Genomic DNA, 72,089 nt, shown 5'->3' with positions numbered 1-72,089 from the left:
TCTTGAATTAAAAAGTTTTTCTAGAATTTTTGAGAATTGAGGCAGTAGAGAAATAGGCCTATAATTGGTAAAACTGTGTTTGTCATTACTTTTATATAGTGGTATTACTTTCGCAATTTTCATTTTTTTTGGAAAACAACCGGACTGAAATGATAAATTACAGATATATGTTAAGGGACTAGCAATATTCAGAATAACCTGTTTAACTACAGACATATTTATGTCATGATAATCCATTGAAGACTTACTTTTACATTTTAATGTGATATTTATTACTTCTTGCTCATTTGTAGCTGAGAGGAACAGTGAAAAGGGATTTGATTTTATATCAAATCCCTTTATATTTATATTCACGCTGTTGTGAAGTTTCCTTATATTTTATGGTCTTGGCTGAACTCTTAGATTTAAACGTTTCATGGTGTTATGCAGGTAGCATCACTGTAATGTTTCATATTTGGTAATGGGGCTCACAAAACACCATTTAATGATATGGTCACCATGATGTTTTTCTTTTTCTTTTTAAATGCTCCTGATTTAATATTTAATAATATACAGTAATCTTCATTTTTGCTTTGTTTTTTTCAAATCTGTCTTCGGTTTTTAAAGAAATTCTCGGTAAGCTTTTGGTGAATATTAGACTTCTTGTGTGCACTCTGGGAAAACATGAAAGCACATTTGTAGAAAAGTTTCAGCTATTGCATTAGCTGACTTTGGTCCTCACAGTCTGTTAGCTCCATCTTTCCAGCTCAGTGCACATTGGGCGTCCATACATGCATATTACTTCCTCTTGATGTGCTGCCATTATTTATGGGCTGTTTGTGTTTGTCTTGTAACACACTTATTCTGGTCCCTTGGTGATTCCTTTTTATTGCTTTTCTCCTATTTCCAGTGTTGACCTTCATGGTGGATGAGCACAATGTTCCTTCCCCTGAGCTTCAGAAAATGAACGCCTCTCTGTGTGACCCTGCAGCCGTTATGTATCGACTGGTGGCAGACCACCAACTTGATACCAGCTGCAACTGCTCCTCTGCCCTTTCAAACTGGACAGCGAGGGGCATGGCCCCTCAGCTGCCCACATTCAGTACAGCGGCGAAAGCGAGAGTGATCATCACCTTCATCCTCTGTGGCATATCTGCCTTTTGTAACCTGGCAGTGCTGTGGGCGGCTCGCATAGATGGGAAACGAAAATCCCACGTGAGGGTGCTGATTGTCAACCTGACGATGGCGGATCTGCTCGTGACCTTCATCGTGATGCCCGTAGATGCGGTGTGGAACATCACAGTTCAGTGGCTTGCCGGAGACTTTGCCTGCAGGCTGCTGATGTTTCTTAAGTTGCAGGCGATGTACTCCTGCGCCTTTGTCACAGTTGTAATCAGTCTGGATAGGCAGTCAGCCATCCTCAACCCTCTGGCCATCAATAAGGCCAGAAAGAGGAACAGAATCATGCTCACGGTGGCTTGGGTTATGAGCGTTGTGCTGTCTGTCCCTCAGGTAAGGACAGGCATTCCCGCTGATAGCAGAGGCAATGATCAGGACTAATTTGAATTCAATCAGGCCATTAAACTGCTTCTCATCCTCTCTAAAGGAGGTTTAACTCCACTCCCTGCTTTAGTACAATCTTTCATAAATAATAATTTTCAGAACAAAAAGTATAGAGGCAGTCCTGAATAAAGAGCTCCCTGTGACACATTCATCCCAGTGTGGAAAACTGCTGAAAGAAGCACCAAAGTCAACAGTAAGGGGTCATTTACTCAAAGGATAATGTAGCTTTATTTATTTTTAAGAAAATGAACAAATCCCACAATCTATCCTGGTTACGGGTATTGTATCACAGACCCAGCATAAAGCTGCTGTGTTCTTGTTGTCCAAGAACACATAACAGAGGGATACTGTTGCATTTGGAGTGCAGGTAGCATTTTTCTTTGTGTTTGTGAGAACATCAGCTGAATGAGCCTGTTATAGTTTTTTCATTTCATTCTGTTCATGAGTCACAAACTGACTTTAAAAAAAAAGAAGGTATTGATTGCAATCTGTCCTTTTTGTCAGTGTTTCTTAGCACCTGTTAAAATCATCGAGTAGGTGTGTGGTGTTTGAACCTGCAGGTGTGCGCTGCGTAATTTGAAACGAAATCAAATTAAACTGTTTGTGTTCATAGAAGGAGGACACACTGGTTAGCACTGCCAGCTGAGTAATTTCTGTGTTGTTCTCCCTGTGCCTGCATGGGGTTCCTTCAGTTTCCATCCACAGTTCAAAGACAGGCATGTTAAATTAACTGGTGATGAAGCCTAAGGATAAGAGATTTAAATAGATCACCCTTCTCTAAGAGAAGAAGAAGTTTTTTGGATTAGGCTCCACTAAATTAAAGGTCTAAGAGGTGTAATTATACAAAACTGCTTTTTAAAATAAATAATAAACCTTTGTTATACTCCGTCCAGTTCACGCTCAGAGTCAGCACTTGCATATGCACTATAGAATTATGGCTAGTTAAGGACAGCAGGGTTAAAACCAGTTAACTATAGCTTCATTTCACAGGTTTGCATGGCTTATTCCAACTTTTGTAACACCTTCTAAAGGTTCATGAGCTCCCTGAAAACAGGATGGAGATAAAACTTTGTCAGGCACAAGCAGTAAAAGATGTTATTTAGCGCTCTGAGAGACAGTAGCTTGGTAAAATGTATTATCCTCATATGATCAAAATCCAACTTAGTAGTAGTTTTCTCTTTGCAAATAACTGTAAACAATTTTTAAAAGTCAATGTGACATTAGCTCAGCAGGGTTAATTCATTCTCACTTATTTCCAGTGGTATGTTGCCAGTATAATTTTCACTAATTTCTGCTACAGAAACAATACAAAATGATGAACTATCAGCAGGACTTAAAGCCACACAAGGCTGATTTTGAACCGGGGTAATCTGACCCTTGAAGTTTCTTCCTGAAACATCCATTCCCAGCTGTTTGATGTGTAAAAGCAGCTGTGAACAAAGATATCAGTAAACCTGTGAAAGTTGCTCGTGTGTTACTTCATATGACTAAAAATCATTTTCTAAATGTCACATTTTCCCTCCTCAGATGTTCCTTTTTCACAATGTGACCATCATCCATCCCGAGGACTTTACTCAGTGCACAACACGGGGGAGCTTTGTCACCCACTGGCATGAAACAGCCTACAACATGTTCACGTTTTGCTGCCTGTTCCTGCTGCCGCTGGTCATCATGATTACCTGTTACACCAGGATCTTCTGTGAGATCTCCAGACGACTGAAAAAAGACAACTGTAAGTTTCAGTTTAGTTTAGATGTAAAGAAGAAATAATCTATTAAATATTAAATGAGCGGCAGTCTGACCAGCCATAAATGCCATAAGTGTCTCCAGGTGAAGAATCCTCATACTGGTGATCCCCCTACATATTTGAGAACTACCAGCTGAACTCCCAAAAGAACGAAACAATACAGGAGGGCCATAGAAAGACTAGAAAGGGGGAGGAGCAGACAGGGAAAGAGTAAGAGAACTAAACAAATAACAAGATCGCTGTAGAAGCTAAAGCTGAATGAAAAAACAAGAATTCAATGACTAAATCATTCATGAGTAAAGTTGGCAAAGGCCTTTGACTATCCCTTCAGTATCACAGTACTCTCAAAGTGAACATCTGCTTACCTCGAGCCAATAATTAATCAGAAATAATAACTTAAAAAACAATAAAGGTTTGTGTTCATAGCATTTTCAATGTGCACTATATTTTGTTTCTGTCCTCTGTTCTGGTTCCAGTACCTTCCAGTGAAATGCACCTGCGGTGTTCAAAGAATAACATCCCGAGAGCCCGGATGAGAACTCTGAAAATGAGTATTGTGATTGTTCTGTCTTTCATCATCTGCTGGACTCCATACTACCTGCTGGGCCTGTGGTACTGGTTCTTCCCTGACGACCTGGAGGGGAAGGTTTCCCACTCCTTAACTCACATCCTGTTCATCTTTGGGCTTGTCAACGCCTGCCTGGACCCACTCATCTACGGCCTATTCACCATCCACTTCAGAAAGGGGCTCCGAAGGTTTTATACCGGCACCACCACATCGGCTGATCTGGAAAACAACACGGTCATAACTGGGTCTTTTAGTTGTGCTGCCAACTCTTTGTCACTGAAACGGGAGGTGAGCCCTGCCAGCCCTGAGAGGCTTCTGCTGTGCAAAGCAGAGTGGACCCCACCGAGGAGCAGCTTTCTAACAGCTGACAACGACACAGACAGAAAAACTCACCAGTCCAGTGCTGAGAGCATGTTATGAGAAGAATATAGTATTGGTTTTACTGTTTTATTTCCTCATATTTATTCAGTGTAATGCTCTCATATGTAAGGTACTCTCATTCTCTTACACTCTTAATTAGATACACCCGTTTAACTGCTCAAAAACACAAATATTTAATCAGCCAATCACATTGCAGCATTTATGGACGTAGACATGATCAAGACGAACAGCTAAAGTTTTTCAACTGACCATCACAATGAAGATGACAGGTGACTTTGAACTTTGAATTTGAACATGGCACGGTTGCTGGTGCTAGTTAGAGTGTTTAAGAAACAGTTGGCTTTGAATCTCATCATAGATGTGTAGCTGACAAATGTGCAGCAACTGTGTGATGGTATGGACCAAAATCTCTGAGGAATGTTTCCAGCACCTTCTCGTATCTGTGGCAACTTTGAAAGGAAGTGAGGGTACAATCCAGTACTAGTCAGGTACCAATCGGAATACATAAAGTGGCCAATGAGAGTATGTATAAAATACAAAGGCCAAAAATGGCCGAATGCTGGAATATTGATAATTTTGTATGATATTGGGAAAATCTTCAGAAAATAAACAGTGATCATATTACAGGATTAAAATCAATGCTTTGTAAGATCTCAATGAATAAAATCCAGCTGTGTCAGAGTGAAGTTTGTTTTGATTTTTTTTTTTTAAAACAAGCCAGGCTTTTAGTTGGGTATGCAACTATTAAACAGTCCAATAGCAATTGCAGACAGTATTTGATGCCCAAATAAGAGTAAAGAGACTGTCTGAAATTTGGTCCTACAATATAAGCAATTTAAAAAAATCACTTTGATCATTGCAGTTCAGTATTTATGGTCCAGTTTGTGCCAGTGCATTGCCAAATATTAGCCACCATAATATTTTGTATTTTTTAAGATTTTTTTTTAGATAAGTTATGCTACCTGGTGTTTTTAAACACAAAATAGAACTTTTAAAAATGCATTTAAAAAACTAACAACTTTATATATTTCTCAAAAACTATCTTTCTACCAGTCTTTAAACATATCATCTGCAAATCTCATTTCAACAATAATATTTGCACTTCCTGCAGGAGTCCTGAGAACTGTTAAGGTCATGGAAATAAAGGACTGTTTGTATTTTCTGTAAATTACAATTTGTGACCATCTGACATTAAATGTATTCAGCTGGTGGAGTGACTTTTGCTGCTGGAAATGTCTTAAGTAAAAGAATTTGTGTTGGACAGCAATTATATGGGATTTGTGTGCAGATGTCATGCAAACCCATGTCTGTCTCTGTCCCCAGAGGGGAGAGCTGCCTATAATCAGCGATGAATCATAACCGCAGATGGAAAAGGCCATTTGTGCCCTGGAAATGTGACAAAATTAAAATCCTCTTTGGCTCTCATTAAAAGAAAGCTCAAGTTCGGAGCAAAGAAACTGAGAAGTGCAGGTTCGTGCAGCTGGAGATGACTGTTGGACGCTCATTTGGGAGCGATTCTGAAAACATTTCTTAAAAAGCAGCATCTATTATTTACAAAAAAAATGTAAATGATACAAATAAATTCAGAAATTCATCTCTTACAAAATAGTAGCTACATACCAGCATTTTATGAGGACTATATATGAACATGAAAGACTTTGGAGGTTGCATTTAATTTCAAACTGAGATAAGAAATTGAATCTTCTTTCTAAATGATGCCTGTATCATTCATCTGCTGGTGTGTGCCAACTGGATCAGGAAAATCTGGAACTGAATTGTAACCTTAGTCAAAATACTGGAATTTGTTGTTGGCCTCAGCTTGTGATTAATACCATTATATATTAAGCAGTCAGTTATTTTATTAATCAACCAATTAGTACATATTCATATGTAAAATATTAGCAAGAAGATTAGAAATCAAAAACTTGTCAGAACAATCATGATAAAAATAAACAGACAATCTTCAAATTTGAAAAGGTTTTTGCATGACTTTGAAAAAAAAAAGCAACATGTTGATGGAGGAAAATTACACATTGTAGGTTTTTACAAGCGTCATATTACAAGACATTTAATGCTGAGATATAAAAGGCTCCTTAACCTCCCAGCTCTCCATTACAAGACACACTCAGGTAATGGTGCTGTGAATTCAGACTGGTCCAGAGCGGTCATCCTGTGTTTTGCCTCCAACACAATCTAAACTTTTTTTTGACATGTTCAAGAAGCCGAAGCCCGCAAGTGAGAACAAATCCGAAGAAGACCATCTGTGCTACGTGTGATAAAAGGGCAACTTTGGATGGATCTGATTCTCCTGAAAGTGCTCAGAGTACATGAGTAAAAACAGAACTGTTATGAATCCTTTGTTTTTAAATTAATTTAACAACTTTTAATTCAGGTTTCATTTGGCTTTAAGGGCAGAAAATAAACCAACAAGGGAAAACTATCACTGGCTGTTTTGTTTGTGTGTTAGCACTTTCAGTTAATCCCAAGGAAGAATAAAGGTAAAAGACATCAGTTAATCTGAGTGGGAAAAACTCAAATCATCAAAAATAACAGACCAAAAAAAGCAACCCTTTGAAGTCTTTGCTTCATAGCAGGAGCTTTATTTCATGTCAGAAGCTTTTTTTCCACAAACAGATTCTTTTCTTGGTGCACATCTAATACTGACACGAAAACCTGCCAAGCTCTCTGAATGGAACACCTGAGCTATTGTTGCCTTTTGAGTCATGACATGAGGGCTTCTGGTCTCAAGTCTTTTTAAAGCCTCTTAGAAATTCAAATTAGAAATTCAAATGAGGCTTTCAGTCAGATATTAAAAACGGTATCAGTATCTTGTTCACTTTCATGGAGAGATGTGGCAGTGTGCTTTCATAAGATGAAAGGAAATGAAAGAGAATTACACAACTGTGTACAATCCTGTTTCAAAAAAAAAAAAAGAATTGAATGAATGGGAAGTCTTTTAAAGACACCCCCCCCCAGTTAAATGTTACTCTCCATGCTCATTTTCAGTTTGATGCCAGTAAGATGTTGAAAAAAGGCAACAACCGAGTGGAAAAGAACAGAAAAAACCTGCTGGTAAATCTCACACTTCATTAGCTTAAATAGTAACATGACTGGATACAAAAATATTTCCCCACAAAGGCATGCTTTCTCATTGTACTCACTGCAAATATATATATATTTTTAATGAGTGTAAACCTGTCAAAAATATGGCTTTCATGAATTATGGTCAAGTATATAAACAGGACCCCACATTATAATTCAATGATTCAGCTGTTCCTAATATCATCTCAGATCTTACCTGTCATCTAATTTTTTTTTACCTCAGTGCTCATTAAATTCAGTTTTCAGTTTTCAGTTTTATTTGTCATATGCAAGTTAGCACAGGGTCAACATTGCAATGAAATGTGTTTGGCGAGCAGCAGTCACTCAGCAGCGTGGTACAGTAGGAGAAAATATAATAAAATATAATAAAAAATAGAAAAATAGTAAGGAGCAAAATATTAGAGAGACATGGTAAAAGAGAAAAGATGACTAAATATATATGTATCTATAAATATAAATATATGTACAGGGATTAAATAAGAAAATCTTGAAAAGAAATATGACGGGAGGACAGATGGGATATTGCACAGGAATGAGCAGCAGAAAATTACAGTATTGCACTTTTAAATATAAATATCAATAACAGTTAATAAAAGTTCAGACATCACCTGATCATGTTCCCGTCGAGAAAAATGTTTTTGTTTGCCAAAAAACATAGCTGAGTATAGACAATAAATACTCTTATACGGAGCCCCGCAGGGGACATGGGAGGAAAAAAAGTTAAGATGGACTTTTGCGAGATCTCGCAAAACAAACTTGGGATCTCGCAAAAGTTTTAGCCGCATTCTTCGGAGGCCGCCAGCTCGAAGCCGACCGGGAGGTCGAGGCACGATGTGCCGGGAAAGCGGTGTTCCTCCCGGCTGTAGTAGGTCTCGACCTCCCGTTAGCTTCGAGATGGTGGGTGTCAGATCTCCGAAAACATCGGAGCACTTTTGCAAATATGTGATGTCTTGTAAACTGAGCAGGTATCTGACGTTTACACAACTACATTCACGCCTCAAAATATCTTAAAAGTGTGTTTTGTGACCCAGAAAGAGTAATATTACAACTAAGTAGCTGCCGCCATTGTTGGAATTCAACTTTTGCGAGATCCCGAGTTTGTTTTGCGAGATCTCGCAAAAGTTTTGTGAGATCCCGAGTTAGTGTTGCGAGATCTCGCAAAAGTCCGTCTTAATTTTTTTTCTCCCATGTCCCCTGTGGGGCTCCGTACTCTTAAGCTACAGTGTGTAATTGTTTTTGTTAATTTTGTTGCATAACATTTTTTTTCCCCTGTCTTTTGAAAACATGACTTATGACACATTCAAGGCCCCAAAAGGCAACAAAATGTCAACATGCTGCGACTGAGCTCAGCTCAGCTTGCATACAGTCATCCTTTAAATAAATGTCCCTCGAGCTCAGCAGATATAAAAGCAAGGACCATTTTTCTACAAGTCACATTTAATACCTGAAATCTGATCTTACTTGAAATAAAATAAAAACCTGAGATTCATGGTTTGAGTCACTTTTGGATCTATGAGTTCTCCCAGGTAAAGTTTTGCTGTGAGAGGACCATGTTTCAGCAACTTTGTATCCGAAATCATGAACATTTACTGCAAATAACACAGGCATGAAACCTTATTTCCCTCTATGAACATCATGCTCATTTTGGAGACTACACATTAGTTGTTAGTCTCCAAAATGAGCATGGTGTTCATAAACCTATCAGGATAAAATTTAATGAGGTCATAGACAATGTTCCCTCTAAGCTGCGCACGTGCGCAATTGAGTACTGCTGGCACGCTCTCTGCGCACAGAAAATCTGTGTTGTGCACAAAAAAAATCTAACCTGAATTGAAATTAAAATTAATACTTTAACAATTCTGTTTTGCAGTGTTAGTCAGTGACTGGCTGCTCCCATATGGGATTAGAACGATGCCACCTTATCCCATAGTCCAGCCAATGATGCGATTTACATTCGTATATACGCAGCTAATCAGCGTGGTTGACAGGCTATGACAGCGTCCTTATGTGCCGACACCGGTGTTTTAGCTAGGAAAGCTGCGTGGCTGATGTGGAGTGAAGCCACGTTAATGACAACGTGTACAAGCTGTGAGCAGGACAGACGGAACAATTGACGGAAAAAGTATGGACTTGATTTTCTTCCTGAATACTGTCGTTGTTTATATTTACTGCAGGAATAAACGGTAAAAACGGCGTTTTATAAGAAAAAAGGCTCGAAAGCACTCTCCGCATGTGAGCAAAAACTCCACCCCCCTCTCCCTTTCCTATTCGTCCAAAAAAGTACTATGTCAACCAATCAAAAAATGATATGGCAACGTGGCATCTAGTTGTTAAGAAACGGGGAGAAGTTTTAGGAGTGACGGCGGTGCTTTGAGATGTGAGAGATTTGAGACGTTTAGCGCAAATCTTGTGTAGTTAGTGTGTAGTGTAGTTTTTGTTGTGTGTGTCAGAACAATGAGGCGACTGCTGAATGTTACAGAAGTTACAGGAGTGATACATCTCCTGTTGTAAGGCTTGCAGGTATCAGGCTTGTGATGTTCTCCTTTATCTCATAGTGGACAGAAATTATTTTTTGGAGTGGCACAAATAATTTGTGTGGCATCAGATTTGATGCAGAACAGCTGATTGTTCTAAAAATTTGAAATGTTTATTTAAAAAACCGCCTTGGCTGCATTAAAAAAATAGCTGCAAATTTTTTTTTTTAAAGAATTAACTATATAATTAATTGCCCAGCATTGGTCATTATATACTATATTTTGCAGACAGAGAGTTACAGGACTCTCTCCCAGACCACAGACTCATAATACAAGTCAGCGCTTTTTAAAAAAGAAAGAAAGTTGTGCTTTCAAAATTGGAGTTCAAGTTATTTTTACTTCCAATAGTGTTAACATACTACACAGGCCAATGACTAGATTTTTTTTTACATTTTCATTGTAAGTGGGCTAAAGCAGTTAATTAAAAGTAGTCTAACATAAATGTAAATGCTGTAATTTGATTATTTTAATAAACCATGTAACTTGGATGGATTAGATGCCGGCGTGACCACAGTGCACACGTCTGATGTCACTCACAGTGGTCCAAGGGATCGCTCAGGGAGTTTGTGTGTTCGCTCAGTGTTACACCCCGGCCTAGGCAACCGGAGTGCAACACGAAAAAAAGTAAAAATAAAGAAAAAAAAACACACGCAAAAACCCCACTAAAGCTCACCACCAAAATCCCGAAACGAAAGTATTTACAACAAACTATTTATTTACAACAAGACGTCAAACTATTTACAACGGGGGGAAGATCGCGACCATGACCAACTGACACACAGGGCTTAAATACCTAGAGGGAGCAATCAGGAAAATGGACAACAAGAGGGAAACACAGCTGGGGCAACTCAGAACTGACGAGACAGGGAAACGTAAACTGAAAAGACTAAGATAACACAGACTTTCAAAGTAAAACAGGAAACACATAACAGTCACGCCAAAAACAACACACTGACAACACCGAAACGTAACAGTTCCCCCCACCCAAAAATCAAACATTTAACACCAAGTGAAAAGTTTGATCCAGACAGACGAAGCCGATGAAGGCTGGAGCGGTCCCACTGACCCTCCAGCAGACGACGAAGGCTGGAGCGGTCCCACGGACCCTCCAGCGAAGGCGGATGAAGGCTGGGGCGGTCCCACGGACCCTCCAGCGAAGGCGGATGAAGGCTGGGGCGGTCCCACGGACCCTCCCCTCAGCGAAGGCAGACGAAGCTGATGAAGGCTGGAGCGGTCCCACTGACCCTCCAGCAGACGACGAAGGCTGGAGCGGTCCCTCGGACCCTCCAGCGAAGGCGGATGAAGGCTGGAGCGGTCCCACCGACCCTCCAGCGAAGGCGGATGAAGGCTGGGGCGGTCCCACGGACCCTCCAGCAGACGACGAAGGCTGGAGCGGTCCCTCGGACCCTCCAGCGGAGACGGACAGCTGAAGCGAAGGCAGACGAAGATGATGAAGGCTGGAGCGGTCCCACTGACCCTCCAGCAGACGACGAAGGCTGGAGCGGTCCCTCGGACCCTCCAGCGAAGGCGGATGAAGGCTGGAGCGGTCCCACGGACCCTCCAGCGACGACAAAGGCTGGGGCGGTCCCCGGACCCCCCAGCGAAGGCAATCCCGGACGAGCCCCCATATGTTACACCCCGGCCTAGGCAACCGGAGTGCAACACGAAAAAAGTAAAAATAAATAAAGAAAAACACACAAAAAAAAACTAATACGGGCTTCCACAAAAATAATGGTGTCAGAAGTGTGTTTCAGTGTGTCATGGTTCGCGATCTCCCCCGTGTTGTAAATAGCGTGGGACCGCTCCAGCCTTCGTCGTCTGCTGGAGGGTCAGTGGGACCGCTCCAGCCTTCATCGGCTTCGTCTGTCTGGATCAAACTTTTCACTTGGTGTTAAATGTTTGATTTTTGGGTGGGGGGAACTGTTACGTTTCGGTGTTGTCAGTGTGTTGTTTTTGGCGTGACTGTTATGTGTTTCCTGTTTTACTTTGAAAGTCTGTGTTATCTTAGTCTTTTCAGTTTACGTTTCCCTGTCTCGTCAGTTCTGAGTTGCCCCAGCTGTGTTTCCCTCTTGTTGTCCATTTTCCTGATTGCTCCCTCTAGGTATTTAAGCCCTGTGTGTCAGTTGGTCATGGTCGCGATCTTCCCCCCGTTGTAAATAGTTTGACGTCTTGTTGTAAATAAATAGTTTGTTGTAAATACTTTCGTTTCGGGATTTTGGTGGTGAGCTTTAGTGGGGTTTTTGCGTGTGTTTTTTTTTCTTTATTTTTACTTTTTTTCGTGTTGCACTCCGGTTGCCTAGGCCGGGGTGTAACATATGGGGGCTCGTCCAATCGCTGGAGGGTCCGAGGGCCGCTTCAGCCTCCGTCTGTCTTCGCTGGAGGGCCCGGGGACCGCTTCAGCCGTCCGCCGTCGCTGGGGGGTCCGAGGGAGGGGCCGCTTCAGCCGTCTGTCTTCGCTGGAGGGTCCGAGGGCCGGTCCAGCCTTCATCCGCCTTCGCTGGAGGGTCCGAGGGACCGTCCCGGCCTTCGTCGTCTGCTGGAGGGTCCGAGGGACTGCTCCAGCCTTCATCCGCCTTCGCTGGAGGGTCCGGGGAACCGCTCCAGCCTTCGTCTGCTGGAGGGTCAGTGGGACCGCTCTAGCCTTCGTCAGCCTTCGTTTGTGTTCGCTGGAGGGTCCGAGGGTCCGCTCCAGCCTTCGTCGTCTGCTGGAGGGTCAGTGGGACCGCTCCAGCCTTCATCAGCCTTCGTCCGTCTTCGCTGGAGGGTCCGTTGGAGGGACCGCTTCAGCCTTCGTCCGCCTTCGCTGGAGGGTCCGAGGCACCGCTCCAGCCTTCGTCTGCCTTCGCTGGAGGGTCCGAGGCACCGCTTCAGTCTTCGTTTGTCTTCGCTGGAGGGTCCGAGGCACCGCTCCAGACTTCATCCGTCTTCGCTGGAGGGTCCGGGGGACCGCTCCAGCCTTCGTCGTCTGCTGGAGGGTCCGTGGGACCGCTCCAGCCTCCACCAGCCTTCATCCGCTTTTGATCAAACATTTCACTTGGGGTTACATGTTTGATTTTTGGGTGGGGGGAAATGTTACGTTTCGGTGTTGTCAGTGTTTTGTTTTTGCGTGACTGTCATGTGTTTCCTGTTTTACTTTGAAGGTCTGTTGTTATCTTAGTGTGTTCAGTTTACGTTTCCTTGTCTCGTCAGGTCTAATTTGCCCCAGCTGTGTTTCCCTCCTGTGGTCCGTTCCCTAATTGCTCCTTCTATGTATTTAAGCCCTGTGTTTCTGTATGTCATGGTCGCGATCTTCCCCCCGTTGTAAATAGTTTGACGTCTTGTGTTTGGTGATGTAAATAAATGTCGTTTTGGGATTATTTTTGTGGAAGCCCGTATTAGTTTTTTCTCGTGTGTTTTTGCCTTATCTTTATTTTCCTGCGTTGCACCCCGGTTGCCTAGGCCGGGGTGTAACACTCAGACACGTGAAAAATTAGAGGGAACATTGGTCATAGACCAAAAGAACAAAAGTTCAGTTTCCTGCAGGTACTTACAAAAGCAACTAAAGGAGTCGCCCCCTGCTGGCAATTAGAAAAATACAGGTTTAAATGAGTTCCCCTTTGGCTTCACATTTCAAATCTGGAAGCTACTCATCTTTTACATGCAGTCTTTGTGTGTGCCCATACACCAGGAAACAGATTCTCAAAATTATTGATGTTTTAATAAAACAATTTCAGTTTACAATTCAAATGCATCAAAAACATTTAAATAACAGAAAACAAGGACAATATCTTAAGACAATTTCAGCAGTTCTATATTTATATTTGCTAAGTTTATCAATTAAAGAAATAATATTTAATAGGATCCTCCACTTTGTGTCTGGGTGAGTAGTGCTTTACAGATGGTGGGAATCACTTTATTAGTATCTTTATCATTTGCTGCAATTCTTCATTGGATTTTCCTGCAGCTGCTCCCATGTCTGTGTCAGAGTTTTGTTCCTTTCCTCCACAGACTGTGCTCTTCACATGAAAATGCAGGAAAAACACAATGCTGCTTTATCATTCTCATACACTTACTTTACTCATACAAGTCATTTGTGGAGTTCAAGAGCAGTCTGCATACAGTACAAAAACAATGCTAACCTTTTCTGAAGGTAGAGATTGCAGGTTTCCTTTAAGGTGTTGTAGCTCAGAGTTTGCTGCTGTCGTGTGGACTCAGGATATGAAACAACGTGCTGCTTAAAGATGTCAGACTCTGCAAAACGGAAGACTAAAAGCTGGCTCTGGCTCCTTTCTTCAGATGTAACACTGCAGCTGGTGTCCTGGTCACCTGGATGAGAAATAAAAAAAAAACTTTATTTACAGTATTGTTCTAACATTAATCCAGGAACATGCTGTTATCATAAAATGGTGTTTGGGTTTACCTCGTATGAACAGACTCTGCTGTTTGGAGTTCAGCGCATAAATTGGACTGTGGGGAGTCGTAATGAGATGAGTTGTGGGAGGAGTCAGGAAGCACACAGTGGTGTTGTTGATGACATCTTGGATGGACATTTTTCCACTCCTTTGCATTACAAGTGACTCACAGAGGCAGGAGAAATGAGACAGTAAGATAAGAACTTAAAGTCATTAAAGGGAACCTATTGTGTTGATTTCCTAGTGCTTACTTCTATTTTTGAACCCTACTCCAGTAGCTCTGCATGACTTGCAGTTCAAAATAACCCATTTATCTTATACTAGGTCCACTGAACCTTTACATCATAAAGGTCCAATGGTGCATTTAGTCAGGGGCGTAATTTCCAGGGGGGTTATGACCCCCCTAATAATCAGACCCAGCCAATATAACCCTCCCAATAAAATTATGAATGATCTTGCATAAATAGGCTGTTGATTTTCTTTACTCATTTCAGTTATTACCAGCAAAATAGTTGCATGTTTAATCATCTGGGAATTTACCCAGATTTATTTATTTATTTAGACAGAGATCTTGACACCCCCCAATGTTCAGCACAAAATTATGCCCATGCATTTAGTGCAGTCTCAAGCCTGAGCTTTTGTCTCACAAGGGTTATTTGCCCATACACTGACCTCATTATAAGTATTATGGCAATCCATTGTATATTTTTATCAACAGCTTGAGTATTCCTACCAATCCCTGCAGGAACAGTACTGACGCAGTGACAGTTGGGAGGTCCTTGCTGTCCTTTGGCCTGAACAGACACATAAAGTGATGTGTAAACATTTAATCTAATACAATGCCACGCTACCACGCATGTAAAACTCAGACAACCTTTCAGAGAGCTGCTTTGTGCTGGGTTTTGTCCCCCGTCCAGTTGTGACGGTTTGAATTGCTCCACTTTTACACAATATCAAAAGATGGACTTTTTCAGCAGTAAAAATCTGGAAGTCATCATCAGTCACAGGGCAGCAATCCACAAACTGTACCCTGAATAAGGCGCTGTTTGCTTCTGGCATTAAAACGAGAGACAATGGAGCCCCTGGAAATAAAAACAAAGAGGAATAAACAGGCTAAAATTAGTTTAGAATAGAAATAAATAAAAAGCTTTAAGACTTTTAGCCTCATAGATATTACATCAGAGACTGTGTATTTGTCTGCTATCTGACTCCTGCTAATTAGTGTTTTCAGTCATGTTTTTGTTGGAGAATAAATATATCTGTCAGCTTACTGAGAACGTGATTATTAGCTGAACTGTGTTGTCATGTGCACAGCTGGATGCGTGTTTAACTGTGGAAGCACTTAATAATACTGACACTGTTGTGTCAGTATTTTTAAGTGTCAGTAAGGGAGACAAAAGGATGTCTGCCTTTTCTGTCCATGTGTTTGCAGAGACACAGAATAGAAGAAAATGGATATTCTGTGAGGAAACCAATCATTGCTTTTCATCTAACTTCCTGAGAACATCTGATTTTTTTGTATAAGAACTTTAGAATATATTAAAAAAAAGCCCTGCCAATTTACAGGCCCCTTTAAATAAACATGCGTGGGTAAAACTTTGGTGGCTTTTGATTTATTTATTTATTTTTTAGTAGTTTTGAGTCCTCATATCTAACTAAAGTACAAGACGATTTTAAACTCATTCCTGAGTGTCATGAGCTAGAGACAAAATCTTTTTTTTCTTCAGCATATTACTCATATTCTCATTCATTTTACTTTAAACATCAAGATCATGGGATATACCATAGTTTCAACAACGGCAGCAATTTAATATTGAGGTAGAGAAACAGGAAAAAGAATTGGTACCCTGATAATTTACTGGAGAAATCTTCCAAAATTGCATTTGAGTAAACTTTCAGCGGTTATATCACCACTTGGGATAAGTTGCTTGTCAAAGGAACTCATATGAGAAGTTTTGATACAGGGCTCACCTTTAGCATTCATTCCTTCTGGGGGGTCAAAGTGATTTCCTATTCTAGACATTCTAAACATTCTATGAAATGGAGAAGCAAAATAGAATGTGAACTGATGTTCACATGTTCTATTTTCCAGATTTCATTTTAACGGAAAACAAGGATGTCTGCAGAAACTCACTAAACTCCCAATCAAAGAAAGCTATGGAGAATTCAACCATGGTGACATTTTAGAGCTGCCCCGTAGGATTTACTTACCGGATCGCCTGTCCCAGACACACACCAAGGCATCACTGAGCCCAAGAGCGATGTAACGGTTGCATTTACTAACAGCTGAGCAGAGGATTTCCATTGCATTTGGCCACAATACATCTGGCATCGGGTCCACATCTGCATCAAACAGAAGGCCATTCCAAAACGTTAAAATAATCTCACTGGTGTAAAGAAAAGTATGCTGTAATATCAGCACTTTTTAAAGCTTTTGTTCTTAGTATCTAGACTTATCTCTTAATTAATAAAATATCATACTTGGGCTGCTCTTTGGTGGTTTTTTTAGGAAATACTGAAGAAGATTACAGCTGCCACTCCACCACACAGCAACAGCGACAAGTAATCCTAAGAAAAGGTCAGACAGTGAAAATGACATTAACAGGAGCATGGTCTGCATACAGACTTGAATATGTCTTTAATGGATCTGACTGTTGAATGCATAACGAATACAATCCAAAGCAGGAGGATACCCTTGTGACTTTCAATCAGTTCATCAATCATACATATAAGGTCAGAAAGACAGAAGGATCATTATTGTGGAAACTTCCAAATGGGTTTGACATATTTAAATTACTGTTAAGCAATTAAGCAATAACACTTAATGCTACAAACCTGGCTGAAACTCTGCTTTGCTGTCACCAGGACCACAGGGCAGAAGAAAGTGCCACGTGCAATGTCTGGAAAAGATTCAGTAACTAATATGTAACAAAAGAGAGATAATTGTTTGCAGACAGACAGATTACAAATGCTGGAGTACCCAAAGGTGAGTTTTATTTACTCGTTGTATTAAGATGTAGAACTAACTCATCTTATGTCTTTAATACTATATTTGCTGATAATGTAGTGACTGGTTTGATTAGTGATTCTTTGCATTTCTGAATGAGTCTGTTAGTGTCATTCTAGTTTTCTTTAGTTAACCACATGAGGTCTTAGAGGGCAACCACACAGGAAGTGAGGAGCACCAATGTGGCAACTACACACCACTAAAAGTCAACAACATTCGACGACTTCAAACGACTACGAGCAAAATATCTGCTGGCGATGCAAAGTGGGCAGATTTTTTAATTTTGAGGTGAGCGAGCAGGATGACATTTACAAATATAAACAAAATGAGCCTATAATTATTATCTAATACAGACAGACAATCTGCAGAATATCTGTGAACTCCCAATCAAGAAAAGCTTTGGAGAATTCAGCCATGGTGATATTTTAGAGATGCCCCGTAGGATTTATTTTAGACAGACAGACTGACCAAAACAAAACAGAGCAACCAATGAAAGCAGCTTAGCTTTGGAATGCTGATTGTATTGGCATGAACTTTATCACACCTTGGGCTTTCATTCATTTCCTTTCTTTTTCCTTCATCTGTACTGAAGGGCGGCTTCTCCAAACGATGGCTGCTGCTCCTGATTATGTCCAGAGCCAAACAGTGCATCAGAAAGTCTGTTGGCTGCGACGTCTCAGGTGGACTACTGAGTGCCTTCTCTGCCAAAAAGCAGAAACATGAAGGTCAGTTGCTTGGCTGCATTTTTATTTCAATCATAAAAACAAGAGATACAATACATAAAAACTGATAGACCCACATACATCTCTGCATGTTTGGTTAAATTGTAGCACAGTGTAAATGTAATGCTTCTGCTCTAACAGAAAAGTTATACCTGTTGGGATTTTTGGTGGCCTGATTTGAATCATTACAGTAACTGGTGACCATTCAGATGAGTTTGGGTTCTGAGGATTAAAAAAAACAAAAAAACTGTTTATTTAATGTGTGATTCAGTCACATGCAATATATAGTCTCGATCAAAAGACTACTTGCAAAATGGCAAAAAATCATATTCTGCATGGTTGGATCTTAACAAGGTTCCAAATAGAGCTTCAACATGCAACAAGAAGAAATGAGAGTGAGACAAAACATCTTTTTTGAGCATGCAATTTATTGAAAACAATACTTAAACTGAAACAGGCTGTTTTACAACTGATCAAAAGTTTAGGACCACATGCCTTTAAAAGGCCAAATCTGTTAAAAAAAAAGTGGATTCATTGTCATCCATTGCATACATTTGAAAATCCTAGGTAACTTCCTTATTGCAACCTTCTGCATTCAGAAGGTTTTCAGAAAACCTGACCTCTGACCCTCACATTGAGGTCGAGGTGACTGAGATTCAAACTGAGATTTTTAATACATACACTTATCATATTAATTTGACAGTCCTTGTATCATCTTTCTTGAATTGTCATGTTCACAAAATTTTCAGAAAATTTGACTTCTGACCTTGGCCTTGAGGTCAACGTCATGGATATTTGAACTTGTCTAAGATTTTTAGTAGATATGCCTAAGGTATTAAATATGAAAATCCTAGCTGGGTGTTAATGCTACTTGCCCAGCTGGATGATGACAATACCCCAAGCATTTCAGGTTTAGAGGTAAAATCTAGAAAAACAACCAAAAGGATGGGAAAACCTGAAAAAAAATGATGGTAACATAAGTCTAATATGAAAACAAATGGCATAAAGTACAAAGAGAGACCGGGATGTAACCAGGACTTCAAAATCTTTGGTCTTAGCACTCCTTCCCAGAGTTCGGTACCCAAAACACATTCTTATTTCAGTTTAAACTGTGACTCATTACCTGTGCATTCTCCAACTCTTTCAGCCATGCTGCTGAAGGAAACTGGTAGACCTCAAGCCAAACAGCTCCGCCGCCTGATAGGATACGTAAAATGAATAAAATTTTGCATTTGATTGCAAACTCTGTAACTAAATCCCATCATAAAAACTAAAATAGAAGTTCATACTTACAACTGAGTGATGCAGCTCCATAATTTCCCCCTTCAAACAGTTCAAATGACAAACAAATGCTCCTTTTGTTGATATCTTCCTGTTATTCAAATAATTGATTTGTTTCTTTTTTTTTTTAATAATTAAAAACAGAAAAATTCTAAGTGAAAACCACACCCTGTCCCAGTTATATAAGTCATTTAGTAAAATGTGACAATACACACCATAATGTTAGTAACGCAGAGGAGGTGTATCGAGTCTGAATGATAACCAAAGACTCTCGCAACACCTGTAGATGATAGCAATGATGTCAGTATGATGAATAACATTTAATAATATAGAACCTGTTTACACACTTCAAAAAGCATTACTGTCTAAGGCAGTGGTTCACAAAATGTACAATTAAAATGGAGCATTAAATGCACAAAAAGGCATGAATTAAATAACATTTACTACATTAATTACATCAGATGCCCTGATTAACCTAACAGTGGCTCAGACTGACTGCAAGAATAATATTTTTTATGACTTAAAAATGAACAGTTTTTTGGGTGGAGTTAAGTTATGCTAAGATTGTGCCAAGTAACCCAACAAGGCTCTTGGAAACCAAACATCCCTTCTTAGAGAAAATGTGCCTACTGCACAGATTCCTAACCAGAGGCAGCAGCAAAGTCTGATTGTGTGTAAAAGCGGCCAATAAAAAGAATAGTGACAGGAGCCTGTCCTATCTGTCATAGGGTGAGAGGGCGGGGTGCATCTTGGACAGCTTGCCAGGGCATTGCACGGCCAAATGTCAGTGTGCGTTTGCTAATCTATAAACTTCCAGCTGTCTGATATATTTTTATGGCAGATAATTGTTATAAACAGCAGAAGCAACCCAAGGAAAGCCTGGTGGACCATAACTCACCCATATCATCAACAGTGCCAAGCAGATACATGGTCTTAGACATACTGGTCATCTGGATAGATGTCATTTCCAGCCTGTCCTGCAGCCACCCTGCAACACGATTCAGAGATGACGCACACCACACAGACAAGCCCCCGGAGTGGCCCAGACAGAGATACCTGCCGTCGTCTGAGCAAGTCAAGCAGTTGGTGTTTCCTGGGAGCTGACAAATGAGGGAAATAAGTATTTATAGAAGCAAGTCTCACCACTAAACACCTTATATCGGCCGCTATTTTGAAACAATAACTTCATGAATTTCATTAATCACAAGTATGTGAAATTGCACGTAGAATCACCAGTGAAATGAAATCTCATAACAAATGCTCAAAAATACTTACTCACACCTGTAAGTTGTATTTCTACAATCTTCCCACAGGTTTCAATTAGGGGTGCAACGATACTCGTATCGATATTGAACCGTTCGATACAGTGCTTTCGGTTCGGTACGCATATGTATCGAACAATACAAAATTTGTAATTTATTTTATCAACTTTCCTTCTGACGATGCTGTCTGTGTTGAGCGCTCAGTGAATCTGCGTTCGACTACTCCGCCTAGGCTGCACTGTCGAGCGCAGATCCACTGAGCGCTCAACACAGACAGCATCGTCAGAAGAGCGCAGGGCAAGCTAGCAAGACAGAAGTTAAGCTCTCCTTGCAACATGGAAAATTGAACCTCCCCCACCCTCATTCAGATCTGGCGTTTGGAAGTATTTTGGTTTTCATGTGACGTATGACCCTGAAGGTAAGCGCGTCATGGACTAAAGTAAAACAGTATGTTGGATGTGCCACGCACTAGTGTGTTAGCGCAGTTAGCTCGTTAACGTGTTGGCCGTCTAGCCCCACGCACGGAGATTTGCCGTGTTGTGGCGTTAACGTCATTTCAACGAGATTAACGCTGACAGCACTAGTGGGAACACAACGAATATGACTGCACATTTACACCGACATCATCCTAGTGAAAGACAAGTGGAAGCAGACAAAAACAACAAGCATGCATGCTACAAACTTTACCCGAGTCATTTAGACAGCCGTTAGCACATGATTCTCCTTATGCGGACCTGATATGTTTAATATTGTGGCGAGCTCAGACAAGGTGGAGACGGAGGTGTCGTTTGGTCTTGCTTCCCGTGAGCTAGCCTGGGAGCACAGCCGTTTATTGACATCTGCAGAAGAACACTGCCGCTAGCTAACTGCTCAGCGCGGCAACAGCACAGCAACAACAACAACAACAACAACACACCGTCGCAGCGAGAGGGCGTCACCCGTCACTATGGCAACATAAACAAAACATAACTGTACAAACAACCCCGAACAGCCCTGACCCGCTACATAGCCCCCAACTAAGGGGTCAGTCGTCCCCGACGACCCCATTACCCCACACAAAGTCCTGCAAATGTCCAGGTGCCTTCTTTTGGCGCACCGGCCGGTCACGACCGGCGGGGGAAAATTCACTCGGGTCAGAACATGGGGTGCCACCATCATCCCACTTCTGACACCAATGTGGCGAGCTCAGACAAGGAGGAGACGGAGGTGTTGTTTGGTCTTGCTTCCCGTGAGCTAGCCAGGGAGCACAGCCGTTTATTGACATCTGCAGAAGAACACTGCCGCTAGCTAACTGCTCAGCGCGGCAACCGCACAGCAACAACACACAGGGCGCCCTCTGCCCCCGGAAGGACACACCGTCGCAGCGAGAGGGCGTCACCCGTCACTATGGCAACATAAACAAAACATAACTGTACAAACAGAACCCCGAACAGCCCTGACCCGCTACAATATGCTGCTGAGAATATAGCCCAGAAGAAGCGTATAGTATAGCTTTTATTTTGGAAAGAGCCATTTCTCTGTAATAAACTCTCTTTTCCAAAGATGAGTGATTCCTCAATCAGATTTATTTTTTAAATTACTTTTGTTTCAGCAACATTAAATTTAAAAACTGTACTTTTGAGTTAAAATATATATTTATAATTTTAATAAATGACAAATTAAAAAGGCATGAACATTTTTTTTGTATCGAAAAAATATCGAACCGTGACACCAAAGTATCGAACTGAACCGAACCGTGAATTTTGTGTATTGTTGCACCCCTAGTTTCAATTCATAATTCTTCAAATAACACATTTCTAAATTAGAATGAGTATGAAAACATCTACATTTTGTTTAACGAAACTTTTATTTTTATTTGACAACCTTTGTTTTCTTCATTGTAAAAAAATGGAATAGCTCTGTTTGCTGGTTCAGAGTTGACTGGATATATTTCATACTGGTCTACACAAAAATCAAGTTCTCACTTTGGCCAAGTGCCAACAGATGCCATGATGCTACATGGATATAAAAATGTGAGAAAACATCAGATTATGAGCTTTCAAAATGTCTTATTGACAGTTTTCACAAAGTAAATCATGTTCTATTATTGGTCTGTTAAATACATATTTCTTTGGTTTAGGAATCAAATGCATGGTGTCCAAATGAGTGGACATGTTTGTAACTCCCTGAAAAATGAGTTCATGAACAAAATTTCAATTGCATTTTTGGGTTGTTTTTCTTTTTGTGCTTAAAGAGGAATAAAAATCTAAGGAAAAAATCGTGACTGAGGCCCTCATAATTAATGCATGAGATAGTTAAACTTAAAACTTTACATGTCAAGATCTTTGTACCTGCATCATACCAGTAAGTTCCAAAGTAGGTGTCTCATCCCTGGATGTCTTTGCGTTATGGGCTGATTCCATTTCTTTTCTTGTGATGAAGAATAAACCTGGAGAGAGAATCGAGAGCTCTCATGTCGTCTTTGTTTACCTCCACAACAGAAATTTTTTTTTTTTTAGAAAGAAATAGATGTCTGTGAAATAAGACAACACAGACTCACTGCTTTAACTATATATAGATTTTACTCATCTGCCCCTTTATTAGCTAGAAAAAGCCCTGAAGTTAATTCAGTATAAAGTATTCCAAAAACATGTAGAATATGGTCGTTACTATGCAGGAACTGAAATAGCCTTAAATGTCACAGTGGAAAAAGCTGATACTATTTATATGCCGCTGAAAGTATTTATTGGAAATAAATAAAATAACAAAATGAATCAGATTAGCCCTTTTCGTAACACTTGATGTCGTTCACTAAATACTTTAGAGCATAGAGTTTACAACTTTACACACAGACTGATTCATACGGCCTAGATGTGGCTGAAAAAGAGTTCAGTGAGGTCACTGGTTAGCAGTGTTGGGCAAGTTACTTTGAAAAGTAATTAATTATAGTTACTAGTTACTTCTTCAAAAAAGTAACTGAGTTAGTAACTGAGTTACAATTTTCTAAAAGTAATTAATTACTTGAAAAGTAACTATTGCGTTACTTTAAAAAACAAAAACAAAAAAACGTTTAACCCTGTGGGGTCCAGGTTGTAACTGCAGCCATTTTTAACTACTTTTGATGTTTTCTCTAAATTTTACCTTTAAAAACTATTTACCTTTCCTTGTTTGGTATCTTCCTTTTCAGCACAACCTCACGTGTCTGAATTTACAGTTATGTTTTCATTTTGACATACTGTATTAACACAATGATCTAAAATCACACAAAAAACATAAAATCAGAGTAGAAAAAGTTATATTTTTTACTGTAACAACCACAAACATGTATAATGAATCATATTTCATAACTTTAAATGCAAATATAAATGGTCAATTTTAAAATCCTATGCACAAGTTTTGCAAACAATAAAGTTATTTGCATCTATTTACCTTTTACCTTGATTTTCTAAATAACCATTTCAAACTATTTACAGAACAATCAGCTGTTCATTATTCAATAAGATGCCACACAAAAATAATTTCTGTCCACTATAAAGGAGAACATCACAGCCTAAATCCTGTAGGTCTGACAGCAGCAGGTGTATCACTCCTTTTTCTATCTGGAGACAGCAGTCACCTCATTGTTCTGACACACAACACAAAACTATCCACAACACTACACTCCCATCACTGCTGGTTAGCCTGGAGGCTAACAATGAGCTGACACCACAGATAAAAAATCGTCATATAAAGCTGTTTAACTCAGGACAAAAAAAGGGCAGCTTGTAAAACAACTATTAGATCACAAACAAAAGTATTTTAGTGTAAGTGTAATTTTAGACCAGAGTGGAAAAGCACTGAAAATGGATATGTTGGTCTTACCTCAGCTTTGTGAACTCTGAACGGGCTTGATGTTTCACGGTCGCTATGACAACCGACTGGCTCCACCCCGACCGCGGTTTAAAGCTGCTTTGTGTCAGGAGGAGCTACACACCGGCGTGGATGCTACAGAAGAACGGTCACAGTGAGATCTGCAGCCCTGCGATCTAATCTATGTCTGAAGAAAGTGCATGTTCTACTCTTGTGATAAATGACTGATAAAATATTATTCTTATGTGCACTTTCTGTAAAGCAGAAGGTATTTTTTTTTTATATTTGGTAGCACTTTTTAATAATTTCACACTATTAAGCATTATTAAAGTATTGGTAAGGTATTATAGAGTACTTAATTTAGCATTTATAGACATTGCCCTGCTTTAGTATGCCATTTATAAATATAGATATTTTATTATGACTATGATTACGATTGTTACTGTGATAGCTCTACATGATGTAACAGTAACAGATGGAGAGACATACCTGTATTTATAAATGACATACTGAGGAGGACTCTCTCTTTCTCATTTATCTTTGAATGTTATTCCATGTGGTTTAAGGGTTTCTGTTTCTCAAAATCATACTTTACTTATAGCATATGCATATTTATCTGTTCCCACTCTCCTGTTAGACGAGTGGACCAATCTTTGCCTACTGCAAGTGCCAACATCTGTATGATGTATAGAAAAATTTTACACACATTAAAGACACTTTTTTGCACTAAGCAGCAACCTCTGCAGCTAAAAATTCAAACCAATTATAATACCAACGAGTGCAGTTTCTCTGGTGGTCGCTCCCAATTTTATTTATATAACACAAAATCACAGCAGCAGTCATAAACAGTATTTCTTTTGTGCTATCATTTTAATAGAACTCTTCAAGCATGTCAGCCTTGCAACTACTCAACCCGCTGAACCCAGCACACATGAATAAGCAGCCAAAACTTAACTGAACTGGTCTGTGTTTTTCATTGCAAGTTGGAGAATGATACTGGGATGAGGTCAACATAGGGACAAGCTGATGGTCTTCTGTTGTTCTCCTTTTATAACATGGTAGTTAACAGTATATAAAATAGTGTTTTGTGCCTCAAGTGCCGCCTTGCAACTCTGTGAATGTTTTCAGATCTCATCCATCTGGATACCAGAGTTAGTCTGTATCTTTGCAGTAAGTAGCAGATGTGTGTATTCAGGCACTGCATCTGTACAGTTTATCAATGCAGCTTGCTAACCACAGTTACTAGTGTTAGCTGATGACTTAACCTACATTCTCAAATATGGTAACTTCCAGCTAAACAGGCAAAAATGAAGCAATTATAATAAAATGAATGTGGCTTTCAAAACGCATGCTATGACCATCTTTATTATACAGTTTACAGTTACCCTCCAAGTATACCAAAAATGCAAAATTAATAGGACTGTTTCATGCATGTGAAGCATTATAATGATATGGTATTGCACTGTGTTAACTGACAGGATTTTATAGCCAGCTGGCCTTCGCTTTAACAATTAAGGAAACAAAACATTATTATTCAGGATCTAAAAGCTTGAATTTTAAAGATCTTGATTTAGCCCATCCTTTACATTTGACACTTTAAGTTTTAAAGTTTGCAGTTCTTACACTTTTGACAAAGGAAAACTCTCTTGCTGCAGGATAATCATCTGCAAATGGATTTTTATCACAAACTGACAACATTGTTGTTAGCCCTTTATAAAACAGAAAAATATAAAATGTCTTATACAATAATTTCTTGGCTTCTACTTATACCTGTGTATGAGGGTGCCTGCATGCATAAAGAAAACATGATTGCTGTGTGCACAAAAAAATAAGAGCGATCTACAAAGAAAAATGTCTGTGGTTATAGATCTCTTTGATGGTTTTATTTGTTTGAAATTTGCACAATAGAAGAAGAGAAAGTACACAACTGTAAAATGCAGTTCATAATGCATACGCCCCTCTCCGGGTCTTCATTGTTGGTGATACTTTTATCCTGCTCAATCGCCCAAATATAATCATACCCTCTTAATCACAACAATCCAAAAATAATTATGGTTTTCCATCAATAATCTGACACATCTATTCCTTTCTTTCTATAAATCTTTTCATAATTACCACTTGTTCGTCAATTGTTACTTTTAAGATTGGGCTTTTTGTGCTTGAAATATGGCCGAAATCACTAAAAGGCAAATTTTCAAATCAAACTACTCTGTGTGCTCAGAAAGTAAAACAGGGTGTCAACAGGAATATCGGCAGCATTAGAAATATATAAGTGTTATTCTTAATGGCGAATGCCTGCACATTTACCTCAGTGATGAATAAAGCAAAAATGTACCAGAATGATTACAAATGCAACAAATGAGTAAGCAATGTCATCACAGGAAACAGAGAACGTTAAATTACATTAAGAATACAGAAAGCCACTGTTGGCAATCATTTAAACAGTTTTAAACAGCAAACAGTAGTAATAAGGCAGATAACAGATGAGTGTGTGTATGGATAATGAGCATCTTGATATTGGCAGTTTGAAGACTATATAAGTATCCTTAAGGCTTCTATGTCAATGACTGTGTAATGACATTCAATACAAAAGCTGCAGCCACAATGGACAAATACACTCTGAATAGGCACTGATTAAAAGTTGAGACTCAGCTCTCCAAGCTTAAAATACCTAAATACTACAACATATAGTAAGTTAGCAAATGCACACATTTTACCAATATAGTGGCAGCTTCTTGAAACCCGTCACTGTACACTATAAAACATCCTCAGTTAACTACTTTTATTTTCTAATAAGCCAAAAAAAGCAACACAATATGAACATCAACCCTCATAAAGGTGAACTTTTCTCATAAGTAAAATGACTGTGGGGTTAATTATCCAATTTACACGGGAATACTTCTTTAATGACGGCATTTATGTTCATTGTACCTACGCGGACACTTCATTAGGTATATCTGGCTAGCATGGGCTGGACCCCCGTTTGCCTTCGGAACAGCACATATTCAACAAGGTGCTGAAAACATTCCTCAGCTTGTTGCACAAGCTGTTGCTGTGTGCAACAGCTTCACACAGCTGTTGCAGATTCGTCACCTGCACATCCACGATGTGGAGTTCTTAATCCACTGTATCTCAAAGGTGCTCTATTCAATTGTAATGTAGTGGCTGTGGAGCTCATTTGAGTATAGTGAACTCATTGTCGTGTTGAAAAACCAGTTTGAGATGATTTGAACGTCGTGACAGGTCACCTTATCCTAATGGTCGTTTATCATTATTTAAATGATGCTCGTGTGGTAAGGGGCCAAAGTGTGCCGAGAAAATGCCAAATTCTGTCCCCAGTGTAACAGCTGAAATGAACACTCCTCAGACTGAGTAACATTTCTTCAGTCTTTTTTCCCCAATTTTGGTGAGTGTGCCGAAACTGTAGCCTGTTCTTAGTTGACAGGAGTTCCAACCAGTGTGGCATTCTGCTGCAATGTTCAAACTGCATACCTCAGTTTTAAGAAGTGGTTACTGTTGCCTTCCTGTCAGCCTGAATCAGTCTGGTTATTCTCCTGTGACATCAACAAAGCATTTTCGCCCAGAGAACAGCAGCTCACTGGATATTGTCTCTTTTTTTGGACCATTGTCTGTAAACCATGGAGTTGGTGGTGTGGGAAAAATCCCAGCAGGTCAGCAGTTTCTGAAATGCACAGACCAGCTGGGATTCTAGCACAAACAACCGCGCCAACTTCAAAGGCACTTAATCACCTTTCTTCCCCATTCTGATGCTTGGTTTGAACTTCAGCAGGTCTTGTCTACATGCCTAAATGCATTGAGTTGCTGCCATGTGATTGGCTGATTTGGTCTTTAAAAATGAGTTGAACAAGTGTGCCTACTAAAATGAATGCAAACTGTTCTGTTCATTTAACTGTTTTCATCTAACTGAGCTGCTTTTATTGCATCAAGGCTTCTGCTGCAGTAAACCTTGTTGCTTTGTCTCTATGAGCCATGGCTCACTACGAAACACAACGATGTAGTACTTAGAAGTGGAAAATTACAATAAATCAAACCCCATGATGTTGGAAACCTTGCACAGATTTCCAGGATCATAACTGACCCCACAACTTTCCAATATCCTTGCCACATCAATGTGCCAATTCATGAAAAAAATAAAGTAGTTTTTGCCATTGTGATCTAAAAAATGTTCACAGCAGCACTGAATTTTAAAGTAACAGGTTTGCTATGTGCCTCATTCTTTTAATCTATTTTTATAGTGTACAAGTGAATGGTTTCAAACATAGCTGGAGAGTTAGGTGACGTGTCTATTCACTGCTACCGAGGCCTTCTGTAGCTATATTAATCTTTCAATATTTAGAGTCCTTTGGGGCTGCAGAGACAAAACACACAGTAAGTTATGATACTTTCATCTACAACCTCTCCCCCTCTTGATGGATACAAACACTTAGATCTACCAAGACCGGCTACCACGATCTGTGGAGACCAGCGACACAGGAATGAGGAAAATCATTTCAAAATAAATACATCAGTAGTTCTATGTAAAAAGAGACAAAGACACTTCTTTCCAGTAGGTTTAAATACTTTAAACTAGACTTGCTGCTTGCTTATTAATGACGTCTGAGCATTTTGGTCAGTTTAGCAAAAGAAAGGGAGTGTACTTAATAAATACTTAATAAATACGGCACATATCGACTTATTGCAGTAAGTTTCATGTGAACCTGAAGCTCTTAACATGTTTAACCAGGTAATTGAGAACAAATTTTTGCTAATTGGATTCAGCAGCTTTCAAAATGAGCCCGAATCAATTTAGTGTGTGAGATGTGAAGATCGCATACTTCATAAAAAGTAAGAAACCAGCTGACTCCAGCTAAACAGCAGGAACCTCTTACAGGCTGCATCGCAAAATGTCATTATCTTACATGACTTTTTGTTTTGCCACAGGGTGACAATTATTCCACTTATTTCCAGTACAGAACAAACATAATGCAGAACTCTAAAACATCCCTTCCTCCAAGATAAATGCCTGAAGCACTGCAGGTGGAAAAAGAGAGGGGAAAAAATCTCACCCACTTTGCATAATAAGACATGAAGGATAAATCTGAAAAAAAATTATTTGAATCATTTCATTTTCTCTTTTTCTTTGCAGTGCACAGCTTCTGTCATTAATCGCAAATTAGGGTGCTTTGATAAGAACCTGAACTGTAGTGTCTCTTTTATGCTGCTTATTTAAATCTTTAAATGTTAAAAAAAAGAGAGAGTGAAAAACCGCCTGAGGCAATGTTTGACTGAGCAAGTCTCAAAAACAAAGGGAATAAGTTAAAGTCACTTCTACCTTTGATATATTTCAATTCAAATGTCTGACACCGAGTCTGGCTGACAGAAGGTTTTAGGAAATGTATCTGTCTTGGCAAAGTGAGGTTCACAGTCCTCATTAGTGCCAAGACACTCTCTTTGCCTCTCCCTCTGACTTCTTAAATCCATGAGATATCTTTTAAGAAGTCATAACTACACAACTAAAAGACCACAACAGAAATCTGCTATAGATTTAATATCATCAACGCTCACGGCATCATTTGTGGTCTGCAATAGTGTCTGCCTTTTTCATATACCGTAAAACCTTTTCACCATATAAAAACTCTTTGTTTGACACTCTGTTTGTGTATGCATATATGAAAATCTGCTACGAGGAAGCTTTAGAGACGTCATAGTCCATGATGAGCTGCTTGATATATGAAAGTTTTTCGTGGAGATACTCGCAGCGTTTCTTTTCTTCCCGGTAACCGGGGAACTTCTGTGGAGACAAAAAAAAAAGTGTATTATTAAAAGAGTTTTACATGGTTTTCCTCTATGTTCACGCCTACAAAACTTACATAGTAGACAGGTGGAAATCCTAAATAGAGCAACTGCAAAAAACCTTCTTAAACTAGTGCCAGCCTACACCATACAATCCACATTCTCTCAAATAAATAAAAAATAAACAATTAACAATAAATAAAACAATTTCTTTCTCAACCACTAACATATTGAGGATCAATCTTAGAGATTGTCTTTGTTTAGTTTAGGTTAACTACTCGCTGTTTAATAAAAGCAGCTTTCACAGAATTTAATTGCTTAAAAAAATCAAGCTATTTAAGCATTGAAATGTACATTTAAGACTATAAGAGCACAAAAAAAGAGGAGCAATAGGTGATAAATCTGAAATAAATCTCAAATATGTGAACTACAAGAAAAACGACTTACCTTGCGATACTTGTTGTACTTTTCTAGTATTTGGTCTTCCATTGTCTAAATGGTACAAAACACAAAGTTGTTAATATTAGTTTCCACATAGAGACTAACAGTCCAAACTGAGCACTTGCATATCTGCATATATCATGTACCTTATATTCTTGAGTACCAGGGGACAGGCTCTTGATTTTAGAGCCCAGCTGAATGAACATGTGAGTTATGGTGGCAATCCGGGAATGGAGGTCTTTGTACTCATCATACTCAGCGCAGAAATCCTCCTGGTACTGCTCACGTTGCTCTAAACTTGTTATGGGGCTGTATTTTCTATAAGTAGACACAGAAACATAGTGTGTGATAATGTAAAGACCACCACAGAAGATAGAAATAATCTTATGCAACATTGAGCCTTCAAGAGACTCTCTTCCATATGAATTCTTTCCTAGAGATACAGTCACAATATTTTTTGTGCAAATTTCTAAACTGCCCATTTCCCTAATTTCGTTTACTTCTTGTGTAGTACCTCTTTCTGCCACGAGATGGTAGCACAAGCCTACAATGTCATCCTACACAGTTTGTTCTTGAATCCTTGTCATCTACTTCATTGAATCACCTTGTTGTTGAATTGTGCTATACAAATAAACTTGCCTTGCCTTGCCTAAACAAAAGCAAAAGATTCTAGCAGGTCATCAAAAAATAACTTGAAAACATGTTCAGACTTACAGCACATAATCTGGCTTCTCCTCAGAAACCACAGTATTTGTTATGTCAGGATCTGGAGCAAGAACGTAAGAAAAAGAAAATATCATTAGCTGCAGTCGAATCAGTACAGTCATCCATGTGGATCTTTGCCATTGTCTGAATATTAAGCAATATGTTTTTTATTTTGCTAAAAGCCACAGTGTGTCTGTGTGTGTGTTCATCTCTGCCTCTGTTCAGACTAGCTAAGAGCCTGTGGGTGTCAGGAGACCTCTAGGCTTAGAGACCCAAGCTGTTGTTGAGTCAGTCAGCCACATAACACACTGAGGACTCAAGAGGGGGAGCTTCAGGAAGCACATACAGTCATGAGATAATACTGTGCTGATACAGCACTGGGTTGCAAGGGGGGACTTCACATGCACTCACCTGCCCATTTATTAGGTACATCTGTTTAACTTTTTGCTAATACGATTATCCAGTTGGGTTTAAATGGAGGAAACAGCGCCAGTGCCAAAATAAACGAAGTAGTTTAATTTAACACGAGAGGCAGCAATGAAGAAGGGGCATTTAAATCCAGCTGACAGGAATTTGGGGGAATGTTGGATGAAAAAGCAAAACTACAATCACTGACTTAATGATCTGGAAAACATTACAAGATGTTTTTTAGTTTTGTTTTTTTTAATACACAGGGGAAAGAAGGCCTTACTGTCAAGTTTGTCTGGATTCTTCTCGAGCTCATTATTCGTCTTTAACCAGTCAGTCCTATGGTCGTCTTTAAATTTCTCGCGCTCCTTGTCCTTGTGCTTTTTCGATTTCTTCTTTCTGTGCTGGCTGTTGGCGAGCTGTGGCTGAGCGCAGTTGGAGTCACGCTGGGTTGGCTGGAGGCTGCTTACTTTGGGTTCTTGCTCCCTGGTCTCTGAAACAGGCGTGTCAGAAGTGCTAGATAGTTTGTGCATTAGAGGAAAGGAATTATGGCTCCCTGGTAAACCATTTTGGTTATCAGTATGGTTATCTGTCCTTTGAAACTCAGTCTTTGTGTGGAAACTTGGGTTAAGGGAAGGAGTTGCATCATTGTGTCCTCCTTTATTGTTTAAGAGTCCGTTTACAGCTGGCTGCTGTTGTAACCTCTGGTCTGTGAGTTTTTGTCTCTTAGCTGCTAGTCTTTCCTGTGAGTCAAAAGGCACAGGGCGTTTCTAGGGAAACAGACAGGGAAAAACAAAAAATACATCTCTGAAACATTTTCATACAAACTTCATGAATAAACTTTAATTCCAGCAGACAAAGGTAAAGACTAGAGGGCAAAGGGCACACATTTACACTGACGTAAAGAAGCAACATCCGTTCAAAACCACATCAACCACTTTCACACATACTGAAAGGTAAATGGAGAACAATACAGCCATTTACCACTGCAAGATTTTTTGCTATGCTTTGATCCTCTGACGTCCTTAGTACTGATGGGTTTGGTTGAGGATTTCGCGACTGGTTGCCAATATGTGGCTGCAACTTCCTATTAAACAGAAAGAGAGAAAAAAAGCAATCAGACACAACCAAAGCACCTTTGGGAATTTCATAAACACCTAGTCTTGCTGGTTTACAGAAGCCCGAATATGGCCGAGCTTAAAGGTGGAAAAGATTCTCTGTATAGCAAGGACACACAAGGTCTGCCTCTGAGGGCTGACTAGCACCTATACAGAAACACGTGGGAGTGAAAGAAGATGTGCAGGAGACCTTACTTTTCTAATGCGGCGAATAACAAGTGCAAAATGAAGTTTCAATGATTCAGTCATCATCTTGTTATTTATGAGCTAACACCAGTACCACTGGGGAATTAATACATAAGATATATCAGGCATAAAAGTGAAAGGGCACGTTTACGTACAGCACGTTACACAAAAACAAGCTGTTTAATGAGAGCGCATAACTTGCATCCATCTGGGACCCCCTGCCTCTAGCCCACCTGGCCAGCAGCCGGCTGACAAGCTGCTTCTCCTCCTCGTTGTAGCCTGGCCAGTCTCTCTGCACATGCCTGTAGAAGTCATCTCTCAGTGAGTAGCTGCTGTCTTTGGGGTTCAATTTGGCCACCTAAAGAAATATCACACAACACACAATGTTAATTCAAATTCCTATTAAAGTTAGAAAAAATGTTATTTATTAGTTACTCCATGCCAAATGGTGAATTTTAATGTGACATTCACCGTTTTTTTTAGCTCCGTTTTTAGTCTCCACCGGCCCCAGAGGAAAGCATCTGCTTCAATAGCAGTTAAATATTGCCATATGTTCAACAGTTAGTCATCAAATTTGTTTGCCAGAAAGTGGTTAGAAAGTAGGGAATAAGAGGTTATTTTTTCCTGGATGACGCACACATTTCTACTTCTTAATTAAGACAGAATTTAAGTCATTGTATTTTGGCTAAAAATCTCAGTCATACAGACTCTGGCTGTTACTGTTAGGAAGGTTGGAGCCCTTTCTGACCAGGCATATGCCTCATTTAATGTCCTCATGTAACAAATCTCTCAGACACACTTCTTTCATCTGATCAGTCATGTAAAAGTGAGGAACATCCTTTCTCAGGAAAAGTAGCCAACACCTTTATTTCTTTTAAGCCTTTTGCAGAGAATACAAAGCTGCTGCCTTCAATCTGTTGTGGCGACAGGATTCTGCCATTCAAACACACCCACTGCAGTGACAGAAAGCACCATGCAGATGATTGGAATAAAAGATGAGGGTTTTTTCTTGGTCACAAGAGTAGCCAAGTCATAAGTGCCTTAACCTTGGATTCATGATAGCTGTGGTTGCAAAAACACTTTTAGTCATACAGAATCTCAGTGCTGACCTCTAAATGCTTTCCTCGTGGATTTATGGGTTCAATCACTCATTTTGAATCATATCGGATGAAACATTAAGTCCATTTTACATATTTTAGTCATTCTAGCTGTCAAAAAAAAGGAAAAAGGAAAAAAAAGGAGTACCGTATAATCCAGGATGTGGTCAACTGGTATTGACTTGTGATTGAGAAGCCATTAGCAATGAATGCCGACTGCAATCATACAAATCCAGTCCACAGATTACAACAAAAACATCAAAAAGGGTTAAAAATTATCTTTGTGGTATTTTTTAATCCTTAAAATATACCAAACCTCTTTTTTTTAATTTTTAACATGTCCTCACATATGTAATAGCAATCGATATCAACGTGTCTTATATTCCGCCTACTAATTTGTCAGTAAGTTGGGCTTCTTGCAAACTTGTTTCGATTGGGATAATAAAATATGAAATGGTAGAAAAATAAATAAAAAGACTACTCAGAAACTTAAAAACACAAAAGCCGCCACCACCTGGATCCATTATGTGCTAAACCCGAAACATCCACATTCCTGAAAAGCAACAACACCTTCTCAGCGTTTCCGTTTCCATCCGAGCGTCCCAGATTTTTTCCCCTCACATTCTCTAAAGACGTCTATCTTTCTGAAGCCTCCAGACAGAGGAGTCTGCCCAATAGCAAACAATCTCTGAAGACACAATTACAGCAGCGACCTAATTACTCCTATGCAGTGAGACAAGAACCACATGCGTGTACAGACATCAACTAGCAGAAGGCCTGCAAAACACACAAACAAACATCACTTAGGAATAACTCAAAAATATTTACAGGAAAGCAAAAGAAACTTCTTAAAATTAGATCCCGGCTTTGATTAAAGCACAAACGGTGCTGGTCTCTGTCAGCACACACATTACCACAGATCTGTGTTGTTCAGAGCTTTTAAGTGCCTTTCAGACACTCTGACAGTGTCAAAATGTATTGTTGGTTTTTTTTTAATGTTAAATATAGTAGGGAAACACACTTGATTTTCACAATGTGATATTAGTTGAATGTCAGGCAATGGCCATATATAATGTGCAAAAACAGAGCCAACACAAGCACATTTGCTTGGCTGGAAATGTAAATCACTGTTGTCTTGGTATAATGTGCAAAACCATAGCGTGTTTTTTAAAGTTTTATATAATGACAATTAGGGGTGTTTAAGGATGTTCAGGGAGTATAATGTACAAAGTCTACATTTGAAAAAAAATATATGCATGAGATGCTGCGCTAGGCATGCGTGTGTGCCAAGCAGCAACCGGTGCAAACATGTTTACATGATGATTAAGGGAAAGAAATGTTTGTTTCTACACTCATTTTCCCCCTTTGGGACAATCTGTTGGAGTTATGCATTTTCAAGGTCATGATGGCTTTAAGTAAGAACCATACACTGTATATAAAAGATGGAAGTAACCACCGCATCATTGTTTACTGGTTATTGAAACCACCAGCTGTCCGGGGCAATCGTGGCTCAAGAGCTGGGAGTTCGCCTTGTAATTGGAAGGTTGCCGGTTCGAGCCCCGGCTTGGACAGTCTCGGTTGTTGTGTCCTTGGGCAAGACACTTCACCCGTTGCCGCCTGGTGGTGGTCAGAGGGAACTCTAAACCCTGCTGTTGGAGCTTTTTAGAGCATTTTAATGAACAAACAGTATGGCCTCCTGTGTGGTACGCATTATCCACGTTTATACTTCAGTTATGGTGAGTCAACTTGTATTATACTAGTATTGTACTACAAATTATATCTTTGTCTGAACAGTGCATCCACAGAGTTAATGGGTGCAGCTTTCTTACCCAGAAATCCCCTTTTGGATCCAGAAAACCAACATGATGACACTGCAGTGGCTAAATCCATCTTTTTTTACACTCTGTGGCCTCTGCATGGATGCAATTGCTTCAGCTTTTGTACATTTTGTCTACAAACAGTGTTTCTAAGTACCTCCTCCAGTATGGCACCCAGCTCGGCCTTATCTTTGGGGCTTGCTCTTTCTCTTTCCAGCCACAGCAGCAGCTCTGGTTTTCTGTAGGGTTTGAGAGCCAGCAGGTGGACGATGCGATCCTTCAGGGGCTTCTGCATTGAGGTCGCCATACTGCCATTCCTCCGGTTATTGACAGAGTACTTGGAGAAGCTGCTATCTGAGGCAGGGAGTGGGCCTGGCCTCTTCTGGTACTTGACACATTTACCTGAACACAAAGTAAAAGAACAAGATCTACGATGATGCATCAGTCCGCCTGTGATTTAGGATGGATTAACTTAGATGACATTACCTCAAAAGATACACACATTATGTTAATGAATCAAATCAACATCTAATTATAAATACTTTGTATGCCTCAAGGAGCGGGCTTATAAAAAGCAGGATATTTCACATTTTATTGCAGGTGGCAAAACAGAAGCCTGTTTTGCATCAAGCAGTTTTGAGAACTACCTGAAGAGCTCCTCGTTGAACTTCATACTCTCCTTTCTTTCCATCTGTTTGCATTCATATTGCTTATAGAAAAGCTGAATCACTGTATTAACCAGCCAGTGGCCAGGAATGCAACATTAACTTTGTTTTTCTTGTATTGCTGTTTTAGCCTCTTGAGTTTTCTCAATATTTTTTGCCTTCTTGTGGATTGCGCTAATCAGCTTCACAAGTGTTTACTTGACATTGTTTTATATTTTGCCGTCCAGTTATAGACAGAATGGATTTTAGTGTTGGTGTTTGCATGTTGCATGTTTATTTTTTTGGCTATAGTTAAGAGTTATTGGTTACTTGACTCATGTTTTACCAAGGTTAATACTATTTGTATTGCTACTATACCAATCACAGTACACCTACATCTCTCAAAAGGTCCTCTTATGCTGGTAAACCTATAACCTGATAACCTTTTCTGTGTTAGGAGCTAAAAATGTAGTTCTGAGAACAACAGTTTTCTCCAGTTGATGCAGTAATTGAATTCAGTCTACATACAATATAGCACAAGGAAAACACCAGGTGCATGCCTTTGAGATCGGATTGCAGTGCAGTTTTGTTCTGTTCTTTGCATGGCTTTGAATCACAATTTAGTCTGCCAGGGGTCTTTTATGTTTTAAAATTGGCCAGATTATCTATCATCATTCTTTGTCTGATTTCCTGTCTTTACTCCTTACCTGCTCTATGTAGCTTAATTCATATTTTATTAAAAGAAAAAAGAAAAGAAAAGAAAAAAAGGAAACAAGGGGAAAAAGACAAGAAAATACAACTATGCAATTTTAAGCAGGGATACACTTCTGGGACAATTCTGAAATACTTTGTGGGTCATCCTGTGGAATTACAAGCACCGTCTTACTGGGGTCAGAATGTAACACAGCCACGCCTGGTGGATTCCTGAGGTTAGAGAGAGAGAACCCCAGCAATCAGACAATCTCCTATGCAAGCTGGCGACTGTGGGAAGAAAGAGCTCCCTTTTTACAGGAAGGAATCTCCAGCAGAACAAGGCTCAGGAAGGTACAAGGAGAAAAGAATCTTAAGGCAGTGAGATCTGAGATAAAATAAACAGATTTAAAAAAAAGTGATGAACACTTTACTCGAGATATCATCTGAAACCTGCTATTTATAGATCAGACTTGCAGCTACTTGTCCTTAGATGTAAAGATGCCATTGATTATCGCTTGTATCTCCAGTGAAGACAGATGGGGCATGTTAGAGCAGTGAAAGCTACGTCTCTCTGTGCTAATCCCATTACGGGTTAATCTGCGCTTTGCAGGTCAGTGACAGGAAAAGAAAAAGTAAGTCCAACAGATAACTTCATGCATATGTACTTCTGTTAGTCATTTATCATGATGAAAATAAGGAGAATTATGTTATAATGTCATGGGGATTTATGGTGTGCCAGATACGTGCTTGATAGGGTTTGGCTTTCTTCCTAATAAATTCTGTGAGAGTTACAATTTATACTGCTTTGTCATGTTCACCTTAAGATCTGATGTTACACAATCCATGCAGTAATCTGGTTTAAACCAACTACAGTTGCAGCTTCCCTGGAGCTTCAGCACTGACATGGGGGTCCAGGACAGAGCCAAGAAAAAGTTTTGCATAACCGCAGCAAAGTTTAGCGAACAGGGAAAAAACACAGAAGGTAGCTTTCAGGTCATAGTTAGTAAAACCTGCACGTCCCATACAGCTCTCATTCTGCAATAATCTTTGTTTTAGAGACATGGCTCCATTAACTATACTTTTCAGTTGTATTAATGGTAAGGGCCTGGCAGTGAATCGAAACTCCCTGAAATTAAAGTTTAAAGACAGTTTCTGACTTTGAACAATGACAAACATTAAATATCGGAGAAAAGGCTTAGCTTTTGTCTTGGTATAACCAAAAATACGGCCTACGCATGTGGTTTCATCGCACATCAAAAACAGGAAAGTATCTGGTTTTTAGCTTCAAGCAATAAATAAAGGAATATTTTTCAAGGCAAATATTCCTTTTACTTTTATTGGTGCTATTATATTTCTATTTGGGTTTTTATACAGCCTCTTTTGTATCCACATCCAAATTGCTGATCCCTCTCCAACTAAAAAGCTATTTGGCCCTTCCACATGAAAATCTGCAGATGTATCATCTTCGATTTCGGTTTTCCTGCCACAGAAGCCTTTTGCTTAATCTTACTTGGATGTGTTGCTCCAGGTTTGATCTCAATGGCAGAGCGGCTCCAACTGTCCTTCTCCACCTGCGACATCCTCTCGCGGGTCATCTGGTAGGAATCATCGGTGGCACACACAGTGATCTTGTCCTGGATGCTGCCCTGACCTTCCAGCTGTTCGCGGCCGTCACTACAAAATAAAAAACAGCCAGCTGTTGAACTTCACGGCATTCTGCTGCTTTTTAAAAACATCCTTTAAGTTATCTCAAAGCAGGATGGCAGCGCAGAACCTTTGCAGCAGAAAGTGACTTTGTGGCGGAATCTGGCTAAACCTGTGGTTGCTGTATGTTATGTCACTGTCTAGATTTAGCTCTGCAGCCTGTGACATGTGAGAAAGGCTATATATCTTGGTTCAGAGCAGGACAGACCATGTAGAAAAACCGCCAGGATTAACTTGGCTCCTGTCGGCATGCTTGCAAAACAAGAATCATCTTGGCCAAAAGTAAAAAGTTAAAATAAGAACCTGAGCTCCATTAATGGAGCAAATAAATCAGAGATTTACAGAGCTGCCAAAATCCAACAAACAAACAAAAACAGAACAAAAAAAAAAAAAAAAGTAGCAATTCCTGCTAATTTGAGACATTTTCACTATACAATAACATAAGTGACCAATGGCCACTCTTTCACTCTGTCCTCCAAATATCAAAACAAATGCAGGGGGCAACGGGAGCAAGATATTGCTGTCATGCTGATGTGCCGTTTCTCTTGGCTGCAGTAACTGGCTGAAATGAAAGCTAGTTAAAGTTCAGGCCACAATTAGCCATCTGGCACCAAGAAGCTGCAACAGAGCATAACCTTTAGTTTCCAAGCATATCCACTCCATAAATAAAGCAATGCGGGTCTCAGTAATGAGAGGTTCGGCCCAGAAATTTACAGGAAATTACAAGTGCCCCATGGTCTGTACGGTAAGATGCAAGCAAACAGTCTCTTCTGATTTGCGAGCATAGGGAGACAGTGTCTTCTGAGGTTATGAGCCACTACAAGAGGATCAGACCACTTACACATCTGGAAGCTCAAAAGTGTACTTTGCAAAATTCTCCACAAATGATGCACAAGCAATACGCAATCCTTCTTCATAACCATTTATGACCCACTGGAAGTGGGTAGTGGTGTACTTTGTTTGCATTTTCTTCTACATTTGGAACATTTTTGGGCCACAACCTTCAGACAATACGTGGATGCCAGTAGCCATGTATGCAGGCAACCAGCTATCAGACTGAAGGGGGCTGAAAATGTGGATTCAGCAAAAAGCAGTATTATAAATCTTCCAGACTGAATCTGAGGCTGGCCTTCACCCAACCAGCCTAAATTGTTGATGCAATGCAAGATGGATCTTGGTTTAAACATTTTTGCAATCCTTTATTTTTCTTTTAGTTTCTTGTTCTTAGCTGATAAGAGGGTTAAAAGTTGGATAAGTTGTCCTTACAGAGAAGCTCTTTTGCATACTTTTGTTGTAATAAGTGATTATTTGAGTTGTTGCCTTCATATCAACCCAAAGCAGTCTAATCATTCTCCTCTGACCTCAACAAGCATTTTCATCCAGAGAATTGCCGATCTCTGCATATTTTATTTTTCTGACCAGTCTCTGTAAATCCTAAAGATAGTTGCGCTTAAATCAGCTTTCTTCCCCATTCTGGTGGTCTGTTTGAACTTCAGTTTACATGCCTAAATGTACTGAGCTGTGGCCATGTGATTGGCTGGTATGTGGGTATGAAGTTTGTGTGTACATCTATTTGGTCTTAATAAGTGATAATAACCAACATAAATGTTAGCAGCATATTTTAAGTCTGCAGGTGGTTCACTGGGGTTGTGTGTGTGTGTGTTCTGGCAAATTCGGTCAGGCATATTGAGCGAGAACTTTTGGCTGCGCTTATCCAGAGAAGAATAGCCAAGTTTGAAGCTTTAACAAAGAGTTCTTTTTTTTAATTGAAAATATTTGCCAAAATTCTTTGCTGATTAATGTAACGGGGAAAAAGGGATTTTTGATTAGTCTTCCATGGTGCTCAAAGTTGGATCTTGATTCAGTGGCGATAATAGTACTCGACTTGTGAAAACAAGTTTCGGATTCATACCTCGACACATACTGATGGATGCAGTCAAAGCTGGCCTGTGGCTGGTCTTTGCTGTCGCTGGACAAGTAAAAGGAAAAGACACGGAGGGCAGAAGGAGACTCTGAAGTGGGAGCTGGGATCTTGATGTACTGTGGAGAAAACAGAGGAAAAGATTTTTATTTTAGCAGATGCAAATAATAACAAAGTCGAATGAATGACCAAGTTGCATAAGCGTGTTAAACGCACCCACAAAACGATAATAAATGTATTCCAGGTTTTCCTGCCAGCTGATTTTGTCCTTAAAACATCTTATGTAAATATTGTGTGAGCGCATTACCCCGCAAAGTAAAAGAATGGTTTTATTGTTTCATTTGACTGCCAGCTAGTTGCTTTAACTTATCATTTTCCTAAGAGATTTAGCGTTTTTGATCATATTTCAAACTGTCAACTCATTGCAGGGAAAAGCAATTATCTACTCAGCACAATTTTAGGCAAGCTGATGCCAGATGCATTTAAGCCAAGAACACGGGACCATCCAAAGTCAAGGTTTCTGCAATCACCATAAATCAGTGAAGTTTTTATTTTCACAACACAATGCCACAGAAATAAGACTAAGTAACATGCACAATAATGCATAATACCACCAAAGGGAATTTACTTTATTTCATCAACAATTTTACCCAACAGGATGTTAAATGGACAAAAAGCAGACTGAGACTTTGGTTTGTGTGCAAAAGTGAACCCCCCCCCCCACCCCAAAAAACAAAACAAAACAAAAACAAACAAAAAAAAAACCCCTATACTGTGCACTGGCTGCCCAGCACAGCAGAGCAGACACATGCAGATAGCATGGTTTCTACAGGAAAGGGAACAACGGTGAAGTTTACCATGAGGAGGATGGGAGGAGGATAAATAAAAACATTAAAAATAGCACACAGAAAATTGGTGCTTTGTGTATTTTGACTTCTCCTGTGCGACAGGGGCTAAGCTAAAACCTCCAAAGGGAGGTGCCCAGGAGACATCCTAACCAGATCACAGAACCACCTCAACTGACTCCTTTTTAGCAGTACTCAGCCACATGATAGGATGTGGTTCTGTGTAGAAACTACGGACAACCAACGTACTGCCACATGGTGATCTTGAGGAAAAGGTTCCTTTATCTTGTTCCACCACCACAACACAAATTAGAATTTCATTTATTCACTGTAGAGCTTACATTAAACTCAAACATTCAGTGACTGAAATTGGAAACATGACAGTACGCCAAATCCCTTTGGGGTTGGGTCAGGAAGAGGACCTGACATTAAAAAAATAAATTAAAATAACAATATTTGTTGCTACCTGCTGTGGCGACCCCTTATGCAAATAATGGAGCGGCTCAAAGTAAGGCAAGGCAAGTTTATTTATATAGCACAATTCAACAGCAAGGTGATTCAAAGTGCTTAGTTTCTACATTACGTTACACACAATGATAAGTCATTAAAACAATTAAAATTCAAACTGGAAGTAACAGCTCTCGCTCCTTTGAGCACCCCCATATTAAATTGGCAAAAATGGTGCAAAATTCAGCAAAATCAACATGGTGGGCTTCCTGTTGGATCTGGAACGCAAGTCGTTTTTTTACTGAACTTTACTGAATTTTATTTAATTTAATTTTGTAGGCGGTGCTATGGTTCTATTTACAGATTTCGTTCCTCAAGCATGTGTAGCTCTTCAAAAATGCAATTCATTTTTATAAACAACAAACAGAGCAATTTCATTAGCACCTTCATACTGTTTGTTCCCCCCTAAAAATCACACTCATGTGTGCACAGTAGTGTCCTACTGCACACAGGTTGGAAAACGCATACTGAAACCAGGCGACATGTCAAAGTCTGTTAGAGAAGAAATCTGCCAACGCAATGTGATGATTATCTCTGGGGTAAAATGTGAGAGATGAATAAAAACAAAAAAACAAAAACACTACAGTTGCTTGAGAACAAACGCTTGGACTATGACAAATGAGAAATACTGCATTAAAATGACAAGGTTTACACACCTTTTAGAAAAAACAAACATCACTCGCTTCATTTTTTTGTTTTGTTTTCGTAGCATTTCAACACAGTCTCGCATGTACAATGAATCACACACACACACACACAGTTTCTCTCAGAGGTTTTAGACACTTTGTACTGCTCTGTAACTTTAAATAAATCTCCTTGGGTAAGCAGTGTTTTTAAGAGTCCGCTCCACTGAGGCGTCCATAAGATCTCCTGGCAGACTCAGTGGAGCGCAGCAGAGCCAAGGCTGCAACCTCCAGGGCAGACCAATGCATGTGAGTGTACACACACACACACACACACACACACACACACACACACACACACACACACGGAAAAGGGAGCATGAGAAAAAAGTTAGGATCAACGTTGATTTGACCACAGAAAAAGATGTAATTGTAGGTCTGTGAGCAAAGTCCTGAAATATTTACTTTCATTTATGGGAAATTTGTAGAAGTTTTTTTTTTTTTTTGAGGGGGCATATGAGTGAGTAAAGGCCACTTCATCAGCTACAGGAAATACAGTGACTGAGTTGAGTCTCAGAGTTCAGAAGACATCCACATTGTCATCGCAGTCTCCTAACAGTGGCCAGGGGGTGATCAGCAGTTTCATATCGGCCCATTCTTCATGCTGCTGGCAGCTGTGGCGTCCTTTTGGGTTGGGAAGCAGCTTAAAGTGCAGATATCACGGGGGATTTCCTCTGTTTTCTCCTTTTCTGTCTCCTCACTACATGACTCTGGTTTCATTCAGAACACAATGTGCAGTCCCTGCTCAGATTTTTCCAGCTCCAAGTGTGGACGTGACACAGATGCTCGGGCTTGGGCATTAGCACTGAACGGCACAAACACATACCACAGAATGTAGTTTCTAAGTTACTTAAGCTGAATATAATCTAAATAAAGAATCAGACTCTAAAATAGAACTTATGATTGGTATGCATGCCCTGTTAGAAATTACTTTGTTTTCATTAGGTATATATTTACATTTAAATGGCAGCAATTACACAACTTTAGGAGCCAAAAATGATCACGCTGGTATGAGATCCCTCAGTTTTCCATTAAACTCACATTCTCACATCTCTGCCTTTATTGACACTTTTGCACTTTGCACATGTTCAAATGCGCATTAATGCAAATATCCAAGCAGCCAATCACATGGCAGCATCTCAATGCATTTAAGCTCAAAGTTCAAAATATTAAGAACCATTTATTTATCCCAATTAATGGATGATCAAATTGTTTATTTTGAACGTCACCGAAGTGTCAGACTGCCACACTTTGTAAAAGCAGTAACTTATTTTTGGCAATTCTGACATTTTTAAACCATTTTTCTTGTTTCTTGCTTTTCCCCCACCACTATTTGATATTAACTGCTCATGTTTTTAATTTAAAGCTTCGATTAGCTCAACAAAAGATTAACTCCTTTATGTTTCACCTGGGTGGAAAACAGTTTCTATTGCTTGCCCCCTCTATATACAGAGATACAAATGTTGAGTGCATTTTGGATAAATTAGCAAGTATAATATGGTCTCATGTGAAGAGCTGAAGGTGAGGAACTGATGATAATATATTGTTTATATATCAGTTTTTAAAAATCAAAAGTCTCTACATATCTAGAATGAAGACATATGCTATGTTTTACGTGTGTACCACTTTAAAGAAACAACAAGAGCCTCATAGGCTATTAAACCGAACAAAACTAATACTGTTATAGGGAATTCTGATCTACTCTCATTCAGCTGTGTGGCCCATTACCTCTGTGTATTTGCCTTTAAGTCACCTCAGATGTTTTGCAAGTGTGCAACAAAGAACAGACGTTGGGTCTCTTTTCTTATCAGCCTGCTGCACATGTCTCTACTTGCAGGCTTTCATCACAGGAATTTATACAACCTATATTTAGCTTAACTCGGATGGGACAGAGCAGTTTACATGTAGCTACACAGGTGGATCTCAGTTCCTGAAAAAGTTGTGTTTCTAATTCAGCCTTTGCTGAACTGTGTAATGTTTTTCTGAGATAGTCCTGCAAGTTAACACTGGATGTCTCATTGTTTATAAGAAAATGGAATACAAAAACATGTTGATTACACAGGGGAGAAGACCAAAAGCATTCCCCCCCCACCATAAGACATTTCTGTTAATGATTCATAAGGCGATGCCTGCATTTTCTTCAAAGCAAAAAAACAAAACAGAACAGAACAGAACAGCAATAAAGTTTAAAGTCTTGCAAGTTAAACAACCACATTAGGCACACAAATAAAAATGCTGATTTACATACAGATGTCACTGCAATCACTAACGCTTAGTGCATCTCTGTCAGTCCAAATCATTTTACACCTACAGCTTATTTCACGCAACAACCACTTAAGCTGCAAAACCAGAGAAGCAGCCATTAAATAAGAGCTCATGTTTCATCTGAAAAAGCAGAGAAACAGTCTGAGACAAGCAAGGGAAAAAAAAAATCTATTAGTTGATCAAACAGAAAAGCACTCATAAACTGTTTTGAGAAATATAATTATTATATTTACATCTAAAAGTAAAATCACAATTACAAAAAAGTAACTGAACAAACAAACAAACTGTGCTGCCCAGTAAGACTCAGAGTAAGACTCAGAGCACACTAGATTATTATAGTGTATTATAGTGTGTTGGGGACCATGACCTGTCTCATCATGATCCACTCATGTACAGTGGGGCAAAAAAGTATTTAGTCAGCCACCGATTGTGCAAGTTCCCCCACCTAAAATGATGACAGAGGTCAGTAATTTGCACCAGAGGTACACTTCAACTGTGAGAGACAGAATGTGAAAAAAAAATCCATGAATCCACATGGTAGGATTTGTAAAGAATTTATTCGTAAATCAGGGTGGAAAATAAGTATTTGGTCAATAACAAAAATACAACTCAATACTTTGTAACATAACCTTTGTTGGCAATAACAGAGGTCAAACGTTTACTATAGGTCTTTACCAGGTTTGCACACACAGTAGCTGGTATTTTGGCCCATTCCTCCATGCAGATCTTCTCGAGAGCAGTGATGTTTTGGGGCTGTCGCCGAGCAACACGGACTTTCAACTCCCGCCACAGATTTTCTATGGGGTTGAGGTCTGGAGACTGGCTAGGCCACTCCAGGACTTTCAAATGCTTCTTACGGAGCCACTCCTTTGTTGCCCGGGCGGTGTGTTTTGGATCATTGTCATGTTGGAAGACCCAGCCTCGTTTCATCTTCAAAGTTCTCACTGATGGAAGGAGGTTTTGGCTCAAAATCTCACGATACATGGCCCCATTCATTCTGTCCTTAACACGGATCAGTCGTCCTGTCCCCTTGGCAGAAAAACAGCCCCATAGCATGATGTTTCCACCCCCATGCTTCACAGTAGGTATGGTGTTCTTGGGATGCAACTCAGTATTCTTCTTCCTCCAAACACGACGAGTTGAGTTTATATCAAAAAGTTCTACTTTGGTTTCATCTGACCACATGACATTCTCCCAATCCTCTGCTGTATCATCCATGTGCTCTCTGGCAAACTTCAGACGGGCCTGGACATGCACTGGCTTCAGCAGCGGAACACGTCTGGCACTGCGGGATTTGATTCCCTGCCGTTGTAGTGTGTTACTGATGGTGACCTTTGTTACTTTGGTCCCAGCTCTCTGCAGGTCATTCACCAGGTCCCCCCGTGTGGTTCTGGGATCTTTGCTCACCGTTCTCATGATCATTTTGACCCCACGGGATGAGATCTTGCGTGGAGCCCCAGATCGAGGGAGATTATCAGTGGTCTTGTATGTCTTCCATTTTCTGATGATTGCTCCCACAGTTGATTTTTTCACACCAAGCTGCTTGCCTATTGTAGATTCACTCTTCCCAGTCTGGTGCAGGTCTACAATACTTTTCCTGGTGTCCTTCGAAAGCTCTTTGGTCTTGGCCATGGCGGAGTTTGGAGTCTGACTGTTTGAGGCTGTGGACAGGTGTCTTTTATACAGATGATGAGTTCAAACAGGTGCCATTCATACAGGTAACGAGTGGGGGACAGAAAAGCTTCTTCCAGAAGACGTTACAGGTCTGTGAGAGCCAGAGATTTTCCTTGTTTGAGGTGACCAAATACTTATTTTCCACCCTAATTTACGAATAAATTCTTTACAAATCCTACCATGTGGATTCATGGATTTTTTTTTTTCACATTCTGTCTCTCACAGTTGAAGTGTACCTCTGGTGCAAATTACTGACCTCTGTCATCATTTTAAGTGGGGGAACTTGCACAATCGGTGGATGACTAAATATTTTTTTGCCCCACTGTATATTGTTTATTTCTTCTTTTGTCGCTCATATATTGTGTGTTTTACATTGCTGTGCTTGAGAGACACCGTCGACCAGAACCAAAATCCTACTATGTGTTTGCACATATATTTGACCAATAAATGCGATTCTGATTCTCTGCATCACCTCCTGCAACTCTAGTTAGAGACTTCTGGATAACATCTGGATGTGGATAGCATCTATTCTATCTATTACACACGATAGCTAAACATTAGTCAAACAAATACAAACATTAGTAATTCTGATACTGTAAATCTGATATCTGTACTTCTTTGTCACTCTTAACATGAAAAAGTAAAATTGTATTATTGGTATTAAAGTCTTAAATTAAACCTTCAGAGGTACTCTGTTAGCGTGCTAACAAGCTTAACTAAACTTAAGAACACAGAAAATACTATGCTAAATATTAGCACACGTAACAGGAAATTTATACTTGTGTTAAATGTATGACTTTGGTCATTCGTAACCAAAAACACCCCAGAAACACTACAACATAACTTATGCCGTAACCTGATGTGCACCTCCCTGGAAATGTAACTACACATAGGGTTAACACAGCTCAGAGCTGTTTTGATTGGCCTGTTCAGTACTGTCTAATACTCCTGTGCAGCTACTTTTTCACTGCAGGTTTTGGATTTAATCAGTGACAAAATAATCATCATAGCTTCAATATAATAACTCACTGCTGTCAGCAAATTTCTAGAGGGAGATGCAAAAACTTTCAGAATGGATGTGAGATAATGTACGAAGGAGTCGAAAACCCAGAGGGACAAATGATTGCCTGAATATTCTTTGAAAATTTAAAATGCTAACCACAACAAAGAGAAGCATTCAAAGATGGAAAAAGTCCCCACGTTTTAATTGTATGTGGGTGGTACCACATATGAAACATCGGGACATTGCCAGAAGATAATTAACATATAAAACACCACGTAAAAGCATCAAAGCTGGTAATAGCGTTGGCCATTCATGAAAGTTAGGTTGAAGCCTCTACAATGATTCAGCGCCTAAATCTAAGTCAGTCATAAGCCCGTACATTACTGAGCTGCTAGTGTTGACTGAAGAAGACAAGGAAGAATCAATAAGGAAAAAAAGAAATCAACATCCCACAAAGAGGAAAGGGTTTAAAGTCTGCCTCCAATGGGCTGCTGACTGGGAAAAAAATGGATCTCCCTGTTGAAGCTCAGTCTGGGGGGGGGGGGGGGGGGAGTTCTTTTTTTCTCCTCGTCTTTTCTCATGTTGTGCATTTTCCATTGTTGTTCAGTTCCAGGTCGCTGCTCGTGCGGCTGACCGGCCAGCTACCTAGCCTGACCGGTCTCCCCAATGTGATGTTTGTGTATTGTATGTACGGTCGGCAAGGTCAGTCTCTTATTTGCCCCTTGGGGATAAATAAAGTCTTCTGACTCTGTGTTATCATGAGACACGTTTACATCTCTAAACATTGGCCCCACCCACGAGCTTCAGCTTAACAGCAAACCATTATGTCATAGATCCTACAGTTGTAGAGTCAAAGCCCCCAACTCAAGGAAACCTCTGATCAACAGTCCTTCAGACAGGGCATCACACAGCAGATCTCTGTCAGCTTAGAGACCAATGTAACGTTGGATTCACCAAGAAAACAAGACGCAAACATCGTTCTGCTAATTGTGTTAGTTCATGATACATTTTGTTTGATCGTAATTTAATCACCTGACTCTTAAAAGCCCATATATGCAAATGACATAATGAAATAATGAAGTATTTAAAGTCATAAAGTTAAAGTACCACTCTTTGAATACATAGACAGCCCTCACTGCAGGAGGGGAGACCAGATCACCTCCTCGCTAATTAGCACACAAAACCCCTGAACGACCGATTTAAGCTACTTTCTTGACCTGTGGAGAACATTCTCCAACCCACTGCGATCTGCATATTCAACCTGAAACTCAACCACCTTAGAATCACCTAATATGCATGTCTTTGGACTTTGGGAGGAAGTTGGAGCACCTGGAGAGAACATGCAAACTGCACACAGAAAGCCCCAAAGTGGATTCAAGCCCAGGGCCCTCTCGCTGCGAGGTGACAGTCCTAACCACCCGGAAATAAATTTGTAGTTTTGCCATTTCAATATATTTTATCAACAGAAAACATTTTCTGTCTTATTGCATAATAAAAACTCAAAATAAACACAGAAACATGGTGTTCATGTGAGTTAGACGGTGATGAGTCGTGCTGCTTGATTTGAATATGACTTCCAATGTAATCTGACTTTCACGTGAAGCCTGATAAGCATTCATGGGTGATATGTGACAGCAGGAAGGTGACTAAGCACCACACTTCACAGGACAGAAGAAATTATACTGGTGGTATTTTTAAAAAAACAAAAAACAAACTAAAAATCTGCACATTAACTTTTCTTTTTTTAGCAGCATATGTTTTTGTCAGCTTACAGCTGAGTTCACACATAAAACTTTGCAAATGTAAGGCACTTCTAGGTGAAAATTAGAAGTCTGTAATTGCCAAGAGCATCCACTTTTGGATGCTGCCGCTTCTTCAGTCAGGAGTTCATTACAGGATGTTTTCACAGTAACTTTCAATAATTTATGGACTGTTGTGCTGCGTGCCGTCACAAGACTACAGCTGTCACAGATGCCCCGTCACGCAGTGCACGTAGGAGCAGTAGCTGGCCGCTCCACAGGCAGACATCTAGATCCCCACCGTCCAAACTACAACAATCACTCTTGTTCCCTGCCACTGGGACCCATGCCAAAGCCAAGCGTATTCTCTTGAGAGACAAACACTGCAAATCAAACCCAGAGAGGCGCTCGAACAAAAGGACTGGGCACTTTAAGAGTTCAACTGACCGTGAATAATGAAATATTTATTGTCTTCCTCTGAAGTGAAATATTCAAAGAATCTGTGGGGTTGCTTCTGATCTTTGTGCTTTTTAAATGAGGCAAAAAGAAAACCAGATTAACCAAACAGGGCGCAAGTAATCAGGACGGTTAGGTATTCTACAAATATTAACAAAGGTCTCGTCTTAAGAAATTTTTGTAATAAAAATTGCTTTGAAAGAGACTTCTGACCTCAGTAATGCTCGGTGACCCCAGAGGCCACAAGGCAAAGAGGCAAAGCAAGCAGAGCCTGAATCTGACAAATGTTTCTGTTATCCCAAATCGAGAGATAACAGAACTCATCATTCTTTTTTATTGTAAGTTAGACAGTTGGGCAGCCTTGTTCCAGTTTCTGCCTTTTCACTAATTCCCCCACCATCAAATATTATGCCTCTCCTAAATCGGGTCTGTGGTACAAAGTCCAAATGTCAGTCTGTGTCTCATCATTGTCATAGGTTTCACCATTCGTTTCCTTTGAGCTTTTCCGTTTCATCCGTGTTCTTCAACTGTTAACGATTTAAAATCAGGTTAAAATGGTCGTAAAAGGTGCCATTTTCCCAACTAAAATGTGCAAGCTCATAGGAAAGAGACATCAGTCAATCAAATCTAAATCTGCCTAATTAAATAAAGACACCTGTGTGATCACACCAGCCCATCAAATAAGAAGCCCAACACTGCCACGCAGTGATAAATGAGCACCGAGTTTAACTGCAGTGTTCACTTTAATGTAATTTTCCGGATCTCAGTTTCTGCACCAAGAGTAGGTCACTCCCTTTATTGCACACACAAATCCATTCCCTCAGGCCTCCAACAGTTTTAATCATGATCTTTCCATATTTATCATGTTACATATTAGGCCGAATAAATGAGCAGACATTTAAACTTTCACCCCCTTGGACTGTGTAAGGGAACGCAGCAGCAGTTTAAGGCTTGGGAAATCTATACTTGGATTTCTCTCGGTTTCTTGAATGTTGAGCTGAATGCCACATCTGTGCAAACAAACGAAAAAAAATAAATAAATAGAAGTACATATTTTATGTTTACACAAAATTTTGCATTTGTACACCTCCATACAAGCTGCAACTTGTTGCTGAAGAGTATTGTGCTACTCACTATCCCATTATAATCTATAATGCAACTTCATGTACAGATGGTCAAATCCTGGCAAGAATTAAATTTGTTTAATGAGTTTTAGGACAAAATACTGTCAGATAATGAGACAGCAGTTGTATTTTCAGGTTCATGTGACGGGAAACAAACAAGGAGAATAAAGAGAGACATCTTGCACGTAGCACACAGCAGGAAATAATCCACTTCAAAAGCATTCAAGCTACATGCTTCGTGTGGTTTAGGCCACAGGCAGTATAAAAGATGTACGTGGCCTCCGTGATGGCACTCACTGGTTTTGTACTACAGATTTTCAAGTCTCTGTTATTTTAAACGAAGCGTGGAGTGCAAACACCAACATTGGCAGGCTTGGTTAAAAAACCGCATTCGCAAACTGCAGCACAATCCAGTGAGCACAACAGTCCAACAGCTGGGTGTAACATACAGATAGATATCTGCTAATTACTGCGGAAAACAAGACTGAAAATAACCCCCCCACTACAATTTAATTCACCAAAACTGAAGCGCAAAGCTTTTGCCTGGTCTCTACTATAAAACAAGTCATTAGTCATAAAATCCATTAAACCCCCCTATAGAGTAATCTATAGAGGCTAAAGCTGTTCCTTAAACTGGGATGTAAACGTGCCTTTTAACGCTGTACAGTCGGGCTTTTTCAGTCTGTGGGGTTCGACTCACTTTTGAAGCCAGACCTGCCACATAGCAGCAAGCTGACATAGCAGGTGAACTACGGTGGTGTTGTGACGCAGTTCTGATTTATTTTAAATGAAATGTTGTCAACCCAACCCTACATACTCCAAGAGCCCTTTACCTCGGAAAGTATTCATAGTAGGATGGCTGCAGTCACCCGTGCTATCCTTACACGTGTTTCACTGGACATTAAAGGGTGGGAGGTTAAGAACTGGGAGGTTAAGAACTGGCAGGTTAAGGTCTATTCATCTAATCAGACTTTTGCATTGTTGCATACAGATGATGAGTAATGTCTAGAGAAGTTCACGGCTTCAGTGCATGTGTAACTATAGTCTAAGCACATCATAATGACTGGGTTAGGTGCGACTGACAGACTGTTTCACCAATGACGGGCACGTGAGCGGGATTTATGGCTCCGTGCGCTGTCTGGCTCGGTCCAGTTTACAGATTCAGACTTGCTTGATCACTAAAGCATCCATGCAATCTTTTTTTGTTTAATTCTTAAAAAAAACCCTAGCAATAACTCTTACCCACCATAGTTAGGTATACAACGAGCTACACCCTAATTTTATTCAAAATGAGTTATCCTTCGAGGTTGATCCCACCTAACGCAGTAAATACACTGTACTTCAGCTGAAGGCAAACAATAGTTTATGAGTAAGTACCCCTGCCTCCACAATGCCAGCTTTTTATTTTTCCCCACACCGTCTGTTTCTGAGTTTTAGACCACAGCTGAGAGATAACGCTGCCATAAATTGCATGACTTGGAAGCTCAGAAGTGTGTGGGCAGATCTTTGAAAAGTGGCTGTCTTTACATACTGCTCCGAGAGCAGAATGAGTGCAAATGTACATCCTCACAAGTCCGCATTTGCAAGATTTCAAACCTCAAAAACAAGCTGATGCACCAGGGACACTGACAATGTTTGCAGACATTGGACAGCTTCTTTCCAGCATATCTAAACATTGAATCTTAGTTTGTAAAGCTTGCACAATCTTGCAAAACCTCCATTTTAATTAGACAGAGTTTCAAAACTGAACAACTTTCATCCCAGACAAAGCCACTCACTTGCACACACAAGATTTTTAATTTCTACCTGAAAAATAGTCCCCATGCAACCCACAGCTGTTCCTGAAGGAAAAGAATCAGCTGCTGGGTTTTTGACACAGTAAAAGTTGAGTCTGTCAGCCTCTGTGGTGACTGTATCTTAATGAGCCACAGTTCACTCTCTACTGTCATAAATGTCTCCACACGTTGAAGGTGCAGGACGGGAAAGGCTCATTTTCCTGGCTTTATCAAACTATAAAGTCAATTGAACAAAAACTGTGAGAGACTGCTGTCGGTGCACAGGGCTTATGTTTCCTGCTAGCTTTTGGTTGAATGTGGGGTCTGGGTGTAGATCTCATGCAGGCTATTGTTTCCACATCCTCTGCAGCCTGAGTAATGGCCTTCTGAAAACAGGCCGTCTTTTGTCCTGGCCTCCCCGGCTCCAGAGTGAGATGCCATGGCACTGCTTCCCTTTCTGGTTGATAGGAGGAGGAGAAGGTGGAGGAGGGAGTGAAACCTGTCGCCACCACCACTGTCTGTTATCAGCAGGAGGCAAGTCACTCTGAACTGGTTGCTAATGCAAACTGTGCATGTGTGTCTGTGCTAATCCAGCATGAGCACAGAGGCTCAGCTCCAGCTCGTCTCACCGGGGCGTAATCAGCATTACTGCCACTCATAAGAGTGAAGGGGGAGAAAGGCCAAAGTGTAGCTATCAGCCAAACATCTCCACCACTGGTTTAAAGACAGACACACACACACGCTCAGACAGCCAGCCAACCACCACCCTCATCCTCACCACACTTCAGTAAACACTACTTCTCATCATCTCATCGCAAACAAAAGGGCCGAATCGTTCCCAGGGCCACAAGTTGACACATGCCATTTAAGACAAGTCCCCTCCACAATGGAGGACAGAGATACAAAACACAATGTGTGTCTGTGTTTCAGGCTGCTTGGAGGAGAGGGGGCAGGGGGTGGCAGAGCTGAAGAGAAACATACAAAGAGAGAAACCAGTGATTTTGAGTGTTTTTATGCAGGCGTGCGTTTATGATCCCACAGTCAATCAGTCAATGCTTGGAGCTATACTGTGTCTTCTCTCTTGCTGAGTTCCACATGCCGACACTGCGTGATTAATGTGGCTGCCATGAGTGGGAGACAGTGCATGTAATCAAGCCCCAGCCTGTAATCACCCTCCATTCCTTTTCATTTGCAGTTTCACAGAGGGGCAGAGCTGCTGCCAGACCTGCAAGCTCCAGCACTGGGGCGGAAGAGGCCGATATGAAGGAAAAGGAGGAAGTAGTGCTGCGCCACAAGAATCCCTCGAGGTTTCTCCCCCCTATAATGCCAAGAACGATACATCTCTGGCAGGTGCCCGAGGGCCAGACTGCCAACTTCAACAAATTGTGGGTCACTGTTCCTGACAAAATGTCACTCCTTCCACCCTCCAAACTAAGCAGGATCCTCCCCTGAAGGGTATGTTACCCAACGTACCATGATGCACGTGTGCAGGGGCGGGGAGAGACAAGTGGCCCTTTACACCTCATTAACTTGTGTGTGAAGTTTTCACATAAGGGAATTAGACAGGAATCGGGATAAGTGAACCAAAATGTGCTCTGGATCTCCGAGCTGCTTGATTGGACAGAGGACGCTTTTCCAGAGCTAATGAATCTCAGAGGAACGCCCGCATTTTTTATTAAAATAAATCAAAACAAAAAAACCTCACCAACACATAAATAATCTGGTCAGCACATAAGAATATTCACAAGAAAGAGCACTGATTTTTTTCCCCCTCAGAAGACAGCATTTTCTAAACATGCTGAAGGAGGTGTGCAGTCATTTTTCTTGAGAGGCCTGGTATTTTGTTGTTGTGGGTGTTTAGATTTCATATGCATTTTGTATATCTTGTATTTTATGTTGTATTTGTTGCATTTAAAAAAATATGCTTTAAGTTGGCATGGGTGCTAGCTTGGACAGACGATGTACTACAAAGCAAGCTCAAGACAGCCAGACTTCATTCATCTCAGCTCCCTTAACTAAACTTAAAAGCTCAGTCAGATAACTGGTATCACAACGGTGGTAATCGACTTTCTCTGTTAACTCAGACTTTCTGCTTCAGGATCTGGACATGCTCACATTAAAAGGTGCGCCTGGCACATTATTTGATTCCCCACCCAAGACAACAGCTACACATCGACCTTTGGATTTAAACATTAATATAGTCAGTCAGGTTACTTAGGGTGATCATCCTAATAAATTAGATATTCAAACCACTTTAATATGTCGTCAGATCAAAGGGAAATTTTATTGCTTAAATAGGTATCACTGGTGATAAATAGCCATAAACGTAACTGATCAATTTTCTAACCTAACCTCTGTTAGCTGCTGTTCTTGGAGTTGGAGATTAAAGCCAAGCATGAAAACACTACAAATGTTCTGTATCACCAACTGAATGTATGTAAATTCCACTGACAATGCAGTATGTGCTGCAGAAACTTTATAGCTGGGCTTCCTTCAGTGGCTTTAGCAAGTCGTAAGTCATACAGGCCAAGAGACAGGCTGGTGACCCCCTGCCAACCTCTGGTTGCTAGGGAAAATGTCTATTCCTGGACTGGTTGGTGAGCTGTTGCTTGGTGTCGCTAGGTGAAACTGCTAACATGTACTTTCAGTTGCTTTAGTCGCCAGCAGGTTGCCTCAGTGTGTTTTGCTGAATAAGTTGGAAGTTCTAAGCTCCCAGATGGAATTTGGATCTGGAATTGTATCTGGAACAACCCAAGATGGTGCCAATTAGAGCTGGGCGATAGAACGATAACGATATGTATCGCGATATAACTTTTACTCGATAGAGAAATTAAGCTATCGCGATAGACCTCGCCGCTCTTGTCCCCAAAAAAAAAAAAAAAAAAAAAAAAAAGGTCAGCCAATCCAAATTAAGTAGCGCAGAGCCGAACCAATCACAGCCGCAGCGTCACGTCGCGTGACTTGTTACGTACAGCACAAGTGCCAAGCCGCACGTGTGTTTGTTTGGGAAGCAGCCAGCGGGTAATGGAGCCAGCGCGTAATGGAGGAAATGAGTGTGCCGACTAGAAAAATCAACCGAGCGTGACCGAAGAGAAAACAGATGATGGTTCCAATGCCGGAGAGATTGTCGAACGGAAGAGCCAAAGAAGGTCCGTAGTGTGAAGGTATTTCGGCTATTTCAAGTCTGACAAAAAACAGAGTAGCGTGCACTGTAAATTGTGCCGAAAGCAAGTCTGGAAATACAATAAACCGGTGCATGCGTCACACTGCGCCACGTTATTGTTTCGGTGAAATTAACTTCTACAATACTGTTAATTGTACTCTCTGCAGTGTTTAAATGCTTACATATACACACAGTTACTGTCCCTCCACACATACGACTCTGTTCTGCTTCTATGCCCCAGCTTTGTTTACGTTTTCCCACCGAGGCTTCTAGACTTCTGATTGGCCAATATTTCTGCACGGTTAGGAATCTAGCGCCACCTGCTGCTTTGGCATGTTCATAGCAGCGTTTTCCTTCATTTCTCCCTTTGAGTGTGGACGGGATTATTTTTTAAAACGAAAACGGAAAATCTCCGTTTTCAAAAATACCCGTGTACGTGTGGACGTAGCCTCAGTCTCTGACTGGAAGCGCTAATTTGTCATTCGGCTTTTGTCAGACTAAAGTAACTGTTAAAACTGTTTGAAAAGCTCAGCTATACAACAAGGAGAGATTGAGAATTTCCTTTTAGTTCTCAGTTTATTTGATATTGACAAAAGTTAGTCAGTTTTGTCTGTTCTTCTGTAAAACAAACTAAGATTTATTTTTAGAATTAATATTTTGTTTCTAAGTGGAATTGACAATTTAGTCTGTTTCGTTTGTTCTATTTTGAAACTTAAACGCTTTAGTGGCTGCCTTTTGTGTAGTTTGCAATATTTGCCTTTATTTATCTGAAAAAGTCTCATGTTCCTTAAGTACATCTACCCTGTTGAACTTATTATGGGAAATAAATATTTAAATAAAAACAAGCTGCTGATTATTTCACATTTTACTTGTGAGCAACGGCACATTTAAATCTTACAAATATAGTTATTTGGCTTATATCGTGATAGATATCGTTATCGCCTGAAATGAAAAAAACATATCGTGATATGAAAAAAATCTCATATCGCCCAGCTCTAGTGCCAATGAACGTAAACTGTAGTAAAACTGCAAAATTTTTTTACTTTTACTTTACTGGAACTATTATGGATTTGTGACGTGCTAAATAAGTTATCCACAGACTTTGTAGCCAATTTCACCTACCAACTCCTCCAAAACCTCCAGCAGCCGCTCACCGAATGGTTGAGGAATACTCACGTTTCAATAGAAACCTGTAGTTGCTAGAGGTCATTACCGATTAGTCTACAGACATGTGTGACTGAGGCTTGCAGCTTAAAAGCTTCATGCTATGAACATTTTTCCTTCCCCAGAGAACACAGAACTTTAAACACACTGTAAATAAAAGAATTATGAAAAGTTCCGATTAGGGCTGGACGATATTATACCGCTCACGGTAATACCGGTAGAATGTTGGGCAACGATAAGAAAATAAAATATCGCAATAGAATATGGGTAAAATGCACATGCGCAGTGCCTTTGTTTTCATGCGCACATGACCGAAAAGCATGGCAGCAACGGAGAATGAGAAGAGGCAAAGCGGATTGTTGAGTGAAACAGATGAACCAGAATTGGTTTGTAAAAATGGTGCAACTTCAGTGGTGTGGAACTGGTTTAGCTTTTGTCTGTCAGATACACAACAAAGCACTATTTTTGCTAGAGCATGCTAGCGGGCCGTCGTTATTACTGTATTTGACGGACTAAGGTGCTCGTAAATCTGGGAGTAATCTGGGACCAAAACTCTGTCCACTTCAGGTGCCAAAGTCAAACGAACACTGCAGCATCACTAATAGTTAAAAACTGTCTAAATTCTTTCATCTTTAATAAATTGATCAGCATTGCTGCTTTACCAGGTGTAACGATTAAGTTTAACATCCAGGCATCCATGAAAACAGAATTTATTACATTTAACGGAGTTAGAAGTTAGCAGGAAGTTAGCGGAAGTTAGCTCGCTAGTTTCGCTAGTTACCTAAACATGATATAGCATGTTCTGACTGAGAGATTTCTGAAATAATTCAAACGTACAGCTATGCTATCACTTCCAACATCAATGAAGACTGAAAACTAAATAGCAGTGACATTTGTAGGGTTACTGAAGTTGGACTAGGTGGTATATAATGATGTGCTAGCGACACAGCTATGTTAGCATAACATAAACAGTAAAGCTGGAGGATGAATGCTAACTTTTTTCCACTCGATAAAAGTTAACGTGAAGGTTCCTGATGGTTAGGGACAAATGCAATAGCATGGCAGGATGCTGTAAACGGACCAAACTTCAGTCAGGAGAACAACTGAGAGAATCCATCCACAATATGAGGTTAGTCATTAATATACTGCAACAACATGGGAATAGAGCAGCTGTGATAGAATACAGCATTAATGAATCAATGGTACAGAAGTGGAGGAAGCAAGAAGAATGAGTTGAATAAAGTTTGATTTATCCGACTGCTTTGTTTCGGTTAATGTGCCTTGTAATCCTGTGCACCTTATGGTCCGAAAAATACGTATTTGACTTTTTTTATTTGGCACACTGCAGTTTAATGTTGCAAGGCACCTCTTTTTAACTTTAGTGGATATTATACATGTTTATGCTGAGGATATGTCAGCCCATTTCAACTGGAAATGTCTTTTGGTTAAAGTTTCAGCAAGGAATTTGCATTTGCACTGTTAAATCTTTATATAGCTTTAATGCACATAAAAAACAGCTGCTTGTTTAAGTGAAAATAAATAGATGGGTTTTTGCGTTAGTAAAGTTGTGGAGTTGTATTTTGTCTCGCATCAATTATATAGTCAGTTATATCGTTATCGCAAATTTTCAAATATATATCGAGATAAATATTTTTGGCCATATCGCCCTGCTCTAGTTTCGATGTTAGATTTTAGACCAAAACTCTGCTCCAGACCACGTTGTGTGTTCAGCACAAGTTAACACAGAGATTGACCCACGTAGAAAGAAAGACACCTTCATAAATCTAAGCTCGCTAACACATTAATTTTGTTTTGTAGTACAACCCCTCTAATCTCCCTTGTAAAATACCCCTCAACCACGTTTCCTGTTTAAATAAAGGCATATCAATAAATATGATGCTTGTTTCTACTGTAGGGAAAAAATATATAATCAGTGCCACATACAATACAGTATTGTATAATGTATAAATTTATATGTATAATTTATAAAATGCCTGACAGATTTTCCCAGCTTAGTTGCAGTGGTTTGCAACTTCATCATATCTCAAGATGACTTTTTTGGGCAGAACACATACTTTTCAGTGCCTTTGTGGCAACTGTTTAGATAATCCACATACAGTACACAGTAATGATGTGACAGAAGTACCATCAATGTTTTTTATATTTTGGTCATGGTTAAATAACTAAATGGTTAAGATGAAAGCTGTTTGCTGTGTTACTCCCCACTCCATTAGATCCACAGCAGGGAAGTTTTTATCATGCTGGGCACAAACAAACCCTCGGGGCAGGCCACAACACATCTGGACCGACTGTAACACATTAGTCTGAAAAACCTGATTCATTTTGGGTGATCCAGGCAGGGTGACAACACACCGCCTGCATTCCCCCGCTCATTGTTATTCAAATCAGAGGAGACGGCACACAATCAGAGGGGACTCTCGGGAACTCAGCATAGGCAGGCTAAACACACGCACAGACACACACTTGTGGAAAAATAAGTGCCAAAATCCTCTCCTTTCATTCACTCCGGCAAAAGAAACAAACAAACACACGGCACACATGCAGATGGACCTTAAGGGATCGACGCTGGTCCTGCCAGGCTAACGACTGCAGCACACCGGGCACAGGGGGGCAGGACAGGAAAGAGGAGGTCAGATATGAATAAATCATGTCTGTAGACCACACAAGGGATAAACAATCACACCAACCCAAATCAAAAACATCCTGCCAACACCCAGGCCAAAGCAAGCAGAAAAAATTATATCACACATACTAACGCGTGCATACATGTGCCATTCACTGCATCACTAAAACACGCTTTAACACAGAAGGTGTGATCTCTCTGCTCAATTACTGGCACACACAGAAAAAGTAGGACTCCCAACTTGTAATGGGACGGGAAAATTAGCAGGTCAGAGTTCATGTCATTAACCTAGCTATTACTTCAGCAAAAGTGTGCCACTGACACACACGCGTATATCCCCACATTTATCAACGTCTGAGCCAGGCAGACAGGGAGAGCTAATGCATACTGAAGTCATGATGCCTCACGCTGTAATCAAGAGCGTTACAGCTCCTGTAATTACCTCTAAACATTCGTTTCGCTTATAAATCTGTGCCGTATATTTGGGAGGAGTGCCAGATTCTCTCCGATCCCTGAGCCATCACAATGACAGAGGCGCAGATGAACTGTCAGGGAAAAAAATAATGTCTCACTCAGATCTCCCGATATGACAGAGTATTCAACACATTCCTTACATTAAAAGGAGCTCAGTTTAACTTTCAGAAAATCACTGTTAATGACAGTCATGGCTGTTAAGTCAACTATAGTCAGCATTTTGTTGCACATCATGTCTGAGTTTATGTCAACAGCAATGAGACACACATAAGTCTCTCCTAAACTGCTTTGTTGTAACTAATGCAGCGACCAGAGACCAGTGCATACCCAAGCATTAGTATAATCAGAGCAAAGCTGATTTGAACAAAACAAAGCTACCAGTGCTGGATGCAGGATAATTAGCAAAGTAATGGATATTTGTGATTTGGATTTTTTTTATGAGTAACACATGTGAATTTGCTTGTCTAAGCACTTTGTAAAGTATGTTCTTAAGCTGCTATAAATGTATATTAAAAATAATAACAGTACAATAACAACAATAGTAATATTAATGACAATAGCGAAGACTACAAGTAGTATTACTAATAGTAATCACCAGTGTGTAAAAGTCTTGAGCCACCCCTCAATTCTGTATATTTTGCTTCTAAGGAGCCAGACTTTCTCACAATTTTTTGCTCTTGAGCAATAGTTCTCCAGCTTTTCTTTGTGAAACTGTCTGATTTTTCACTCATTTTAAGTCCAGTCCTTGTATCTTTTCAGAAGAATATTTTTCATTGTATTATTTTTGGTTTGGTAATCCACTTAACACTGCCCTGTGAATCACGTAACTTATGCACTTAAGGGATGAAAAGTGTCTGCACACAACAGACAACTTAACAAAGAACCAATCCTAAACTTTATCTTTAGGCAGCGTTAATAGCCATTGTTAAGAGTTAGTAGAAACCTTGGCATCTCTCGTCATGATGTGCAGTGTGTCCTTGAAAAATCTGAGGTAACTGCACAAGTAGCAAGAAAAGACTACGTTGTAGAATAAAGGTGGTCATACCAAATACTGACTCTCAAACTCTGTATTTTGCGTTTATATTTCCATGTATGTTTCCACATGTTTAAATAGATGAAAGCACCTATTTCCAATTTTCCTCACAAAATAAACAGAAATTAGGGGTGGCTTAAGCCTTTTGCACAGTACTCTATCACTACCAACACGCCACCTTGTTGAGCAAAACTTCCATATAAAGTCAGTTGCCATTTCCCTCGTGCATGGAGCACAGGACAAACCCAAATTAATGAAACTCACTTTTCACGCACAACAGCTTCTCTATTAAAAAAAATAAAAATAAATAAAACAGGGAATCCAACTATCATCTTTGGTTGTATTCTAACTGCAGGCATTTCTCAGCACGCCATCAGCTTCGGATTTGCAGCATTCGTTTTCTAAATTACTGCCATACGTACTCGTATCATTGCCTTGTCTAATGGGAGTTGCAGTCCGTACAGAGCACAACACAAACAAAAACAGGAACCGACTGACCGCTTCTTTACCTCCAACTCTTGCAAAGAGGTACCGACATGTGAATCAATCCTCTGTGACAGCTCGAGTCAGGTCAGACGCAGGTTAGAAAAATCCTGGACTAGTTACAAAAACGACAGGCACCACACCTTACTGTCAGAAAAGTAAAAGATTGTTTTCACTACTCTTAAACTTAAAAAAAAAAACCCAAAAAAACCCCCACACACATACACAAATTAGAAGCAGCAAACGTTCCACCACTATTCACATTTACAGGTTTTACAGGTTATCCATACCCTCCCTCATAAAGCTCAGGACCACTCAGCTCATCTTGTCATGACAGGAAAGGGGGGGGGGGGGGGGGGTTCAACTCTTTCCAACCAGCCTGTGCAATTAGCATTGCCTGAAAAGAAACTATTCCCCAAGGACACAGCTGCTCCCGACTTGAGTCAAAACACGCATACTTCAGGCTGCTTACTGCAGATTATGGCTGAATTTCACGAGCCAAAGAAAGCTGCTAATGCACTGCTGTCCTGATGTCCAGCGACACACATGCAACATTAACTTGCATTTTTACAAAGTAGAAACAAGGTGCACAAGGCTAATTTGTATCTATTAATGCTCCTCATTTGACTCATAATAACTCCTTTCCCCACTGTTGACTCTGGCTCTGTCAGTGTACTGCGCACTTCTCCCTCCCCTCCTTCTTCCCCCAGCACTGACCCAACAAAGCCTCTCCACAGCCTGACCCAGTAACCTGCATGCCTCCTATCTGCTGGAGGAGACCAGCTATAAGCTCCCATCTGAGCGCTCCGAGGGTGGCAGCATGGTGGAGAGTGTGAGTCAGAAGGAGCTCGGCAGCAGAATTTAAGGAGCAATTTGCTCCTGTTTTTAGAAATGTTGCTATTTTATTCATTTAAAGAACAACAATGCAGGCTTTTTCAATTTAGTTAACAAATAAATGGGGTTGAAATCCCAGAAGCATAAAAATACAGTTATGTGCACATGTGAAAACAAACAAATAAATATGATCACACTTACCCCTTGGCTCCCTTTGAAACATATTGATGGCTCACTTGATAAAGACCCCTAATGAGAAAAAAGAAAATGAGGCTATTGTAGTTGCATATAGGCGTCTTTGGAGAATTATGCAATCTGAATTAGTGCAGTAAATATAATTTATCTTACATTTAAACAGATTAAAGCACAAGTTACACAATCAATAAAGCCTGTGTGCTGTTAATGATCTCCACTGGAGCCAATTATGACACAAACTAGGCTACTTGTCAATTAGATAACTATGCAGAGTGCTGCCTCTCTGCTTTACTTTGAAGCAGCACCAGGAAGGTTTCCCAGCAAACAGCTGAGGGGCTCGTCTTTCCTGACAATCACTGGGTTTAGTTCTGGTATGTTACCCAGCCACGAAGCCAACTGATTCAGTCAGAAGTAACTGTACTGGCCGGAGCCACAACCTCAACACACACTAAATTAAAAGCGTGAGCTAAATAAACGCAGAAAAACAATTTAACAATAATTAGGTAGTGGAAATTTTTAGAAAGAAGATAAAAGAGAAACTTTGACGCATGAATTCACATCCAAACACACAAAAAGAAAACAAACAAACCACAAAGGTACCTTGAGGTTCTGGTACGCCTCCAGCGCTCTGATAGCCGTGTCCGTGAGCTTGACATGGTACAGCGTCCTGTTGGGGCTGTTTTTGTTGTTTTTTCCACAGGAGAGCCCGTACTGGTGCTCCTGCCTGAGAGAAGCCATCGCTGGCTTTTCTCGCTGCTGTGCAATTAAAGCTGCTTTCCTCTCTCGGCTCAGCGCTCTCCCCGCCGCGTCACGCCGAGGGCGGGGCCTCGCTCGGTGACAATAGCGCCGTGAACTGATGGCTCCGAGCGGTGGCGATACACAGGCTGAATGTGCAAAACTAAACGCTTAATAATTAAATAAAAGCTAAGGGGAAAACCATAATTACCCATTTTACATATGAAGGAAAAAAATGCATGCGTGTAAGCAGTGTTGTCAGACTTTTTTGTTGTTTTATTCTGGTTCGTAAAACTATCAATGCCATTTTTAAAGCGTTCTGACATAAGATGTATTTAAGACAGATCGATTAAATAAAATAGTAACAAAAATAACAAGACAAAGTAACTCAATTATCTGAAATGTAACAAAAAGAAGTGAAATAAAAATAAATAACAGAGCTGGAGAGCTTCTTTTGGCTGCTTTCTTTAGGAGCAGGAGATCATCTGCCTCCTTCTCACCCTATCCCCAGCATCCTCATCTCTCACTTCAACCCTCTGGATGGCCTCAAAATTCATTGTCCAATATATCCACCAACACTCCTCTGCAAATGCTGTCTAACTTAGTCTCCAACGCATTCAGCCTGAGCTGTACCTCTAATGCACTCATTTCTAATCTTGTCCATCCTGGTCATCCCCAGTGAAAACTCTCTAACATCTTCAATCGAGTCACCTCCAGCTCGGCCTCCTGTCTTTTTGTCAGTGTCTCCAATCCACACATAGCAGGTCTCACTACCATCTTTCAATTCTTCCCTTTCAGTTTTTCTGCTATCCTTCCGTCACAAATAACTCCTGACACTTGTTTCCACCCACTCCACCCTTCCTCTTCTTGCTTGCTTCCTGCTCTCTTCTTCACCCCTTGTGCACTGTCTTGCTTAGAAATGTGGACCTCAGGTTCACTACCTCAGCTCCTTGCATCTTCACTGTTACACCTGTCGTCCTCTCATTCTCATGCATTCTGGTATCTGCTGACTTCCATTCCTCTTCTCTCCAGAGCTTACCTCCACATGTCCTCGATCCCTCCCTCCCACTGTGGATCATAGCGTTGTCTATGAATGTCATAATCCATGGATATTCCTACCTAACTTCATCCATACTGCTCATCACCACAGCTGAATAAAATTCTCAATATAATACAAAAATCTAACAAATAAATCCACGGATTGTGGAATGACAGGTGGTCACTACATATCTGTCTTTATAGCAGCAGAACTGAAAAGTTTTTGTTAGAAGCACTAATGCTTTAGAATGAACTGTGGGTCAAATCTGAGTCCACAACATAAATGTGAGTATGGTTCTGTGGGACACATTAGCTATGCAAGATGGAAGTTTGGCATCAGTCATACAAAAGGAAAAATGTATTTTGTGACTTCGTTTAAACACAAATGGAAACTGCCTTGTTTTTCTGGTCTTTGCACACTTGCGTTCCCTTTTTCTATCACAGTAACTGCTAAAACTGTTATTTCAGCTGCTACTCTGTCTGGTAATCATCACTGGGTTTCAGTGAGGATGCATCTTCAATATATCTCCTTTTGAGCCACACGTTTCCCGTGAGACTCGCAGTGTTGACTTTGCTAAACTTCAGCCAGTAAAAATGTGGGACATTGTCTCAATATGTGGGACGGGGGGGGGGGTAGGGATAAAAAATATTGTGCAGTCCAATATAAAGCGGGAGACCTGGTCACCCTGTCTAAGACATTATGAGAGAGGAACGTGGCAGTTATCCTGAATGAGCTCTAAGAGGAATCTCACAAAAGTAAAGACGGTGGTTAAACGTTTACACTTTTAAAAATCGTATTTATGGAAAAAGTGACCCAACCTTTCCAGTGTTTTTGTCAACTACAGTCTTTATAAATGTATGTTTCATGTTTCAGTAACCACTGAAATCAAAGTTAAATTAGTTCATGCCTCAGAAAACCTCCAAAAAAGTGCTGCAGTCCTTTCAAGATGGTGGCAGAACTGGACATCTTGCTTATAGAGCTTTGATCTTTAAACTATGAGGAGCCGAGCAAATCAGTAAGGGAAGCTGAATTAAATATGATTTATCTAAATGGAAAGGAAAAAAACAAGAGTTTAATGACTCTATAATGCTTATTTTTATTTTAGTGAAATTCAGCTTGAATACTTTTTCTGTTGTTAGTGAGAGATTAAAAATTGAGTGGTAGTTTTTTTAAGTTAACGAATTTGGTGCAGATTGCTTATTATTCTGGTTTTAAGTGAGACAACTTTACTATTATCTCAACAGCAGCAGCAGGAAGACATTTTTAGTGTAAATACTTTATCTAGAAACAAATAGACCTGCTCCAATAAAAGAAAGTTGAGAATTTTTCACACCTTTTCCAGCCCTACAGAAAAAAGGCAGACATCCCATTTATTTGAATGGAGCCACTGTCATCACAGCAGGGATGCCAATTGAAGGAGCAACACAGGAGCCACAGAGGGTCATCAGTGCAATGCAGCGTCGACCAGTAAGGGCCTGCTTTGGCTGAATCCCCACATGGAAACACATTCCTGGAGCATCACTGTGTGACATGAACACATCCTTGTGATGAAACACAAGTCATCCAACTGGAACAGCATTAAAGGTCATTTGTCCCTATTCTGCAGGAGTGTTTCCACTTTCAAACAACAGAAAGTCTGCATCAGGGAGTCATAGGGAGTGGGGTTGGAGTAGTTTGGGGGAGAGTGGTGGTAGAAACACACCCACTTTTCTACTAAACAACTGCAATCCACTTACTTTCACTTGGTCTTTCGCTTTTTCACCAAATATGCAGTCAAAGTGAAAGCTGAGGCAGCGAATTTACTTGTTTGGGAGATTGGAAAAAGATTATGGTTTACATAAAAAACAAAAACACATTAAGCATGAAGATGAGATTTCCTAATATGTGCGTGGATCTCTTCACATCTAAAGGTGACACCAACACACATCTTACATGCCCTTATTTACATGGCCATTAGAGGTTGGTTTGTCATTCTAACAGGTTTCACAATGGACCTCCGGTGTCATTCTTTAAAGAACACACCACCATCAGCAACTAACGAACTCAGAGACCAAAACAGGGCCGAAAGAGGAGGGATGTTTTTAAAGTTTTAATGACATATTGCACTGTCACAACTAATGAAAACATGAATAGTGCAGGATTAAAAAAACAAAACAAAAAACAGCTAGGGAATATAATAAGGACTTAAACCTTTGATAATATAAGTGCAGAAAAACATGTAAATGTTACATACACAGTTAAGTTTGGAAGTTTTCTTGAGCTTGCAGCATAAGCCGAAATAAATTATGTAGCATCTCACATGTGTCTAAGTTTAGCAACAAAGTCGGCGTAAAGCTGGAATCTTTTCCCATCTCACCTTCATCTGCAACAGAAAGTCTGAGTCTTTGTGTGGAGCTGTGCAGAAATCTTCCATGCATTCGAAGTTTCTGCAAAACCTGGAGGCTAAAATCTAATTCTTACTATGCTAATAAGAATGCTAAGAAATGCTGATCTACTTGTCATGTCATGCCTGGCCTGGTGAATGCCAGTAGATAAAAACAGAACCTTTGTGTAAGCATGACACATTTCTCATTAAATAGCATGGCAAACGTGCCGACCATAACACTGTAAATGTGTAGTATTATGTCTGGCACGTTAGATGATACATAAGTGCCTGATTAGCAACACTGTTGACTTATTAAACAAGAATAAGTCAAGAAAAGGCCAGTTTGTTTTACGTTAGAATATACCCTTTCATTGAGATTAATAATAATAATAATAATAATGATAACAATGATAAATGTAAGTGCTGTTTGAGCTGAGGACACAAAGCAGTAGGACAAATACTGCGGTGGTTGGAGTGCAACAGCTGTTCCAGGAAAGTTATTATTTAAAACATATAGTAAATTTTCAGTTGCACTGGTTATATTTACATAAAATCACCAAAATGATGGTGTCATGCTTGTTTTCTTCTTCCTTGCTTAAGAGCCACACTTGTCCTGAATGGTAGAGAAATTCCCAGTGACCCACAGGTAATAACTACTCTAAGCCCACAGTAACAAAACAGCCATGTTAAGTAGATGAATACCCATGTTTTTGTTCCATTTATGAAATTATCAAGTTTTATCTTCATCCTTATCCAGCCTGGAGAACTCGGGACAAATCATTATGTGTATGCACCTATGTCTGTCACATATCAAAACTCCCCCCTATAACCAATAACCAATTATTTTTATTCATCTAGTTTTATGTCAAAGTCACAGAGAGCTGCTTGAGATCACCAAAAGAGCCAAATATGTCTCAGGAGCCATAGGTTTTAGACCCCTAAAATAATTTATTTAATGTATTTAACGTAAATTTTGACACAGAAATAAAATACATGCAGACACAGTAACTGTTTATGTACATATCATTATTTATATACATATTATAGATACGTTATTACAAGGTGAATGTCTGTCAGGAAGAAAGAAAGAGAAATGGATCCAGTGACAATCACATTGTTGGTCAGTTTGCAGGATAAGCATCGTTCCCTGACTTGAATGATGCTTATCCCGGGGAGTTAATTAGCTAATATGCTTAAGTTATCTTCATTTTTGACGGTTTGTCAACTGTCTGTTGTGTTAGTGATTGAAGCACAATGCAAAGTAAACAGGAACGGCTCTCTGTTAAGGATTTTTGCATAGTGATTTAGATGTCTCACAGCCCAGCAAGCATGACCCAGCTGAATGACAGCAAATCAAAGCAACCTAAGTGTTTGCAAAAAGGTGAGAAAGAGCACGAGTAAGGGTGGAGCTTGGAAGGAAGAAGAGTTTGATAAGTAAGCCTATTTAGGTAAATTGCTAAGCTCTGCTGTGTCAATGAAAGTACGCAAGAGGAGGGTTTACTGCAGGTCAATGCTGGAGAGGTTTGGAAAGCTTTATTCTGATCCCCATCCATTAAATCTTGAACTTGAACAAAAGGATTGTGTATGTGTAAATCCAGCCCCTGTATGACAAATACAGGAGTCCTTCCCGTTCATTCACCGACACAGGTATGAGTAGGTTTCAAGTCACTCCTCTGACAGATGAGCAGTTGAAGATTAACCCATCCAACCTCCTCCCTCTTCTGTACCTGGCTTGTCTGTCTCATCCACTCATTGTCTGCGGTTTGCCATCTGCTGCAACTGCTAATGCAGGCCTTGACCCCCTGGGAGTGACTCGACACCTGAGGTCGGTGACTCCCAGGACACCTGCAGCTGAGTGTGTTTGCTTTATTCACAGCAGTCTGCGTTTAAAAAGCTAACAGCTAATATCACCAGCACAACTTGAAAATAATATTTTTGTTCTTAACGTAACTCAAGACACAACATATAATGACTACACTATGGATCCAGCATGGCTGAAGTACATAAAAAAGAAGCACAACTAAAGCAAATAATAATAAAGATATAAGTTTCTTTTTCTACTGGATTAGTGTGGTGAAAAGGAAAGAGCTACTACAATCTGATGACGACAGAAAAAAACTTGAATTGTCTTTCAGCCCTGCTCAGCATCCCCAGGTCAGATCCAGCATGTGTAGGTGAACGCTAATTAAAAGTAGAAATATCTTTATTTCACATTTTCTTCTTAAAAATCGAGCTTTACCCACAGTGCAACTCAGTCAGAGCTAGTGAAGCCTTGAGATGCTAGCTTACAGCTAAAATGAGCAGTGATAGGTCTGCTCATCAGGCCAACGCTGACTCAAGCAACAACACTCAAGGCAGTTCATCTTCATGTGGCTTTCAAGCACTTTAATATAAAAGTATGTTCAACTGATATCTGTTGACTGTGGAGGCCATTTGAATACAGTGAACTCATTGTGATATTCAAGAAACTAGCTTGAGCTTCGTGACATAGCACATTTGACCACAGTTGGTCATAAATAGATCGACACTGCTAGCGACAACACTCAGGTTGGCTGTGGTGTTTAAACAATGCTTAGTTTTGGAGGTTGAATATTCCTCAGCACTGTTAGATCACCACCAACAGCCCTCAACTGCTCATGCGAGGCAGGATGTATCCATGCTTTCATTTCATTTACACCAAATTCTGATCTGATCTGAATTTTGCAGCAGAAATTGAGATTCATCTGACCAGATAATCTTCTGTTGTCCTGTTTTAGCAAGTCTGTGTAAATTCCAGCCTCAGTTTCCTGTTCTTACCTGACAGGAGTGGCACCTGGTGTGGTCTTCAGAGATCAGAAGTGCTCTTTTGCATACCGTGGCTGTAACAAATGGTTATTTGAATTACTGTTGCCCTGCTTTCACCTTGAAGCAGTATAACCATTAAGTACAATAGCTCTTTTTGCTTGGAGACGTGACACTTCCTGATATTTTGTGAGAGATGGTTGTGAGGAAAAATCTCAGCGGATCAGCACTTTGTGAAATACTCAGACCAGCCCATCTGGCACCATACAAAGACACTTAAATCACCTTTCCTCTCCATTCTGATTCTTGGCTTGAACTTTAGCAGGTTGTCTTGACCATGTCTACATGCCTACATGCTTTGTGTTTCTGCCACAGAATTGCTGCCATGTGGTTGATCAGATATTTGCGTTAACAAACCTCCCCAATAAAATGACTGGTGAGTGCGCAGTGTCTTATAATATAGTGAACTAAATAAAAAGCACTGGCACCGTCAGCCAGACGGGTGTGACTCATTCAAAGCCTGATAAGCATTTCACAGGAGCAGATAGCGCAGAAGGTCTCGTACCAAATACTTTTCCCAGCATGAACCACCACACGAACATGCAAAAGCTTCACCCATTTTTGCCTTTAATAAGTGACTTCCTTTTTATTTGCAGTGAACATTATTATTCTGTATTTACATATTAGTAAAACACACAGAGAATCACATTCATCATGTACAGTAACTGCACATTTAGCTGTGAAACCCTAGAAGTTGTTTCAAGTTGTATCAAAACACACACACACACACACACACACACACACACACACACACACACACACACACACACACACACACACACACACACACACACACACACTTATTTCATCTGGCAAGGAATCTGTCAGACTGGGAAAGTACTGAGAAAGGTATCGACAGAGGCACCTTAACACCTTTTGTGTGAAACTGGCGCTTCCCGTGTCAAACACAACAGAAAGTTTATAGCATTCTAACAAAAGTTAAAAACTTAGACTTGTTTTTAGAAATCCTTTTTTTGTCTACTTAGGTTTACTATTTTTTTGTTATAACATTATCGATTCTTTGAATCCTGTCTTTACTTTGCCCTTTTAATGAGTTTCAGTATTTAATCCTTATAGATGTTTTAGTTTTTTAACCACGTCTAATGTGAGTCTTCTCTCTGTGTTTAATATTTACATTTTGGCTAGTTCCTGTTTTACTTTGAAGGTCAGCTTTTTTCTGCATTACTTTTTATTTCCTGTCTCAGTCTTCTTTCCTGTGTTAATTACTTTAACCTTTGTCTCATTCTTATCCTGGTTTTCATCCTTCAGTCAGCCCTATGTTTACATATATAATCCTTGTGTCAGGTCTTGTTCTTGGATTTTGTTCTCAGTCCAATGGTGATATGATGATGCTCAGTCCAATAAAAGACTCGCACGTGTGTCTGTTTTGTCTGCTTTGTCTACTTGGAGTCCTGTGTTTACCTTTTACAGTGTGACAATCTGATGTATGCAAATGCACCACAGATAATACTGTTATGTTCTCTGATATTTAAAAAGTCAAATATCTCTGCTCTGCTATTTTACTTGGCATATTTTGCATATCTTCATGACCTTCAACATGAGCCGTTAAAATGGAAGTATAGTTGGTTATGTTATCAAATGTCCCAAGACACTCGACACACCCCTGCGTGTCAACGTGTTTAATTTGGCTTCTGTAAAGGGGACAAGATAAGACAGCAACCAAATACTTCTGCTACTCCTAATCTTATATTCCAGTGTAATGTTAGTCTGAAACACAATCAAAAATGACTCCACATAATGCTAACTGCTGTTTTAATTGTTTTTATTTATTTATTGTGGCTTAGAAATGATGCAAATAGATAAACGTCAGCATCATTAAGGGTCCACATTTTGCTGGTTATCCGGCATGGTTACACTCTCCAGCATGTGCAGCAGGCTGAGTTGGGATTTTCTGCTCATAGTTGAGATTTGGGGTAAAATAGTGTGTTGTTAATTTGCAGTTTATGCAGACACTAAAGTAAAGATAAGAAAGCTGAATTTGTCTCGATTGTGTCAATGCTTGGTTAATTTTTTGACATTATGATTAGTTTTATTGCCATTGATCTGTGGACCTCTACAAACCACACTGAAAGAAAAACCTTTAGAGCTTCAGTCACTCAGGGCTAGAGACCGAACAGTGACCCTGTGGCAACTTC

The 72,089-nt window shown here is 40.1% G+C and overlaps 3 protein-coding genes across 7 annotated transcripts in view; 1 reads left to right on the top strand and 2 right to left on the bottom strand.

Annotated features, from left to right (window-relative positions):
- Window positions 1–5,677, top strand: part of LOC113025038 (gonadotropin-releasing hormone II receptor-like) — an 8,486-nt gene extending 2,809 nt beyond the window's left edge. Inside the window, exons 2-4 of the mRNA XM_026172413.2 lie at window positions 890–1,491; window positions 3,070–3,274; window positions 3,766–5,677. Coding sequence (XP_026028198.1) covers window positions 901–1,491; window positions 3,070–3,274; window positions 3,766–4,277 — 1,308 coding nt within the window. The 5' untranslated portion in view covers window positions 890–900 and the 3' untranslated portion in view covers window positions 4,278–5,677. The remainder of the gene's footprint in view (window positions 1–889; window positions 1,492–3,069; window positions 3,275–3,765) is intronic.
- A 7,875-nt stretch (window positions 5,678–13,552) lies between these two features.
- Window positions 13,553–24,434, bottom strand: wdr93 (WD repeat domain 93). 5 transcript variants are annotated; one of them, XM_080303401.1, is made up of 17 exons: window positions 24,378–24,426; window positions 23,675–23,769; window positions 22,868–22,965; window positions 20,174–20,375; window positions 19,491–19,555; window positions 19,288–19,366; window positions 19,118–19,191; window positions 18,147–18,216; window positions 17,817–17,973; window positions 17,101–17,165; window positions 16,747–16,833; window positions 16,477–16,608; window positions 15,140–15,347; window positions 14,999–15,059; window positions 14,274–14,430; window positions 13,993–14,179; window positions 13,553–13,869 (listed from the first exon to the last, which is right to left on the bottom strand). In XM_080303401.1, the coding sequence occupies exons 3-17, from the start codon at window positions 22,937–22,939 to the stop codon at window positions 13,782–13,784; spliced, it is 1,704 nt and encodes a 567-aa protein (XP_080159527.1). In that variant the 5' UTR covers window positions 22,940–22,965; window positions 23,675–23,769; window positions 24,378–24,426; the 3' UTR covers window positions 13,553–13,781. The 5 variants fall into 5 exon arrangements, with proteins under 5 accessions (XP_080159527.1, XP_026028159.2, XP_080159533.1 ...); XM_026172374.2 differs by lacking the exon at window positions 23,675–23,769 and having other exon boundaries at window positions 24,378–24,434; XM_080303407.1 differs by lacking the exon at window positions 23,675–23,769 and having other exon boundaries at window positions 22,879–22,965; window positions 24,378–24,433.
- Window positions 24,435–29,896: 5,462 nt separating this feature from the next.
- Window positions 29,897–63,750, bottom strand: LOC113025017 (RNA polymerase II elongation factor ELL-like). The gene is made up of 12 exons (XM_026172359.2): window positions 63,554–63,750; window positions 62,960–63,007; window positions 40,884–41,011; window positions 38,778–38,941; window positions 36,088–36,332; window positions 33,250–33,374; window positions 32,697–32,799; window positions 31,996–32,482; window positions 31,314–31,365; window positions 30,746–30,917; window positions 30,606–30,650; window positions 29,897–30,156 (listed from the first exon to the last, which is right to left on the bottom strand). The coding sequence occupies exons 1-12, from the start codon at window positions 63,689–63,691 to the stop codon at window positions 30,046–30,048; spliced, it is 1,818 nt and encodes a 605-aa protein (XP_026028144.2). The 5' UTR covers window positions 63,692–63,750; the 3' UTR covers window positions 29,897–30,045.
- Window positions 63,751–72,089: the final 8,339 nt, after the last annotated feature.

Source organism: Astatotilapia calliptera, chromosome 1 (assembly GCF_964374335.1).
Source record: "Astatotilapia calliptera chromosome 1, fAstCal68.1, whole genome shotgun sequence".
Lineage (NCBI taxonomy): Eukaryota > Metazoa > Chordata > Actinopteri > Cichliformes > Cichlidae > Astatotilapia > Astatotilapia calliptera.
This window is presented reverse-complemented; position numbering and strand designations above follow the sequence as displayed.

What these genes read in the sequence shown, in the direction of transcription:
- wdr93 (XM_026172374.2), bottom strand. Translation starts at nt 22,939, where the DNA reads ATGGAATCAGCCCATAACGCAAAGACATCCAGGGATGAGACACCTACT. An exon ending in ACAAAGCAGCTCTCTGAAAG is followed by an intron (nt 15,060 to 15,139) that starts GTTGTCTGAGTT and finishes GTGTCTGTTCAG; the next exon opens with GCCAAAGGACAGCAAGGACC. An exon ending in TACTGTTCCTGCAGGGATTG is followed by an intron (nt 14,431 to 14,998) that starts GTAGGAATACTC and finishes TGCCTCTGTGAG; the next exon opens with TCACTTGTAATGCAAAGGAG.
- LOC113025017 (XM_026172359.2), bottom strand. Translation starts at nt 63,691, where the DNA reads ATGGCTTCTCTCAGGCAGGAGCACCAGTACGGGCTCTCCTGTGGAAAA. An exon ending in GTTTCAAAGGGAGCCAAGGG is followed by an intron (nt 41,012 to 62,959) that starts GTAAGTGTGATC and finishes TTTTCTCCACAG; the next exon opens with TACATCAAGATCCCAGCTCC. An exon ending in AGTACAACAAGTATCGCAAG is followed by an intron (nt 30,157 to 30,605) that starts GTAAGTCGTTTT and finishes TTGTCTCCACAG; the next exon opens with AAGTTCCCCGGTTACCGGGA.